Here is a 72,089-nt window from a genome sequence, read left to right on the forward strand (position 1 = left end):
CGTTAAATTTCAGAGGAATAAAATTCCCAGTCTCTGATGCGCAAACAGATAAGTTCGCAAAGCAGAATATCAGCGTCTTACCTGGTAGTATTAATGTGTACGGGGTGAAGATGATAGATCGCTAACGATCTATCCGTGGAAAGAATCTGATCTAGCTAATCAAAAAGCTATAAATATATTGTTGTATCAGGGGCATTATGTGTGGATCAGAAATTCAATGGATTACTGTGCCCAAAATACAAGCACAACGAAAAGAAACATTTCTGTTTCAAGTGTCTTCCCGGATGTGAGTCGCACCTGGTATGAGATCGTCACCTATAATATTGTTCTAACGTACAACGAATATTTATGCCAGGTAAAGATGAAAACATATTGCAATTCACGAATTACAGACATCAGATGAAAGTTCCTTTTATAATATACTACGATTTTGAGTCGATTCTACTTCCAGTTCTAGGAGTAGAAAATAATCCTGATAAATCTTCTACAAGAAAAGTACAAGAACATGTTCCATGTGGGGTTGCATTACAAAGTTGTATGTGGTGCTGATAAATGTTTATCAGAACCTGTTAAACTTTATTGTGGAGAAAATTATACGTTGTGGTTGTTGAAAAATCTCATTAGAGAGGTTGACACCAACATGATGTTGCTCAGCAGGATAACGAAAACGAAATAAAATAAGAAACAGAATTTGCTTCAGCAAAAATATGTAATATTCGCGAGCAGGCGTTCCGACTCAGCCATATCAGAGGTCAGGTTAGCACAATTCTCATCGAACTCCAAGTAGATATTATAGGAAGTCTTTTAGTGAAAACCAAATGTTGATACCACCATTCAGCGGGGAAGGCATAACACGTTTTTCAAAATGGTAGCTGTGTGGCAGCCATATTGGATGTTAGATCAGCACAATGTACACTTAAATCCAACTGGACATTACAAGCCTTTTAGTGAATATCCCATGTCAATACATCTTTCTGTTCGGTTGCAGTTGTGATATGAAGATTTTCAAGAATGCTGCCTTGGCAGATATATTGGACATTGGGTTGACACCATTTTATTCAGACTAACTGGAGCTCATAAGAAGTCATTTAGTAGCAACCCATGTTTATAAGTCAATCCATAAAAGTGGCAAGCTCTCTCACAAACTGTGTTGACAGAGGTGAGATGTCATTGATCTGTAAAAGCAAGCACCTTAGACAACCGAGCCAGTTTAGAAGTGTAGGCAATAAAAAGCTTGTACAGATGGACAAAAAGACAATGAACATCAGCCCGACCATTCTGCTATATAACCTGTCGAACTAAAAAAGAGAAAGACTTTAACGGGTTGATACTTTATTTCAAACAGCTCACAAACACATGGCAATTGCAGAAGCTATATAGAAGTCTTGCTTATTAAAATACATATGTAATTTATGTCTGTATAATACTGTATGTACATAACATTATCATATCAAGCATGTTAAAATGCTTTAATATAAAGTCCATTTACTAGACTTATCTTTTCTATACAATTAAAATGCAGTTTCCATGACAATAACAAACAAATAACAGTACATATCATGTGCATAAAAAGGACCGGAGTGGGTTCTGACAAAATAACCAGATATCACAAGCCATGAGGTAACACAATAATCTGAGCTTCCCATTAAAATATATGTGAATGAAATAAACAGTGGCACAAGACTAAAATCTTAACTGCAATTAATGAATTCCTTACTTCTGAGCATGTGAAATAAGAAAGTCAGAGAACCAATTCACATTTTTCTGACTGACAGACTGTCTTTCCAGTAAATATACTAAAATCCTTATTTCATGCCGGAAAATAAAGTCTAGAAAATAATCCTATTTGATCATAATATATCTATAGCTATGAACACAAGTATTACAATCCGATACATTTAGGTACCACTGTATTCCTTAATATATACAATTCCCCATGTTACATTTTCAGTTAAAACAAAAATGTTAACACCATCATTTCGATTCAAATATAAGTGACAGAAAAGTTGACAAAGAACAGTGCAAAAACTGTGTGAAACCAGCCGTGGCAACACTTTGGCACTCTCTGCAGTAAAACAATCCCTGGCAACAGTTTGGCACTCTCTGCATAAATTCATACTAGTTTTACAATTAGTTTCTCAGTCTTTCTTTCAAATACATGACAAAGACTTGTATTGCTCAAGTTGCTCCAGTGCAACATGGACAGATCATATCATCTGCTGTTGTAATATATATATATATATATATATATATATATATATATATATATATATATATATATATATATATATATATTCCAAATCAAGGCTTCCCACCATATTTCTATCACAGTCAAACATCCATGCTGCACAGAATTCACAATAAAAATCTTAGGGCAGAGCTATAGTAGAGTTACTATGTGGACATGCAAAGTAACCAAGGATGAATACATGAGCAGACCAAAATGCATAAAGAGCTGGAGAGAATAATCCCCACAATACTTGACTCTATAATTGTAAATGATTGGTCTGAAAAGACTTATCCAACAAATAATATATCATTTGTTGAAAATGCTGACCTAATCAAAGCAGCGGCGTATCAACCAAGCACACAACTCACACAAATGCAGGGGGGAGGGGCTGGCCCAATGGTGGCCCAAAATTACCATCAAGCAACTAGTTTTTTTGGGGGGGAGGGGCAGCAGTATGATAGCAAAGCTGGGTAAATCTAAATAACTACTGAGATTCTGTCATTTATAACTGACAACATACTTCGGTAATGCCAAAATAAATTGTTGAGTATATCTGAATCTCACTGAGTATATAAAAAGTAGTGTTGCAAATAAAATTACAATGAGTTTACTTGTAGGAGGCTTTATTGTCAGCAATGTCTTTAACTGATGCTAAAACGGGGCCATCTTAAAATATGTTAAAAACAGAATATCTGTTAGACACCTAAAAAACTGAAACCTAACTCTTTTTTTCAAAATAGCATCATATATTTTTTATTAGCTCATAAACAACAAGAACAAAAGAAAACCCAATCAAAATAAATAAATAAATAAAACAGTCTGTAAACCTCAACTAATTTGCAGATAATGAATGTTTTTTTTTTACCATTCCTTAATGTTTACATACATTATGTTTGTAGGAAACGTCCACAGATATAATGTCTGTGTATAATATGTCCACAGACATTGTCTTTGTATGCCAAGTAATGTCCATAGACAGTGTCTTTGTATGCCAAGTAATGTCCACAGACATTGTCTTTGTATGCCAAGTTATGTCCATAGACATTGTCTTTGTATGCCAAGTTATGTCCATAGACATTGTCTTTGTATGCCAAGTAATGTCCATAGACATTGTCTTTTTGTATGCCAAGTTATGTCCATTGACATTGTCTTTTTATGCCTAGTTATGTCCATACACATTGTCTTTGTATGCCAAGTCATGTCCATAGACACTGTCTTTGTATGCATGTGTGTGTGTGTGTGTGATTTAGATTTTTAACGTAGCTTTAAAAAGATTTCAGTCATATCGCTATGATGTCTGCAGTGTGACAGTTTATAGTGACGTTTAGCACTGGGGCATCATGCCGCAGACATGTAGCAAGATGTCCCACCCAGTCACATTATCCTGACACCATGCTGACCAGTCCTAACACTAACCTTCTAATGCTGAGCGCCAAACGAGGCAGCTGTTATACCATTTTTGTAAGACTTTGGTATGACTTGGCCGGGCTCGAACCTGCAACCTCTCGCGTCCGCACTAACCACTAGGCAACCGGAGTGGTGTCTTTGTATGCCAAGTTATGTCCATAGACATTGTCTTTGTACGACAAGTTATGTCCAGAGACACTGTCTTTGTACGCCAAGTCATGTCCACAGACATTGTCTTTGTACGTCAAGTTATGTCCAGTGACACTGACTTTCTGTATCACATGTCCAGAGACAAAGACTTTCTGTATCACATGTCCAGACCTAATGTTTTTTATGACAAGTATGTTCATAGCCAATAAGGAAGATGTGAAAAACAAATAAAAATATTTTTAAAAAATTTAAAACATGGCTTAATATCTGCCAAGTACTTAATATCCATTTACCATTTCACGTTGTTTTGGTTTCACTTTTTTTTCCATCTCTTTCTACTCTCTCTTTTTTGTGCTTTTTTCTTAATATATTTATTTTCTGCATCTTACAACATTTGCAGATATTTACAAAAGTCTCAAAGTCCACAAATTATATAATGTTTACAGACCTATTTATTATTTAGTTCATCGTTCATTAATTCATTTTCTTTCATCAATTAACAAAATCACTCTAATGCTATTTTTAAAAAGGTTAGCTTTTCATTACTGAATCATCCAAATTGATATTCTATTAGAAACCATTTTGAAATGACTCCTTTATTGTCTATCGGCATTTTTTAAAATGTGCAGACATTAAAGGCACTTTAAACTGTTTCATAATGTCCATGGACATTATGGTCATTGCAGAAAATAAAGCCACCAAAATGGCCATTATGACCAGTGTGGACATTAAGGCTATTCCTGTGCATTTTGGACTTGAGTATTGAAATAACTCCACCCAAGGCACATGGATACCATTTCATTTCACTCCAATGCACATGCACTGAAGGTCTCAAAACTGGATGACAATTTAAATATGTTGGAACATTATGATGTCTTGTAGCAACTATTATTCAGCAAAACTTATTATATTTGTTCGATACTAAATTCCCCCAAGCCATTAAAGGCAGTACTGAGATTTTCCAAATTGTACAAGATCATGTAGCGGTATGCTAAGGTTCTTTAAATATAAATTTCACTTGAATAATAATAAACTTGGATTCATCTTGGCAATATCTTTTAGGCTAGGAATAAATTCTGAAGAAAAAGAATAAAATTGGAGTATTCATACTTAAGTCCAGAAATAAGATCTAGCACTCCTACCTGCTCATGAAGAAAACAAAACATTAAAGTTTATTTTACATTCTTTTTCCATTGAAACTTTTCTAAGGAATGCAAAATAATTATGATTTTAAATTATATATATCTGAAAACAAAATTGTACACATAATGAAATATATATAATCCAGGTAAATCTCAGTTTCTTGAGTATACATGCAGACTTTTTAAGGGTCATTATTTCATTTAAATTTGACACAATTAGGGTAGGCAGATGTTTGTTTTATGAAATGCAAATGTCTACACCAAATAAGGCACTGAAACAGAATGAATGTAAAGCTGGTATGAGGAGAATTCTTTACAACTGGGATACATCCTTCCCTCATGATTTAATCTGTGGTTTAACAAAAACCACATTTATCTATTCATACAAGATTGTGGTACAAAATGATATGATAATGAAATATCAGTTAGGGTCTGAGCATAATTCCCATCTAGGAAGAATACATTAAAACTGCATGAATGTTTTTTCTTCAACCTTAAGATCAAAACGCTAACAAGTATTTAATTAAAAACACTTTTTTCTTCTAATTAAAATGTGATAAATAAATCCTCCTTTAAAAAAATCATGATTTTACAACTATTTGTGAAACTAAAGTAGTGTATGCAAACTTAATTTTCTTCTAAAGACCTCATCGTCAGTTTAAGAAAATACTAGGAATCATATAGATTTGTCAGATGAAAATCCTAAATTTGTAACAACAAAATCTCTATCTTTAATTTGTTAAATGAGTACCGAGACTTTAATGAATCACTCAGTGAATTATCGGCATTATACAAAATACCCATCCACCCACCCACCTCCCTCCAACAAAACTGAAGACTTGGCCTAAACATAACAAATGTTGCACAAAGAAATAATTTTATGTAAGAACGGAGAAATAACTTGACAAAATATTATGTAGCACCAACAGCATACTGAACAATTATAAAGCTTACAAATATTATGAAATCTTCATTTCACATTACAATAAAATGCTGCTCACATTTCTCATACATTTAAATATTTGTATTTACAACATATTTGGCCTGCGACAAGCTTAATATAATTATACGTACAATGTGAATATCGAATATAAATGCTAAATATGAGAGATTAGAGACAGAGAGATAGAGAGAGGGAAAGAAAGAAAGAAAAAGAGTTTATATTATTATTTTTTATATACGTCAACTTATGTCTATACGAATACCATATGGAATTTGAATTAAGAAATTATTCTGATTGAATACAATTACAGGCTGCAAATTAAATAAGCACCTGCCACAGCAATCACAACCTAAACAAAACAATAAAATGAACTTACAGCACAAATAGAAATATAAGAGTACGGTTCAATATGATGAACACACACACACACACACACACACACACACACTGTCATTAGACCAAACATACCAAGTGAAACAGGCAATGATGAGACAACAGCTAACAAGAAGCAGGGTGGTGAGTTTGATTCACTGACCTAACACTGTTCAAGAGACATGATTTAACAAAGATATAATGTACTAGTGTTGAATTAATTGTAGCTGGTAAATGAGACTTCTTTTTCACTCTGACCACTTTCCTGAACCATTTTTAAAGAGATACATAAATCCACATGGCTGATATTTTAATATTGCCCAATATGGTTAACATGTATCACTCCATACCTCCCATTTCGGCCAAATCTTAAAGTCTGCCTTCATCGATACAATGTATCAGATATCAATATCAGTATTTCTGTCTGTTAAGGATATCAATCTGCCATCTTGGATTCTTAAAGTCAACAAACAATAAGTCAATATATTAGCAATATAACTCAATCCACTGAATATTTGGCACCAAGAAAAGTACAAATTTGCCTGAAAATTTAGGAGAACTTGTGGATGCTCTTATGTAGACAAGAAAATGTGAATTACATGAATGAAGATTTACAAGATATTACAGTGATACACTGACCAAGAGATTATGTGGCAAGGATGAACGTATGGAAATTAAGAAATGGTGTACCTGTCACACAATGAATTTATGAAAATGTTGCAAAAATCTGCAGAATAATACAATATCAAGCACTGGCTAAGTTTTCTTGATCATCTTTCTTCATTTCTCTTAATCTCAAAGCTACTGCTGCTACCAGTGCTGCCCCCTTTCCACTTCCATCATGAGATAGTGTTAACTTGAACTGTAAGAAATAGAAAAGAGCATGTACATGGTAATGCTGATTCATAGATTTAACGTATCTATGTAAATATGAGTCCCATGAAGGGACTGAAGCTTTACTGGCTGAACATAATTTCCAGGAATCTATAAGACTATTTCTTCTTTTTAACTATTCAGTGTTTGAACAATCTCCAATATTTCTAAGTAACATTTTCACAACAGCCACCTTTGTGTCCATATTGATTTCAAGATTTACACAGTTTTCATCCAACTAGATATTATAAAAAGTCTTTTGGTGAAAACCCTAAGATATCTTAACCATTCATTCATGTATAACATTGTCAAGATCACTAAAGTCTGAATTTATTTTCTATATCATAATTAATATTCACAATGGCTGCTGGACACACCTAAAAGCTGAACTGGGTACACCTAAAAGCTGAACTTGATACACCTAAAGGTATCATAGAACTAAGCTATGTAATCAATGATTACAGCTGCATTACAACATTGATAAAAAGTTCACAAATTTTTCAATAATTTTAGGACAGTAACATTTTACTAACTTATCATGTATAAATCTTGCATCAAATTGTGTTTTTTGTCTGAATAATTACTTTATTTGACTTAGAGGGTGTAGTACTAGTAACATAGATGCAACCAATTAACAAGCTACAAAATTTTAACATAAACAGTACCCAATAAAATGAGTGGGTCAGTGGTTCTTTCCGGGTTTTTCCCAGGCTCTTCCTCCACCATTAATACCAGCCGCCATGTATAGCCTATTGTGTGCTGAGAAATGGCATTAAACCCCATAACAACAACAACAACACAATAAAATGAACTTTAAACATAAGATTTCAACAAAGTCTATCTACATCAAATACAGGTGACAGAGACCTCTTTTTGCATTATTTCTTTACTACCTTCAAGATACACTAAATTTTAATGATTCTAGGAAGGGTAATATCCACATAGCATGTACATAAAATTTTGTGGTCATAAGCTAATAAACACAGTCATTAAAAGATGAAGTACTGGTCACAGTGACCTAATGTTGTGATGAGGATTTAGAGTCATTAATATTGATCCCTTTACCAAGTTTAATGATTTAGATCACTAGTATACAGAAAGGAAAATATCTATGTGACTATTAGCTAAACATAAAACCATAACCTTGCAAAATATGAACTCTTGTGACAATCCTGTTCTTTTGCTGCAATGACGTGGTACTAAAAGAGATTATGCAATCAGCTAGTTTGAATTTAGCATGAAAAGAACTTCTGAAATAAATTTAAAACAACATTTTAAAAAGGTCAAGGTAGCATGAAATATGATTCACAGTGACTTATTTTTTTACAAGAATGTAGTTAAGATGCATCCAGATAATACCACACATACAGGATACCAAAACCCTGGAGTTGAATACAAAAACTAAATCAAGAATATACAAGTAATTTAGACACATGTATGCACAAAGTTGGCAACTTTAGCATCTTCACCATGGTTTAGGTGCTGTAAAGCTCACTAAAGATTTTTGCCAAGGATATAGGAAGAATGGTCTTCATGTAGTGAGGCTGTTCAAATGCATAGACTTTCATAAATGTGGATCCCAATGCCGATGCCAATCACAATGCCGATGCCAAGGGTAGTACAATAGCTCCCTCTGCTTTGTTGTGGCATGTTAATGATTAAGATAAATCAATATGTTTAACATATTTAACTGCAGTTGAGTAGAATATAGCTCCTGAGACATGGTCAAATATATCTTTACCTAACAAATATACTCACTTATAAGAGGAGTAAAACTGCAAACAACAAAGATCCTGATCTGCCATAACATAATGCACCTGCAGACCAGGGTCTATGTTTGTTTCTATGTTTGTTCTACTGATTACACCTAACAAACTACACAAACCCAGTTCTGCCAGCACAAAATGTGCAGTTTGTAGTTGGACTCGACTTACAAGTGAGTACTTATGGTATTTTGTAATAGTACTATCATTCAAATAAAGTATCTAATAATTACTAGGCTAACTCCTTCTCGGCTAATTAGAAGAAAATGACCTACCCTCAATCCTGGCCTGACAAGTTCATGAATCTTGAGCTGCATTAGATTATGGAACCTGGGATGGAAGCGGTAAAGAGATCCATCTACAGCTATTGTTATACTTGGCTTGTTCAGGCGGTTAATGAGTGTAGCCAGACCAGCGGAAGCTAGGAAAGCGGCACGTGCAGAAACCAATGTACACACGTACTTCACAACTTTGCAGTCCTCCGATGTGTAATTTTGTATTCCTAGCTCATCAAGAACCTGCTTTGTGTTTCTGAAAAACTCGTCGTGATCACTGAAATGGAAATTGAAATATATGTAACTGAAGCAGAAACTACAAAAACTGTTCAATACATCGTGTAATCTACTATCTCTAAAATGTGCTAAAATGTTGACCATGTTTCAGTCGTTCACCATAATTGACAATTGCAACAAACCAATTAAATGTATATATGTCAGCAGGAGTTTGCCTTTTGAAAGTACTTATTTACAGACAAATTAACTCATTTAAGTTACTGTCATTGCAACCAATATTAGTTTTTATTCTGGTGTATTTAATTTTCTTTCATATATAATTCGACTCTGAATAAAATTTGTCTCTTTGTCTATTTATACTTAAATTGAAGTTTTACCTCTCAACCTCTGAAACGTATTTGGTGTAGAAGCGCCCCCTAACAAAGAGTTCACATTCCCTGTCAATCCCTTGGAAAAGCAACCCTTCCATAGTAAGTCTCTCCAGAACCAGTCGGACTATCTCGCCCATGTACATCCCTGCAATCATCTTCTCCAATCTAGTAGAAAGAACAAGAGATGGTCCAATTGTGAGTTTTGAGTCTGGAATGCTAGCCATTGAGCTACCATGGCACCCAATAATACAACATAATGCACGTCCCAAACACACACACACACACATATGAAGAAAGTGAAGATCTGGACTAATCAGAACATAAACCATGCAGAGGAAGAATATTACATTTCTGAATGTTTATAAAAGAGCATAAGTATCTACTTAATAATGAAAAAACACAAATGGTAATTTTTTCAAATACTAAATTTTATCTTATTTGAAGAATCACAAAAACTGCTAAATTATAGGCTAACATGAATATATCCACATGAAAATGGCAGAAGAAATGTATCTCAAAGTGCAAAATTAACATTCCCTTTGATTAGCATCTTTACTGATCACTTAATTATAAGCATGACATGCTTACAGCCAATATATAACTTACAGCTGTTTTCCTGGGTTAATGGAGAAATTATCAAGTTCCCTGTCATATTCTGTCCGAATAAAGTCTAAGCAACCATTATCCCCAAAGGCACCCCATTCCGTATTTATTAACATCTGCAACAAAAATCAAAACAGTCTGAATGGTAAACTGCAAAAAAGTACATGTTACATTGAAAGCAAAGACTACACTGGTGCTTATCGAGTATTTATATTTCCTAACCAGTCTGCAAACTCAGATTATGATACATGCATGACTTTGAGGTCAATCCTACACCACCTCTGCTATTTCTGCTTGAAAAATGTATGCCTAAGATGCATGTAGTTTACAGAAAAATACATTTTGTTCACCAGGGCCATCATCACATGTTGTGAAGCTCTTCCCTTTTGGAGGTATGTAATGCTTGCATATAATCTGCAATCCCATAAGGCCTAAATAAAACTGATTGATTTTGGTGGTGCTCTACAGATATCATGAACTTTTGAGAGAGGAACAGGAGTAGGATGAAGATGTTTGCATTTGAAACATAAAAAATGGAGAGAATGTTGGCATACTTCTAAGTTAATTTCATGTACTGTAGCTAAAATTTCTTTGCATATTGTACTTGCGGAAACTGTACATGAACAGAGCACAAAGCTGACCATAAAATCCCATGTAGTTGAAAAATCAGCCAGTTTAGAATTAGTCTAATGTTCACTATCTTTAGCAGTTATTAAAACAGTGAAAATAAATTTCGCTCATCTAGACAGAATCAGCTTCTGAAAGAGCAATGAAAGAATTACCAAATATATAAAATGAAAAAATTATCAGCTCTTTTTTTCTCTCTCACAATTTACACTCTGAAATCCAAGAAGTGAAAAAGACCAAGTGGAGATAGTAGTTTTTTATACATGCACATCTGAAGTAAGGCCAAGATGTATACTCTATAATCCGTATTGCATCGATTAATCATACACCAAAATAAAAGGAATTAAAAGTTCTTTTAACAATACCTAAGATATACAAGATCTCTCTTTTAAATAGAGAGTATGAAAGTCAGATAAACCAGGGAAATTCTTTTTCTTTAAAAATCTAAACCGTTGCAAAATACAAAACTGTAGAGCAAAACGTTTGGAGACCACTGGAACTTATGAAGTCTGGGACTGACCAATGAGTAGCAAATGAAAACACATTTGTTTTTTAATCACTTTTCTGTCAATTCTTGTTTCTTATATCACCGATGTGATCTAAATAGCAGCGATCGGCAAAGTAATCAAAGCTAAGAATAAGTCCTATGATCAATGTAATCATCAAAATAGCTGATGTGGTCTGAATATATTGTGGTTTCTCTTTTATTAAGAAATTTCAGGCAAAGGAAATGTATGATTTTCTGTAAAGTATTGTGTCACTATACAAATAATGCATATTTTTGTCTTGCAGAAATATATGAGGTGATATGAATGAGAATACTGATGTGTCAGAAACTGTTGGACTGATCTCATTCTTCAACAAGTTTCCATTCAAAGGTTTCAAAGTCTTAACAAGTACTTACAACATGCAGTACCAGTCATACCCTAAAAGATGTGATTACTTTTTGGCATACAGAAAATGGAATTGTTTTCTTTCCTCTTTACTAAATTACAAAATTATCTGTCATCCAAAACTGTATCAGAGTTGAACTGACACAATGCATGACTAAAGAATTTATCCTACCAAAAATAAAGAAAATATGTATTTTGAATATATTTTAATATATACAACAAATCCCACTAGAAGCCAACCACTATAGCATTTGTTCTAGCAAGTTTGCATAATTGTTAAGCTATCTATTATAAAACTGCCTGGATGTATCTTACGCTGAGATGACCATTTCTCAGACAATGAGATATGATGTGATGTTCAATGCAATCAAGAGTTCATGTATAGAACATAAAGAAATTTTTGTAAAAATCAACATATTTTAGCATCATTAAATTTCATCCGTGTAAGTAATTTTTGGACAATGTGTCTGTCTGTCTGGCTGTATGCATGCATGCATTTATGTATGTGCTTCTAATTTAAACTGTATTTAATGAAACTCTTTGAAAAACCTAAATTACGAATAAAATATGCTGCGTGTAAAGGTTGGGTGGGGAGTGGTAATGACAATTTACCTGATTGGGGTGATCATACTCCCCCTCCCATACTCCAACATTCTTAAGGTTCTCCATGTAGCACGCATTGCAACCTGTACCTGTAGAATACAAACGCAGTGACGTTATTTTCAAATCAGAGGAGGATCTACTTTCCTTGTTCTTCTCATTATCTGTATTTATTCTTTTTTTGATCAATAATACAGAGACAGAATGAATGAATCATGAATGAATAAATGAAAATATAAATAAAAGATAGAGTAATAGTAAACAATCAAACACAGTACTAAACGCCATCAGAAAATCAAAGTCTCCATAATAATGATATAATGTTATTTATTAAAAGCCAATCATGTAAAGCAAAAAAGGGGAATTATAACAGTAATATTGACAAAAATGTTTTCCGAAGCAATGTTTCATTGTCCTAAAGATTGATGATATTAGCCTATTTACTTAGTGCGATTACAATCATGTCAGAAATACTGTGTTCAAGATCACCTCATCAGTATGTATAGTTCTCACTCATAATAAAATCATGCTGGATATCTCGTGATAAAATCCATTGTTAAACAAATCTGATGAGAAATTGAGTCCTTAGAGTGCCGATAAGCTCAACCAGCCAGATACAAGATGACCGTAATGATATTGGACAGACGACAGATCATCATAAGCTCTTATGGTTGATGGCCAGCAGACCCACCACCCCCTCCTGCAATTCTCCGAAAAAATATCGGCTCTCAAATAGCTTGAAACAATTTTTATACTGTAATTTACAGCAAACAAAAATATATTTGATATTATTACATTAGTTGAAACAAAGAAATTATTGTTTGTTTATATATATTTTTAAAAAATCCTGCTTCAAAGAAAACCGTAGTCACCACTCCCCCTAAAAGTAAACGGTCAGTCGCTTGTTAATACCAGTGCAGCAGGAAATTAAAACATACATTCTCATTATGCATAAGGAAACTCAATTCGCGTTATTTTATTTATTTATTTTTTATTTTATTTTATTTTTTAAGACAAGAATAGCATCAGCAACGATATGTTCCATCCATCCTAAAGACTGGCCGAGAAATCATTTGTTACTATGTAAACAGTGACGAAATCTTCATGAATGCAATGAGCAGTAAGTATTTTGATACGTGAGCTCAGCCATGCAAGAAGTTGCGCCCCTTACAGAAAGCTCTTTGTGAAATTGATTAAATAATCAATGCTATGCACCTGAACATCGCATCAATTTACAGCGTAATTTCCTCTCCCAACTCCGTTTCAATTTCATTCATAGGATTGATAAGTGACAACATGTTTACCGAATTCTTATCTTCCCCACACAGAACCTCAATGGTTCAGTATGTATAACGCAGGTAACGTCAGACGATCCATAAATATGCTAGTCTATTCTGGCTAGGTCAGTTTAGCTGGGGTCTATCAAAGGGAATTGGAACCGTTACAAGAGGTTCTGCGGGGGGAGAAACTACAATACTACTGCGCCTTTACTGTGGTAATCGATGCAATTCGATTAAAAATTCAGTAGCTGAGTCTTTGACATGTTTACAAACAAACAGAAAACAAAATGTTGGGAGAAAAAAAAACCTGAAAACTCAGAAACGAATAAACTAAATGCAAAAGAGTGAACTAATGAATTACGGGCTCATCATTTACTGATTTTGGGGCGCCAGAATCGTTTGGAGAGGGGGGGTGGAATATGGCCAAAATGCTTAAAAAAATACTCAATCTAATTTTGAAAAAAGAACTAATACTAAACAGAACACTAACTGTAATAAATACTGTCCTGAGTTTACAGAAGAAAAAAAAATTATATCCTGTATTGTAAAGTAAACTCCCACACTACACACACTCCCCCGAAAATGAAATGGTCTAAACCTAACGAATAAATTAATAAATTATTGAATGGGACAAGGAATTAATGGAAAATTTCTATAGCTGGGTTCAAAGGAAAATCGTGTACCGTATTTCTAAACGTACTGCGTGATGTACCATGGTATATCGCAATTACGTTAGAGACCAACAGGTTAATGTTCCGGGGCAGGGCCTGACAATTTTGTGTGTGAAAATGTCAGTCTGTCAATAGCAGAAAAAAAAAAATTCGTTCTCTGATTTATGATGGATACTGTAAACACCATATTGTATTATCTGGAAAAAAATTCATCATGAGATAAAAGAAAATTTAAAAAATCTCAACAAAAAAGAAAACCGACCCTAGACCCCCATAAATGATCGGTACCTTTACAGCGCATAGTAGGTGTATTTTGTCATATGTATGTTAATTGTTGTACATAAACTCTGTGTAGAAAGTGGGTTGATTAAGCGTACCCTATAGTTGACACCGTGTGAACGTGCTGACTCAAGAGCGTATGTTGGTTGACACTGAATATTACAATTTACAAACCACTGTTTATTAATAGGACGAGAAACTCTGAATGGGATGCCAACACCCGAGCAAGATACTTACCAACACACCTACTCCAAAAAAGGACAAAATATTTAGTGGACTTGAGAAATATGTAAAAATTAAAACATAAAACAAATGCTTTCCTGAAATTCTTAAGGTGATTCACAGTCTTACAGAAACAATATATGTGCTTAACACATTAAGATGTGCTATTAAATAACTAAAAATTGTGTTTTAGTATGTTCTTTTAATTCGTATTTTGTTCAAAGTTGGATTTGGCCCGAATATCTTTCACAGTATCCCAATTGGCTACCAATGTCAACCATGTGATTAAAGGATCATACAATAAAAAAATTATATTTGTAATATTTAAAGTTAATTTACCTACAACTGTTTTGTACAAAACATTGGCAATATATTTTGAAATTATTTTATCATGAAGAATGAAAACATGCTGAGTATATCATTTAATTTGTATAAAAAGATTACTTGGGAATTTCTGTACATTCCTTACTGATGAAAAAACAGTGAAAAAGAACCATGGTATATCCCAAGTGGAAAATTTACCAAGGTAAATCAATATAAAAGTAATACCACGCACCTTTTGCAATTTCCCTTCAAATGGCAACAAGTGAATGTGACAAGCATGTACCTTTATTACTGCAATATGCTTCTCACAACCTCTTCTACATCAGAGGTGGGCAATAAGTTGGGGTGGGTGGGCACTCCACAAATAACGGTAAGTCTTCTCATGCCAAAACATCTCTACTATATTAGTGAATTACTTCAATCTTCTGTACAAAGTCCTATTATGTTCTTTCCACAACAAAGTAAATACACTTAATAGCAATTAGCTGAATGCAAATTGTTCAAAGCTTGTTATTTTTAATGGAGGGTGATTCTAGTAATTTTCTCAATTGCCGTGAGTAATGGCAGGCTGGATAGAAGTGTTTAACGGGCTAGATAGTTTGTCTACCCCTGCTCAGGCAGCTACTGAGAGTGAACTACCCCAGCTGACGGAAGGAGGTCATAAGCATATGTAAATCTAATCGAGGATAAGGGAGTTCCATAAAACGGCTCAATGCTGCCATATAAAAACGATCATGACATTTACCAGAAATTAAATATTTATAGAAGTGTCTGAAGAACGTTAATATTAAGCTTGTGTAAAGAAAGACAGAGACCGACAGATAGACGACTTGTTAGATTTAAAGAGCAGAATGGTTTAACTGAGAGATTCTTACCTAGTATAATGCCTATTTCACAGTCTCGGTCATTATGGGCAGCTGACATCAAAGTGCCAACAGCGTCATTTACTATAGCCACCACCTCTACATCCATATTCTGCAATATAAAATATACTGTAACTCACCACCATGAAAATTTAAAACTACAATCAATGTTCATTTAATCTTAATATTTAAAATGTGACTTCGTGTAGTGGATAGAAACATTTCTTAAAAGGTTGATGTTAAAAACAAAATATATAAATAATAATACATCTAAATGGTTCAATGGAATCATCAGATCAAATGTATGACCAAGGAAAAGAAAATTACGAAGAAAAAATAAACAAAAAATGTGCAAGATAAAAGAAATTAGTAGCTGAAATATAAAGATCACACCAACTCCATTTAGCCTGCATAACTAAGTAAAATAACAACACATTACCGGCATTAGTATTCTTTTATTTATGTCCTTGAAAAGCAACTCAGCAACACTTTTACATGGTTCATAAAGGCAAACCATTTGTCACCATATAATAAAGGTAATCGTATTTTAATATGAAGCAATCATACAGTTTAACCTTTAATTTCTACAGTTACATCTACAAAATCTTTATGGCATATATATATATATATATATATATATATATATATATATATATATATATATAGAATTTATAATTTATGACTAAATAGAAACAGTTTTATTGCACATTTATTAAATATATATTAAAATATTTAAAAAATTGAAGAAAAAAAATCTTTATATACTATTGATGAATGTTTAATATTACATCAGAACTCAATTTATATAATAAATAATTATGGTGTGCATAATACTTACTATCAATAATTTTTTAAAATAATTACATGTAATCATAATGTATTTAGAATTAATTTAAAATGCACTTTCATGTTTACAGAATTAATAAACTTATTTTTATGATATTATTTATATTTTCACTAATTAAGTTATTCTGCAAATTAGAATAATATAAAAATATTCTTAACTAATTGTAAACAAGGGACGTAATTAAACAAAATTATAATATAAAAAAAAGATTAATGAATGTCGTATAGTGTTTTTGAATTTAGACCTTTTGGATATACCGTATTAAGACAGTGAATCCAATAGGTTTCCTTTAGCTGATGTTCCTTCTCAGAATCAGCTTTAACAATAGGTTGGAAGGAGAAATCTTGCAAAGTAAGGGAACTCTTGTTAAAATGTGTGGCAACATGAGATGAAAACGATTGATCGATATAATTTTTTATATCTGATCTATATTGATTCATACATTCAGATATTTGCTGACCGGTTTGTCCAATATATTGGATGCCACATTTTTTGTATGTGATCAAATAAATAACATTTGATGTTGCACAATTAGTATCACAATGCATATTAAAAGTTTCTTTCATATTATTACTATTGAAAGAAGTATTTTCATTAATAAAATTACAGTGCGAACATCTAGGTCTATTACATTCAGTTGATGATCCTATTTTATTTGATGTTTTTTTCTAATTTAGAATTAGTTAGGAAATCTTTAAGATTTTTAGTCCTTTTATAAGCAAGTGTAGGTTTGCTTTCATGTAGCAATTTAGCACTTGCTTTACATGATAAGTCTAATAAATCCCAATATTTATTGATAATCTTACCTATATTAGGTAAACTTGGATTATATTCAATAACAAAAGGAATGATATGTTCATTTCTATTTTTGATTTTACATTGTAAAGATTCAAGTTGTGTAAGAGAAGATACTTTTTGGAAAGCAGTATTAACGATGTCAATAGGGTAATTTCTATTTAAAAAATGCTGACCTAGCTCTGTCAAAGATGATTTAAAAATAGAGTCATCCGAAATAATTCTTCTATATCTTTTTGCTTGACTATATGGTATCCCATTTTTACATGATTTAGGATGGCATGAAGAATATTCAACATATGGATGAACATTCGTATTTTTAACATGAACCATGGCAGTGATGTCATTATTTTCATTTTTCACGACCTTTACGTCCAAAAATGATACTTTAGTTTTTGAAACAGTGAATGTAAATTTTATTGTTGGATGTAATTTGTTTAAACTGTCTATAAAATGATAAAGGTCTTCTAATGAATAACTCCAAATCATAAAGATATTGTCTAAAAATCTTAACCAAACATCTGGTTTTAAGAGGCATTTATTTAGAAAATCATTATCTAATTTTCCCATAAAAAGAGATGCATAAGCAGGTGTCATAGGACTACCCATTGCTGTTCCCATGTTTTGGAGATAGTTTGTATCACCAAGTTGGAAAAAGTTAATTTCAAACACAAGTTTTATCAAATCACAAACATGTTCCTTTGATAGCTTATATGTATATTCGTTTTCTTCAAGATAATATTCTATGTGTTGGTGTTGTTTATTATATATATATATACATATATATATATATATATATATATATATATATATATATATATATATATATATATATATATATAGATGCAAGTTTGCATGAGATAAACTAGGTAAAAGTATGAGTTAGATTCTCATTCATAACTCGATAAGCCTTGCTGCTTGTTGCACATGTGACCACAGCAAAGATAAAACATAACTCGAGCATGAGACACTGGAAAAGGGTAGAGTAAATGTTTCAAATGTTTGTTAAATAAATTATCAAAACATTTTAGGCTCAAGCAAGAATACAACTAGAAATGATTTATTTGATCATTCAAAGATAAAACATGGAGTTGGAAATGCAGTTACTCCTGAAAATGTGTTGTTACAACTGTGCAATGCTAAAGTTCTCCTGAAAATGTGTTGTTACAACTGTGCAGTGCTAAAGTTCTCCTGAAAATGTGTTGTTAGGACTGCAGTATTATATTTCTCCTGAAACTGCAGTGTTATGGTAGTGCAAAGCTAAATTTCTACTCAAAATGTGTTGTTAAATGCTAGATATCTCCTGAATTGTTAAATTTCAAATAGCAAGTGTTCTATCCAAAAAGAAACCAATTTTTCAAATGTTTTCCGCAGGATTATATAGAAAACATGAATGAAGAAGAGCCTACAGCAAAAACAAAATTGAATGACATGCAAAAACAATTAGCAATAAAAGAAATGAAACAAGAACAAAACTATATAATTAACATACTTGCTTTCTAATGACTTGTAACACTGAGATAATCTGTTAATAGACCTACCGATTTCCGCTTTAAAGCTTCATGAAGGAGTTTGCAAATGTCCTCCCCAACAACCCCTTCACACCGGAAACCCTTCGTCCATTTGGACAACCGGGCCTGATTGAGGTCCTCTTGCTTGCATGGGAAGGAGAACGTGAACCCTAATGGGAGCTTTACTCCTTTCAGGTTGTGTTGCTGGGTGAATTTAATGATGCAATCAGCTATATGATCAAAGAGCTGAAAAAAGGAGATTAAAATATCCATACATTAAAAATTAGGGATATTTTACGTATTTCAACTGAATTCTACAGCACTGCAAAATTAGGACTTCTTTTCTAAAAATGTACTTTATGTTGATTATACGACAAGTTCTGACAATTCTAAAATATACTCTCTACAGTTCTGGTGCTCTGCATGGTGGTGGACAGCCCGCACATTTTTACATTCAACTGGATCTGTTCCGTATTTTAGTATGTTATGGTACTAGCACTGCAAATTTTAAAAAAAATCAAATATACAAGTTTGGACAATTTAAACAAGATATTCTCTACTACTAAATGTTCACGTTGTTTTAGTATCACATCGAAACGGGAGAACCTGAAGGAAAAAGCCGACATTGTTAAAGAAATTTTTGTCATACCAGTAAAGCTACTTCCACTGTTTTTTAAGGAAATTGTTTTTCTAATAGAACAAACAACTACAAACTTTCCTAAGCGTTTTGCTTTAACTTAAGGTAAGCTAATTATAAAACTGAATTAAATCAAAGTCAATGGATGTTTTAATAATCGAAGTTCATAGTTACTATAAACTCTCAAGCCGAGTACAACTTACAGTAACAGGTCACTGTGTATTCACAGCTTTATTGTATCATGTCCCAGTGTTGTCACAACCTTGTTGTATTATATCACAGTGTAGTCACAACCTTTTTTCTTTCTTTCCTTCTTTATTTTTTACAGGAAAACTTTGTGATGATAAAACATTCGTAAAGCGACAGCATTTCACTCGTGTCTCCTCATAATTTAGTAGTCAACATTATGGAACTTGTTATTCACATTCGTTAGATAAAGAAATCAAGACAACTACATCCAGGGATCTCAAAAGCAGACACAATCTACGTCAGGACAATTATGTATTCTTGTTGACAAATGCGGACTCATGAACTATCAATTTAAAACTGCGCAAATAGCATCCGTCATGGGAGGCAATCAAATCACGAAACAAAATGAGTTTCACTCATAAATAAATGCCAGTATGGTATTTCGAGCGAAGACTCTAAAATCTGACTTTAACAACATTGACTGACTCCAATTTACATACCAAATATCCTAAAATAACGTGTGCACTTTGTTTGGCTACAACTTATTTGTGCTGAAACTAATAAACTGTTTCGAACTGAAAACAAAACATACTTTGTCGCATATTAATAGCAAACAGCATGAGGGAAACTCACTTTTTTCCTGCCACTGTTGGACATTACCCATCATGCAACGAGTTCACCACTCATTCTGACGCTAGTAAATAGCGTAAATCGCAGTCATAACCATTATATGCTTGGATATAACATGGGATGGGATGTTTTTGAGTAGACTTAAGAACTTCGAAGTATATACAAAATGGCTAATACTGTCGTTTTTACTTATTCTTTTCTGTCCGTCTGTCCAACTGTCTATCCGTTCTTTTGTTCAGACCAACCTTACCTGTGTTCCCGTCCCTAACATGACCCTCTGAGGAATCAGGTAGGTTCTGCTCTGAATATCGACGTCTCGCCCATCTATCTTTACCAACAATACACGAAAATTCGTTCCTCCCAGGTCAAGGGCAAGGAACTGACCTTTTTCTGCAAGGAGAGACTTTATATTAATAAGTTTGTGTCATGATTTGCATAACACAAACAAAGGAACCAAATTGAAACTTCCGAGTAAAACTGCCTCCTATAATTTTCATATAATCTTTGGATCAATATGCGAGTGAATTTACTAAAGGTTAAACATCGCAATCTTCAGGCCAGACTTTTCTGCATTAAACACAATATAGGGTATAATTCTGAAACTGAAAATATGAACATTGATTTTAAAAAATACAAAGTTTGCTGAGGTACTTATTCAAAATAAATCCCAAAACCGCGACGGCAACACTACTTCGCAATCTTTGATTGAAGGCAATTCACTCTTATAAAGATCGCGTGTCGACAATGGAAGAGTGGACTAACATGTCCCATGGTCAACGCAAGGCCACTTAGCCTACGAATGCCTGAGCAGATTTCTGGACTAAAAAGCAGGACTCAAAATTAGAGACCAGATTTTGAAGAATTATTTTTTTTTAAATTGAAAATAGTTGAGCTCAGAAAAGTAAGACAGAGCATTTCGTTGTTTATATCGTTTTTAAAACGTTCTTGAAGTTAAACTTTACGAGTTTGTAGTCGGAGTTCAGTATTTTCCAAAGACATATCGTGACCACTGGGTAGGGATTTATAACAGTCTACGATATTTACAAAATATTACAATTTTATCTTGATCGTAGTGTGATATGTGCTACTCTGAAAGATGTACGCTCAGTTACGTTCCAAATCTATCTAAAATCACATCATTTAGGCTGCTTTTGTAAAGTAACACAAGCCAGACCCTTTAATTCTCAAAACTGCTCAGGTTATCAAGAAAATGTATAACGATGAGTATTAAATAAAACCAACCTTCTTGCCTGGAAGATTATTTCAAAAGCAATCATAAACACGAATCAGCTGAAACTAAACTCGGTGTCTTCCCATAATCTGAGAATCGATAGAATTTAAGCCACGATATTGAAGATCGGTATCTTTTTTTTTTATAGTGTATTCATTGTTATAGGAACTTTTAGTCCTGGAACAAACCATCAGCGTGCAAGTAAATTTATTTGCTAACATCTAGAATAGCAAACTAATGTATTTACTAGCCGCCTTTTCTTTTATGGAAATTTTAAATTAAGAGATAAGTATTGTTGCTGTCAGTTGTTATTAAAGCTGTAAATGCTTAATGATCCTCCGCATCCCAGCTTGTCGAGTATCTTTTTTAGAGTTTGTGTTTGTGTGTGTATCTGATAACCACGCGTTTGTGTTTGCATTTGTATCATCTGATAACCACGCATTTGCGTTTGCCCGTGTATCATCTGGTATCTACGCGTTTGTGTTTGCCCGTGTATCATCTGATAACCACGCGTTTGTGTTTGCCCGTGTATCATCTGGCATCTACGCGTTTGTGTATGTACGTGTATCATCTGATAATCACGCGTTTGTGTTTGCCCGTGTATCATCTGGTATATATGCGTTTGTGTATGTACTTGTATCATCTGATAACCACGCGTTTGTGTATGTACGCGTATCATCTGATAACCACGCGTTTGTGTATGTACGCGTATCATCTGATAACCTAGCGATATCTTTAGTATGCATTAAATCAGCAGAAAAATAAATACGGTACTGAAAGGGAGTTGAGTTTGTTTAACTTAAATTACTATTAACGTGTATGCAGGATCCCCGACGTCTGCCGCTGCAAAAGTAAGTTCGTCCTAGCCAATCAATGATCTGTTAGACACAGATTATTCCTGCTCACCGTCCTCTCTATGGCCGATTTACACTTGTTGATCATATGTATCTCTGCTAAATGTAATAACAAATTACTATAAAAGCTTACCTGTTCCGTCGGGTAAGGATCGAACAAATGTTGGGAACATCTTAATATCCGCCGAGTGGTTAGTGTTTTTATGGAGTCCATTATTCATCTCCTCGTTCAATAAACTCATTATTTTCTTGTACGTGTGGGAGGAGAGCTTGAAACCCTTGACGAAAGCTTCAATCTGAAATATATATATATATATATATATATATATATATATATATATATAATGTGTGTGTGTGTGTGTTAAGATGTAGTGGTGGAGATGGTGGCAGTTATCGTTATCTAAAGGACGATCGACCTCTGTGTTATTGCCCAGATCGAATGAATAATAAAAATATGAAATCAGTGGCTGGAATATATGGAGATCCGAGAAGAGATATATAAAAAACAGAACACAAGCCCCCATATATAAAAAACAACAATTTAATCAATTAGATAAACAAAATACATTGTAAAAGACTCTTTAGGGATACACTTTTATTAGAACTAATTACCAAAAGTTATTTTCAAAATGCAGTTACAAATTCCGTTTATATAGATATGACAGATGTCATCAAAATTTCGAGTGAGTGTTATCTCACTCAATTGTTCAGCATGACTTCTTAACCTGATGACTTGGTTATGGGTCACTCCAGATTCAACAAAAGTAGTAGGTTCAGGTCGACCTATTCCTTCTGGCTTCTCATGTGATGCCGCGTACAATGATCTCTTTCCTGTAGCACTCTTCTTACAAGTATTAACTGCAATATGAATCCCTTCTAAGTCATCGTGTTGTTATGGCGCTGTGTGCGGCAATTTCCCTTGCTTTCTTTTCATCTTTTAAAGAATCGTCTCTTTGCTCTTTTACAGAATCATATCGCAAGACTTCAAGTACAGTGTCTTGGACAATCGTTACCAGGGAGTACGTCCTGCCCATGCAGCCAAGACCTTCGCCTCATGCGAAACTAAGACTAAATTTACGGCGAAAGAAATTTATAAAACCCGAAATTTCACCTGAGAAAACACCAAAAGCAGTTACTTGTCTAACCAGATTTTAAGTTTATTTAACGTACATAATTAACATACGTGTATGGAGGTTTGGAAAATTCCACATATTTAGAGATTCCCTTAACAAGCCGACCTCTGCAAAGTTTCAACTTATGACAAATTTTTCAGCAAATACAGATGCTGCTTCTGAAACATTTTAACCTTTGGCATTTTGACAATCAATCCATAGTTCCTCCGTTAATCTGATATAGTTAGGAGCCGGGCTTCATTGAGAATCAATCCTGCCGCAATCAGACTGATTAAAATATCATATACGTAACGCTCTGCCATGGATTTAACACGGTCCATAATCACGTCTACCTACTTAAATGGCAATATATCACGCTGACACCTGCAACGTTCACTCAGTTATATGTTGCCATGACATCTACTAATATCGTGTGTGTGTGTGTGTGTGTGTGTGTGTTCAATCACTACCTTCTACATACGAACTTCCATATTTTCTCTCTCTCTTATTCTCCCTCCCTGCTCGCAGCTCATCCATCTAATCTAACATTCCATTCTATTTTCGTACTAATTTACTAATTTCGCATGTATCATTTGTATTCTTTTTCTAGCCTTTTTTGTCAATCTGTCAGTTTCTACAAGGCATGCATGCAATTTCATTTCTTACATGTTTTAGTTTTACCTTACTACTGTTATTCAACTATGATCCATCATTTAAATTTTGGATAGAAACATAGCAATAAGTTCTGATGCAATGTTCGCTAAGAATTAGTTATACAACGTTTTTCCTATAGTAACTTTCATCTTATGAAGGCAAAACAGTTTCATACCCAAATCACCAACTGCCACTGACACAGTTTTTTAAAAAAACTTACCGAGATCACAATTTAAAAAAGGTGACTTGATGTTTAGTTAAACGGGTTTCGAAATTCGGACCTACACTACCAAGCGCCAAGCAAGATGGCCCTAATTTAGATTGTGTCAAGCTTATAATTGGTTTTAAAGCGTTAGATTTCTCAGATATCTCTTGGTGGAAATAATGTTCCATAAAGCTAGCGTAGTTAAATTTGCCTCATGAAAATATATTTTCCTTGTATGGCAGTCTTTTGTAATCATTTTAGCTACCTTGGATTTTATTACATTCAATTACGACCTCGCTTTTAAACGTAATATATATTTAAATTCAGTAAGTTCATCGTGTGTTATTGGCCGAGTTAGATGTAATAGTTGCGACATAGGATGGGTTGGACAGATGGCATAATTGCGTTATAGGACGAGGTAGATCAATGTAATAACTGCATATGATGATGAGGTAGATATATGTAATAATTGCATCACATGATGAGGTAGATATATGTAATAATATATACCAATGACGTAACTGTTGCTTCTTCATTTTATGGATGGGTTTAAGCTGGAAAACATGTTTAAAGAAAGTTTAGAACCCAAATCGGTTTCTTTCCTCTTCATTGGAAATGAATATAGAAACCTTACGGAAAATGATACCTGGAAATTTTTACCTCGTCCATGCTGATATTTTATTTAAAGTACTCATAAAACAATCAAAGCGAAAGAAAGACTACGGAAATAGTTTAAGTGTCTGAAGTAGGGTGGAGAGGAAAAATGGGTTGACAGCAGAGTGATCCAGTGTACAAATCTTTTCAAAACCTTGAAGCTGGACAATAGTGTAAGCATAGACCTATCTTCCTTCAACCATTGTCCAAGCAACGCTCACCCCAATAACAGTACGGTGTGTTCATCTAAATCAACGACCTACTTGAAAATCACACACAAAGGTTAAAGACATATCACAATTCAAGCACAAATGAAAGAAACTATTAGACCATACGATTCCCCCATTCTTTCAAAACCATTTTGGTATTTCATCTATTCACCGATCGCTTGATGCATGCTTAATTGTAGGCCAAGGTCATAACACAGATCTATCGCAAGAGTACATTTACAGAAGGTTGCTCAAGTTTTCGTTAAACAAGACCTACTTATGCTAATTTTCAATGCAACAACCCTGGCAACCTTCTATAACAAAGATATGACCGTAAGCATTAGAATGTGCGTGTCCCTGTAATAGAATAGCCGTCTTTCTCTCTTTCAACCCCACGGAGAAGACAATTTGATACATTTGATACAGTTTTATACACTGTCGTTCAAGATGAAGCTCATGTCTAATTTATGTCAAGGTTGTAATACAAACCCTAAACAACTAACCTAGTACTATTTCATACGAGCCATTTCAACAAAATACATTGTGAATAACAATGATTCTTTAAGGCTAAACAAAAATAGTTTCCGGATTTGGTAATATGGATTATCGAAAGAAAACAAATCCCTGATAGTCTGCACTCGTATCGCTCTCTTATTACTCTTTTCGATTGCTCTCTGTTTTCCTCTCTAACTTTGGCCAAATTTGCCTTCTATGAACATTTCTAAGAATATTTAGTCTACATTTTTTCTTAATGAAAGTTTCTGATGAAAATGAAACACTGGAAAATGTTCTTGAAGAAGGTAAATTTACCAAACGCTGGCGGACTAGACAAGAGACAAGTTTTAAGGATGGTTTACGATTTATGGATTTATCTTAACAACAAAGACTTAAGTCGATTGAAAGAAGAGATACAATCGAAAAATGTTTCACAAGTATTTCGACATGGTCAATCAATAGCTTGCATATAGCCGTTTTGTAGAATATGCAAACATGAGAGAGAGAGAGAGAGAGAGAATAATTCTACTTAAATTTAATTCGTTCAAGAGGCATGAACACCCACAAAACAATTCTCCTGATACAGAAGAAAATAGTTCCTAACGTACACTCACATGACGTCGGGTATAAAAAGAAAAGATCACTCCTTTTACAGCTCTGATCAAATCATTTATTGCGTTTCGATTGTTTATGGTACGCGATATTTAGAAGTCAGAACTTGATTAAGAAGAATTCTAATTAAAAAGCTTATAACTATTACTGGCCTAGTGGTTACAGCGTCCGCCTCGCATGCGGTAGGTCGTGGGTTCGATTCCCGGCCGATTCATACCAAAGACTTACAAAAATGGTACTAACAGCTGCCTCTCTTGGAGCTTAGCATTAAGAGGTTAGTGTTAGGACTGGTCGGCCTGGTGTCAGGATAATGTGACTGGGTGGGATATCATGCTAAATGTCTGCGGCATGATGCCTCAGTGCTAGACATCACTATAAACTGCCACTGCAGACATCGTAGCGATATGACTGAATTTTTTTTAAAGCTACGTTAAAAACCCAGATCACACACACACACACACACACACACACAAACAATTACTGAGTAACAGCAATACAAATTTACATTTTTAACTTAAAAATTCTTTAAATTGCAGCTGTTAGCATTATATTTATAGTCCACCATATCCACTTGGTAGGTTTACTTTAAGTAATAATGCCGCAATATAATTCACATGTACTTCGTAGTACCTATCATTCGCAAGATTTCATAAAAAATTTATTGACAGAGGGAGGGAGAAGGGGGATAAATGAGAAGGAACAATCTCTTTTAGTCATTTTATAGATGCTTTTGGTGCACGATAATAAAACTTTCCAACCTTTATCTTTTTTTTTATTTATTTTTAAACAATATTTGCCTATTAGGTCTGTATTACATATGAGAACATGTTTACTTTTATTTTGAGGGTTTTATAATCCTTAATGGTGAACCTGAAAGTTATGTACTCCAATCGAGATTTTAATTTGTTAGACATTTCAGGTCATGTTGGATTTATAATGCTTTTTCCGGAATGCGTTGGAACTACTGTCCTCACAGCCATATTACGATGACGGACGGATGATTGACATTCCTTCTTATAGGCATGGCATGATTAGTAAAAATATTTTGAATGGTATCGAGAACATGACGATCATTTTTTATACTGCACCCCTACCGCTTAGTGTGCATGTGAATTTTCCCCATCTGATATGATGCCATTTTCTTACTACTGTGATTGTTATGACGATGCGTATCATTTGTGACGTTACGTAATAACGTAATTTTAATTTTTAAATAAAAGACGCAATCCGTTTCTTTCAAAACATTTGAAGAAGCATAAATGCGAAACTAGCTGCAAAGAATTTTCGGCGTTTGTGTTGTGTTTTTTTTTAAAAACCCAATTACTATGTGACTGAATTTCAAGTGCAACTAACTGCATTTAAGGATTAATGATTTTGCCTGACATTGCAATGGGGGGAGATGTATGCGACGATATGTTGTAGGACTGACATAAAATATCGTTTCATCCACTTCATGACTAACTTTATTTAATAAGAGTCATCTGATAACTTAAATGAAGTGTACAGGCTAGGAAAACTGACGGGATGTACATCTGTGAAAACATACAAAAAAATGTTGTATGTATCCGTATGAAACAATGCAGTCTGCTAGGGATACAACAGTTACCAAAATGCCTCAATATAATTAAAATCGTACCTCCACTGTCCGTGAAGAACCGAAAGCGACCGCTGTAGAGTCATGTTCTGGTGACGTATGGTCTTATCATAGTTGCTAATTTTATCAGCCAATCAGATGAAGTCTTGTATCTTCGCGTCTGGGAGACTGAGCAGTACTACTGAAGAGCATCAAAGTCTGCCGAATGATTTGATTACTTTCAAATTTCCGAAAGATGCAGTTCCATTGGCTAATTCAAAGGACACCAAAATAAGACCTCTAAGCGGTCGCTGTCAGATCTACACGTGAGACAGTTTAGATCTGATTTTTAAATGGTTTAAAATAACCGAATGGATGCCGTTTAACCGAAACGACTGGAAATTCCATTATAAACTATGTCTACCGGCAAGGTTTACATAGCAGTTTGACGTCTGTTATAAGGTGCGTGTGACTGCAGATGACTCAACCTAGAAATGTTTCGATTTCTATTGTTTTACCTCTTAGTAATGACATAATTCAGTCTGTAATTTCTTCGTCGAATATATGAAACAACTTCAGTAAAACATCTCTAGGACCGTCACCATATACATGCACAATGTCAACAAATTCACGATGCAAGCCAAAGTACTGCCTGGGCATGCGCATATGATGCTTTTGTATCACTAGTGATTTAAAAAAACAACGTAATGGCTTTTGAATTTGAAATGGCGTTTCTTTAAAATAAATCAACGGTTCTTTTAACAAACGTTTTCCTATATCAAAACACTAATGCATATTTTTTTCTCTCATTAAAACCAATAAATTATCCTGAAGTGTAATGTAAATGTGTGATACAACCAATCCTCGTCAACGGCTGATTGTTTCATAGCGTTGCTGCATTCAATGTGAAAATCACACATACTTTAAGAAAATATAAATAATTTGTAGAGAAATCCTTTTAAATCATACAATTTCCATACATTTAATGCTCAAACTGGCCCGCCCCTGCCCTATTTTATATATTTGGCTTCGTCCTGAAAGGTTGTTCTTCGAGGTTAGTACTATTTCCACCGATTAAGAGAGACTATGTGTAGCCATATGGTTTCAATAAACGTTGGGAGCTCCATTGCCATTAAAAATATCCAGCTGCTGATAGCAAAAGAATTCCTTCCAATACCAAACTTTTACTGGATCAACGATGAGGTTTCTACTTTGCAGACTGACGAGTAGGTTGTCATCCATACCAATTCTTGAACTGTCCATATACCATTGTAGCAGTCTTTAATGTCCAGGCAAACTCTTGGTTGCATAGGGTCAAGGGGACCCCGGGGGACTGATTGTTCTAAAGCGCTCGCCTTTACCGATCACTACCATCTCAACTCTGTTCACCCGGGTTCGTGCTCGGGCTCGGCCTAAATGGCTTTGTGAGAAAGCTGGCAGTAACTTCCAGTGGTCCTTATTGGGTTTTCGCGGGATCTTCCTCCACCAGTATATCCCGTGGTCCTTATAGGGTTTTCGCGGGATCTTCCTCCACCAGTATATCCCGTGGTCCTTAATGGGTTTTCGCGGGATCTTCCTCCACCAGTATATCCCGTGGTCCTTATTGGGTTTTCGCGGGATCTTCCTTCACCAGTATATCCCGTGGTCCTTATTGGGTTTGCGGGATCTTCCTCCACCAGTATATCCCGTGGTCCTTAATGGGTTTTCGCGTGATCTTCATCCACCAGTTATACTGAATAAATTATCTAGCGCTAAAAAATGGGGTTTAACCCAAAAACAAAAACAACAGAGATTCGTGAAGTATATAAATTTATAAATAAGCCACTTGTTTATGCAAAAGACCGTCTTTTTATCTCAATTATTATGCTGGAAAGCACATCTCGACTGAGCTCCAACCATAGCTGGAAAGTCAGTGACTTTCTAGGTGTTCAAGGTCTTACCCAAGCTTGTTGACTTTGTTGATGAGAATGCAGTTATTGCTTCGTCAAGATTCTTCGTGGAATTGCTTTAATATTCGTAAGACAGACTAGGGAGAAGGCTGTCAGCGCCTTGTATGGAGACAGGCTGACAGGCCGTTGATAATAATGCTTATGTATATAATTAGCAGATCTTTTTAAGACACAAGTGTCAAGAAATCTTTGATATATTTGTTTAGAGCCCCTCGGTGGGACTAACTCTCTCCTGACCGAGAAGAATTCACAAGACAAGCATTTCCAAAGTATTGTATATATATATATATATATATATATATATATATATATATATATATATATATACTCTCCAAAATACAATATATTAAATAATATATTCACTACAAATTCCAAATACCACATTTTAAAATTATCTAATATATTCATTAGAAACTCCAAAATGCCAAATTTGATCAACAAAAGTGTGATTTTATGTGTCCTTGTTAGTATGTTAACACTGTTCTGTAATTAAACAAGGGATGTATCCTGAGCGTAATTCGCACGTTTCGGAGCCCGTAACTTAGTTTGGTGCAATGCAGAAAAGTCAATGATGGTTTGATGAACAAAAAAATATCTCAAGAGTAAAACAAGCGATGGATTATTGTCGTCATAACAACAAGCAAACGTAATTAGTACAAACTGTGACATTCACTAGCAATACTGCACCTTCTGTACTGACAATGTATGCTAATGATCAAAATAATGCCACGCACGCACGATAACTATCACAGGTAGCGTGTAATAGCGAGTCCTAAACCCTGCGAGAAACTTTTAACAAATATGCAGTCTACAATGCATAAATTAAGTACGATGTATGTTCCAGAATTTCAGAAATGTCAACTACACCGTATTAGAGCCAATATACCCGCATTTAACGTAGTTTCGCCACATCCTTTCAAGATTTCATCACACTACTAAACTTACCTTTAATTACCAATACGTGATTTCTAAAGAGTAAAGAGCAGTTGCTCTTTTTAAAAAAAAACATTAAAAAACCTACTTGTACCCATTTTTGAAATAATAAGATTATTATTACTAAAGTAATAGTAATGGAAATAGTATTAACAATAGTCGCCGTTCTTTTTGTGAATATAAAGGTAAATTATACCTTTTAAGTTGATACAGGAATGAAGGTTAACGTTTGGCACAAGGTACACAAATCGGCAGACAGACAGATAGATTGACAATTTTTGTCCTGTTATTGAACGCGAACAATCATTTTTACCAACACGCGGACATTAAAACAAATCACATACTTAGAGACAACGGACATGTTCAATTGCAGTATCTCTGTAATAAAACTTACGAAGCAAAACGAATTTTTTTTTCTTCTTTTTTTTTTTCTTATTTTTTGTGTGTGTGTGTGTCCCATAACATAGGTGTCAACATTTGTGACCTTTTACAGATGCGTTGTAAATGTCAGAACTATGCACTTAGAATCGCCGGTAAATGACATTTAACAGCAACGAAAACACACGGTAAAATTCTGTTACAAGCGGTACTAATCATTTTGCGACATTTTACTGGCGTTTGTGATATTCACAGGCGTTTCACGCATTTTGTCGATTACAAAAATGTGTTCCCACCGAAAGCTAGTCATTGTGACTTCAAAATCTGTTTTCAAGCCGATTTCTAGTCATACAATGTAAGACGTATACCCTGATATTTATGTTGTTCAGATCGACGTCTTACATCCTAACTAAACGGCATTGTGTAGCGTGTTTCCGGTCGACTGACAGGAAAGTGGGGACAAATTTTTAGGAATATCTCGCACACTTGGCAAGCCATATCGACAATTTTCACAAATTAAAGTCTATTTTCTCGGATCTATTTTTCCTAACGGATTCATATTCTGACTTAAGCAAATGGACTTGTTTTCAAGCTCAGTTGACCTACATTTCAGTCGGCTGAATGCGAACCGGGAATGCCTAAACCGGTTAAAGGCTGGCAAGTATCATTAACGAAACGAAGTTATCAAACCGCTTTCTTTGATTATAGTATATATTTATTTGTTTCGTTAAAGAAACATATTTCAACTTAAACCGACTTCGGCATTCCTCAGCTCACATCGCATTTCAATCGACTAAATAAACGCACCCAATTGCTTGTCAGAATTCGAATATATTACGAAATATATCAGAGTATTTATAGTGCGACTAAAGCAAATATACTTTAATTTGTGAAACAAGGGGCGATGTGGGCTGCCAAGTGTGCGAAATATTCTTGAAAATGATGGCCTCCCGTTTCCCTGTTAATCGGCACGTTACACAACGCCGTTTATTTAGGCAGTAAGTCGTCGATCCAAATAAAATAAATATCAGGGTTGATGTCTTACACTGTAGGACCAGCCTATTTCAATCCTTAATCAGAATTCGATCACGAATATACCATCATAAAATGCATAGAACGCTATGGAATTAGTGTTCAATGAAATCGTTTCCGGTTCAAGACGTTTTTAAATGCTTCTTGTTTGCAATTACATTCACGCATAACAATTGGTAGCATTGATACCTCTTGACTGTGCTGGCTGTTAAACGCATGGTAAATAACAAGTGCAAGAAGAAGAAAAACCGACAGATTGTGAAGGAATTCGTTACTAAAATGCTGTTTCTGCAAGAATGTTTAGTCTTCATTGTTCTTGTTCTTGTAAACTTAACGCCATTGTTCAACACATGGTCGAAGAACAGATGAAAAACAGTAAGAACAACCGTCCTACTGGAAGAAACGGGTAGCTTTCTCAGCGACCCACATTGGCCGTGCGTGAGACTCGAACCCACGTGGGCAGAGGTCAGAAGGTGTGATGTGTGATTAGGATTTTTAACGTAGCTTTAAAAATTGTTCAGTCATATCGCTACAATGTCTGCAGTGTGGCAGTCTTTAGTGATGTCTTAGCACTGGGGCATCATGTCGCAGACACGTAGCATGTCCCACCCAGTCAAATTATCCTGACACCAAGAGAGGCAGCTGTTAGTACCATTTTTGTTAGTCTCCGGCATGACTCGGCCGGGGTTCGAACCCACGACCTCCCGCTTCCGAGGCGGACGCTCTAACCACTAGGCCACCGGAGCGGTTGTGGTGAGAAGGTAGTGGTCGGTAAAAGCGAGCGTTTTAGACCACTCGATCAAACGTTCTTCAAATAATAAAAACTATTTAACCCCACATCATTACAGCGATAATGAGATTCTTATTTTCCACCTATTACAGCATTATCTGTAAGAAATAATAACCCAGCTTACGTATGAGAATAGAATTCTAGATATTTTAATAGATGTATTGCTCGAACTAGGGTTTCAGTAATTTATTTAAAATCAATACGATCACATCTCTAGAAACATAAGATTTCGCACCCCACTGTACTATGAAAAATCTACGAGAACACATTTTGTAAATACCCTTTTCCATTTACTTATATAATTTCCTTCTTTCCTTGCAACTTCTTTTTCTCTCTGTCTTTGCCCCCCCCCCCACACACACACACACACTTTCTTCTTGTTTGACTGCAGGTTTCTAATTTTATAATTTGAATCTAATAAAATTCGCCAATAAAAAAAACTCATTTAAAACCATATACATCGATCCTGATAAACTGAACCCTGAAATTCTCTCTCTCTCTCTCTCTCTCTCTCTCTCTCTCTGGAACGCTTGATAATCTAAATTAAAATAAAACCCGCAATTAACAAAATATTTTCAGTGATACGGTTTCGTTCGTTTTCGCAATTGAATTTTTGAACTCCTTCAAAAAATGTATTTCCTTAAAATACATAACATTCACCTCCTCACTCGTATTTTTTATTCAATACGCATGTTTTGTCTATCATTTTAATTCCGTATTGTATTCTGTATTTACAGTTAGTCGATACGAAACCTTCTTAGAAGGGCATCTTCGTACAAGTCCAGAAGTAATATTACACGTTCCTCTGGATGAAAGCCAAAATCTACGTCAGAGTGCTTAAGTATTTTAATTAAGTATTTAAGATGCACGGGTCCTTCGAATGCTGTTTGAACTTTAAAGTAAAAATGGAACAATTCGTGCTGTATCGACATGTGTGTGTGTGTGTGTGTGTGTGGTGTCCCACGAACCTTTATATTTTCGGTCCATGTGGCACATATGTTAGACCACTCAGCATTAATTCATTAAAAAAAATTCAGTTATGATTAGTGGAACCCTTTGATTTAATAGTTTAATTTGATTTAAATGCGAAATTTTTGTACGGATAGATTTGTACAATGTTTCTTTTTTAAAATATCCCTTTTTTATTCAGGAGCAAGATTTCAACTCGTTTTTGTCAAAATCTGTTGACAGTCTTTTGGAAACAACATCAATATATTTAGAAAACCGTATCCAGGAAGACCATTTCAAACTTTTTGTTATTTAGTAACTTCAGCAATGTTACGATAAATTAGCTTGAAACATATTTCTGACACGAGTACTAAAGATATGTATTGTTTGCACACACTTTAAAGCTGTAACAAAACTCGCCATTGCTATTTTAGTTCTTCTTTCTTCTGACGGTTCCTTTATGAGCCCCCACATACGTGGTTGTTTGTGCCAGATCCTGTGACCTTCTCAATGATAATTTATTTTTCTGGGGGTGTGTTGGCCACACATCCGACATCGACCAATCCAAGTTTTCCACTCACCTAACATCAATACATCAACATTGTGATTACTTCTACATAATTTCTAAACAAAATTAACTCATTACAAGATCTTGAATAACTGTAAATTATTTAAATACATTAATGATACGTTGATTTCCTGAATCCCTTCAGCTAAAAAGACGCTGTGCGTATATAAGGGTAAGCAGACACACATACACACAACACACCAATTAACACGTGTTAATTGGTGAGTGTACACTTTAGTTTACCCCGGAATCAAGTGTCTGTGATTCATACTACGATATTTGTGTTTGTGATTCTCGATATGTCTAGATTCAGAACCACTGTAATCCTAGTGGTGTACTCTATTTAAAACGTTGCACGCAATTTTTATATAACGATTTATGCTTCGAAAACTTACTGGGTAAAAAGTGTAGTACACAAACGCATTATCACTCGCGGCGCACATCAAAGGATAAAAATGCAGGTACAACTTAAATACATACCTTTTCATATTTCTGAAGTTGATCTGGGGTGGCAGGCATGTCCGTAGTTTAAATGTAAAATCCGAAGCAAATTGTTAAATCCGCAACTAGAATCCTCAGTAACGAGCGAACAGCGAACAGCGACTAAGCTTGGCAATACAGTACATAGCGTTAACTTGTCTGACGTACTTATGAATATTCATAAGCGCACTTGGCAAGGTTTCAAATATTGACTGAACAAAATAGGCAGACATTGCATCAGCGCTGTTTGTTTACTCGAATTAGGGCAAGTAGGTAGATAGGTTGGGCAAACAAGCGTGCTGAAACCGACCGATTTTTATTTCTTCTCCTTGATACGCGTATAGGTTTGTGGTCTTGGTTGTTTAATGAATACAGTCTTGACCTATATTTTCTGTGTACTTTTGCTTCTAGTTATGTTCTCCATAAACCGACCTTGTTTCTTTCTTCGTCCCTGACGAATGTATCTTGATGTCGCATTTCGAGATATAAAAAAAAAAATGTCAATAAATAAATGCAGTGAAGTTCGCTAATAAAAATGGATTTTTTGTTCGTTATTCAAGTCACACACGAACAAATTACGGACATTAACATTGTGTCGGTAACCCTGTAACCCACAGTGGTAAGTGAGGAAAATCACACACACACACACACACACACACACACACACATGGCTTGACCTAGTCAGGCCCTAGTTTGCATTCTTATATTACATGAAAGTATGCTGCTTCACAATAATTTGAATGGCGGGATAAACTCCTGAAAATTATTAGAATCGAAGACAATGTACGCTTGAAAGGTTTGCTTTTCATTTCGCTTTCTTTGATATACTTCCAGAACATAAATTATGTTACGAAATAAAGACAAAACTGACGTTTTGTTAATGCGCGAAAGTACCTGAACAAGAGTGAGAAACCACATGCATTTTAATTAGTAGGGCTTTATTCAAAGAATGAGCTAGTTACATGAATTTGAATTAATAACAAAACAAACAATTAGTATGTATGTATGTATGTATGTATGTATGTATTGTCGTGAATACAACTATAATATTCAATTGCAATGAATTATTTTATTGCTGATATTAAACGATTCATTTTATTATTTTATTTCGCTTTTGCTGTTGTCATTGTCGTCATCATTGTTCCTATAATCGATATCGATAACATTTATAGGAACAACGATGACAACAAAAACAGCAAAAGCGATAATATTAATTGTTCAATATCAGCTGTGAAATAATTAATTACAAATGAATAATATGATTGCATTCGCAATAATAATAACATTATTCTCTCAAGAGCCGACGGGGGGGGGGGGGGAGGGGAGCAATCGGAGATATATCCCGTAAGGGGGCCCGGGCCAAAAGACACTTTTTAATTTTATAAAATAAATTTTTTGTTTGAACAAGAACCAAGAGAGACCCAGGTGTTTCTTACCCAGGGCTCGTGATCGCTCTCTACGGTCGTGCCTGCCTCTCTCTCTCTCTCTCCGTTTTACTTAGAATCTTTAGGAAAAGCTGTACTATCACACACACACACACACACACACACACACATATAACTCGAGGCAAAACGCAGACTATAGTATCTTCAAGTAGTTGTTACAGTGCCTGTATATGAATCAGATGCTTGCTTTCTTATGCAGAATAGAAAATAATGATTTGACGTAGAAAAATTCATGGTCAATACAATAATAATTCATATACAATACATTGTTGTCTAAATGAATCAATGCATGAATGAATAGCGACTATGTAGATATAGATCCTAAAGGAGAGATGGGTTGGGGTGGGAGGAGAGAATCCATACAATGAGAGAAGATCAGAGACGTCATTTTAAATTTTTTCGGGGGGTGGGGCAAAAGTTGATGGGGGGGGGGTGCAAAACTTGACGGGCTTGTTAATTTTCGTATATAGGCTACAGCAATTTTACAGCACTTGCAAATTTAGGGGTGAGGACAAATCCACTGACGTCACTGGAGAAGATAATCTATGTTTGAATACATTTTACATATATTTACCTAGGTATTTTATACGCTATTTAAAATACTACTTTGGAATTTTCATAGATTACTTCTTCTAACTGATACACTCGTGACTATATAACTCCCCTATATTACTTTCTCTACCTGACTCTGATACACTCGTGATTACTAACATTTTTAGACCGGCATTGCGTAAGGAACGTTATTTTTTGTATGTCAACAGTCGCTTTATATCGGCTATTGTATATTTAAATCGAGATAAAGTAGCGTTTAAACAACAGGTCTTTGAACACCTATTAATTTATTCTTGAAGGTTTATTTTATAAATTATGTCGGACGACGTGCGGTGACCGTTTCGTGCCTCACACCAACCGATTACTTATGTAGGCTGTAGCTAAATTCAGTACACCCGCTATTAAATTATTTCATCTTAGAAAGCCTCTGCAATTTTTTCTTCAATTGTTCGGCGTGGGGTGGGGGTGGGGTAGAAGGGGAGTGGGAAGTATAATAATATGCTCCAAGTTACTGACTCGTTTTCGTGGAGAGTTGGGTGCACCATAAACTCCTCCCCGTCACAGACTCATTTTGGGGAGGCTTGGGAGTACCATGCTTATCCCCGTCGCTAATCCCTCATCAAGATATATGGCAGGGTCTGAGATCACGGGTCCTGACGCACAGTAACAATACACATATGACTCAAGAAAACAGGCAAGGTAAGAAATGTTATTTGGGAAAATTATGAAAATTGATTACAATATTTACCAAAATAAGCCATAGCTCTAATAAACATTTTACCTAACCGCAAAGATAAAAAAGCAGATACAATATGTAATTTTAAGATACGGTGTCTGACGTGATGTGTACAGGTCTCGTTCTAGAAATTAAAACCTATGTTTCTCAAATGGAAGTAATTTGAACAGTTGATTTGTAACAACTAATTGTACTACCATTAAAATAACTAACCTTTATGTAAAAATTATTAACTTACATTGAAACATTTTATACAAGAGAGAACTCTTCCGTGCCAATTAATTTCTGCGCATTAGTAACTTACTCGTTAGACATGGCTGTACCACAGAAATTTCAAAATCTCTTTGAGCCTGTCTAAGGTCGTGCATTCGTGTTTTGGATAGAAAGTAGTTACAGCTGCAAATTAATGTATGATCTCAGAGAATTCCTCCTGATTTCGGTCTTTGTAAAAATCGTATCAAATTTAAATGGAAGTGTTTTTGTCCAATGCAGACCACGATATTTTATCTCTTGTCCAATATCTTGTTTCCATCGCTGATGTTTTAGAGACTGAGAGATTATTGGATAATGGGATAAATTAAGGTACATTCCTTCCACCAGTTTGAAATTTCCAAAGCATTTCATTCATGTCAATACTGATCGCACTGGTGAATTATATCTGGGACTCGAGGCATAGGGACTATACAGTAATACTGCTCGCACTGGTGAATTATGTCTGAGACTCGAGGCAGAGGGATTATGCAGTAATACTGCTTGCACTGGTGAATTATGTCTGGGACTCTAGGCATAGAGTCTATGTAGTAATACTGATCGCACTGGTGATTCACGTCTGGGACTCGATGCATAGGGACTATGCAGTAATACTGATCGCACTGGTGATTCATGTCTGGGACTTCAGACTATGCAGTAATATTGTTCACACTTGTGACACGAATGAAACCGACGCTTTGTTGTGTTAAAGCTACATAAACACATTCAAGTCAGTCCAGTTCTTGGAATTACACCTGCCGCTCGTGATTTTGTTGTTGTTGTTGGTCTCGTTGTTGCAAGTCGTCAGAGACAGTACTCTAGTATCCTGCTTTTATTAGATGTTGTTCAGAGTACTCTAAAAAAAATTAAGCGCTGCACACAATGGTTTTTAAACCATGGGTCGCGACCCAAAATTTAATCAAAGCAAAGTCATTTAGTAGCATGACTTTTAGCCAGATGTGCTTCGATTTTGGGTCTGAGTATATGCATTTACTGTACCATTCTGAGGTCAGGTTGCCGTTTCGAGTAAGACCCTTCAGTGAGTTGTGGCATTACGCAATGAGGGGAAAATATTTGTCAGAGAAAACTCTTCCCTGTATCCAAGGTTCTCATATTTGATGTAGGTATTAAAAGTAGCCCATCAGTCAGACATATCTGCCGAAATCAGAGACCAAAATATTTCAATGCAAGACCGTGATCATATGTTGATTTAGGTAAGAAAGCAGCTGACAGCCTTCAAAGGAAAGCTGATGTTGTATAAAAGGATAATGGAGGAAAAGAAGACAGCATCTTTCCCAACATTATATTTACTTCTGGAAGAAAACGATACTCGATTCACCAGTGTACAGAACTGAAAAACTGAAAACAGATTTCAGCTGCTTCAGTACGGAGGATGTGGCGAAATACAGCTGGGTGTGCAGTCGATCTGATGTCGTCATGGATGAATGATATGCCTGTTGACATTTGAAGCATTGCTAAGCTTGAACATGAACAGTTTATTGGCATCCAAAACAACGAGACATTTCGCTACAATCTGACATAGCAAGCGGAATCGCTTAGTGCGTTCTGGATCAAGGTAAAAAAAAAGGAAAAAGCAATTCTGGGAAATGAAGCTATGAAAATAAATACTGCCCTTTGCTACGACGTGCTTGTGCGTGGCAGGTTTGTCAGCACTTACGTTTAAAAGAAACCAACTACAGCTCGAGCATGGCTTAAGATACAACGTTTCTAACTCAAACTTTCATGAATTTTCAAATGAAGAATTTTCAAATTTTGTGCAAAGTCAAGGTTTATATATAACTATTTACTTAATTTTATGATCATCTTGTAGCAGTTTTGTACTTTTGTTCAAACAGCTATTTTAATTAAATATTACATTTTAATGTTTATACTTATTCGTTTTATTTTTCCTCACAGTTGAATCACAGGTCTTGAGGCTAACACCACAAACCTACTGTTTGCCGCAGATCATAACGGTTAAGAACCCATGCTATAAAAGTTTAAGGAGCATGTTTATTCGGAATTTAGGCAAGCCTACAGTCAATTTCATTCTTAATCTGTTTGTACAATTTTGCGTTATCTGCAAATATTTATGCATATTGCTTCATATTCTCTGAACATTTTTAGTAGACATTTTCAGCTCAGTCGAAGTCTGAAAGCCGCGTTCTGTGTGTTTTATTAATGTTAATCTCATAAAGCTTTTTAATCTAATTAATTTTCATTTCTCTAATAAGCGTGCTAAATTTCATTTGCATCACACTACTTTGTAAGTATATATCTATTTTTGTTTTAGCTTGAGCCTAAATTTTTTTTCGGGGGCGGGGGCGGGTTTACGGACTAAAATGATATTGACATGAACTGAAAGAAATGCAATTCGTGTCTTCACAAGGAGAGATTGACCGATGGCTAGATTCGCAATACGTCAGAGGAACTGACCGGGGACTGCATACCAAATCGACAAAGTTATTAACAAATAAAAGAAATTTAAACACAAAAAAAGAATAGATTTATGCTAGACTGTTATCAAAGATATCTGACGCATTCTACACCTGCATACCTCACATTTATGAGATTTCAAAATGTTTTTGATCAAATACACCCCGAAGTCAGAATACAAATTTTCTATTGTTGCATTAATCATGCATAAAATATTACTAAGGTGATACAGTGCGATTTCAAATAGAATATTGAGAAATAATTCACTTGTGATTACAATTCTTATTCTGTTTTTATAACAGAAGTTATTACAAATTGTACTTTTCAAGCATATAATTAAATCTGCTAGTCATATATGTGTGAAATTATTCTCTCCACATGACGTGATTGAAATTATCTCGTGCACATGACATACATGAAGTTATCCTGTCCACGTGACATGTATGAAGTTATCCTGTCCACGTGACATATATGAATATATATATATATTCTGTATAACGAGGATGAAGTTATACTGTCCACAAAGCACGTGCAAAAGTTGCCCTGTACACGAAGCACGTGTAAAAAGTAACCCTGTCCACAAGCACATATAAAAGTTACCCTGTCCGCAAAATACGTGTAAGAGTTGCCCTGTCCAAACAGCACGCGTAAGAGTTGCTCTGTCTACATACAGGGGAAAGAGATACATTAAGAAAACCTATGTGAGCTGGTTGCAAATCAATAGTTTATCATACATACATCATAAAGAAAGCCGCGCATGATACTGTGATTTCCGGTGCTATTGTTTTTCTTTAAGGTGGGGATGGGCTCAAAAGGTACTAAATTAAAGTCGGTGTTATTTGCATGCCAGTAACCTTTTCGTGGCGACACGAAACGCTATCTCTGGTAAGCAAATAGTGCGAATAATCTAACTAATACGACGTGGAACCCATCAATCTGATTAAAATCAAATCTAAATAGTTCTAGGTGGAAATCTGATATACCCTGATAAAAGTTAATGTTTTTGGGACCTTTGAAATTCATAGTCCATTTACTTTAGTAACCTATCAGATATGCGTTGCCAAGTTGTGTTAGGGATATTTATCGTTAGTAACGATATCTTTCCAATGAAGTGTGTCACTTTCAGAAATGTGATAGTTATGATTTGATTGGTGAACTTCATGGTCACCATGACCTCTTATTAGTATCAATCAGATCTCCACGTAGTACTGTGTAAACTGGATTTTAATCTGATTGTCGAACGTATCAATCCGTTCAGCGATGAACTCGGTCAAGCATAGGTTTTTCTCGGTCAACCGTCATATTTTAATCAGGCATCTATTATTACACCGTAACTTGCTCCAACTGCAAATCTCTCTCATTGGAATGCTATGAAATGGAACTCCACAACAAAATGCTCCCACGACGAAATAGAGACTTCAGTTTGGAAAGGCACAGAAGCTCCGCAAAATATTCCAAAACGTACCAAATGTTGATATATGTAAATAATTACCAATTACTTAATAAAATACAATCGCATAACTTTATGACGAAAGATATTCATTAAAATCGATATGACAGTTTTATTGTTTCTATACCATACGAAGTTCAGAAGTAATTGAATCTGACAGTCAAAACGAAACAGAAAATGCCATATATATTATTTTGCATGGATGTTTGAGCGTTATGACTTAGTCCCTGAAGCTTATTGGCAAACATTCAGAAACTTTTAAAAGAAGCTGGACAAACTCATGTCGAATTTACTAGAGAAAAAGAGCAGTTATTTGATAGATGGTACTTAGCCAAGAAAGTTGAACGAGATTCTGAAAGTCTCAAACAACTTGTATTGCTTGAAGATTTCAAAAACTGTGTCCATAGTGACATTAAGTCTTATCTTAATGAGTATCAGATTGAAACTGTGGAAAATGCTGCTCGAGCTGCTGATGAGTATTCTTTAACTCATAAAGTTCCTTTTGTAAATAAGACTTCTGCTCAACAGTCTTCTGCCAGAAAAGTATTTCAGCCTAATGCAAGCCCTTCTAAAACTCAAACTGGCACAACTTCTTAAAATCAAGCTTCTGATAAGCTTGATTCAAGATCCTTGTCTCTTCCTACGTGTACCTATTGCAAGAAAAAGACACATTATTTCTGGTTGCTACAAATTGGAAAATAGGCATCAGAATCAAGACTGACCTATTCCAAATGTTCTTATTTCTAAGAGGTCAAGGTCACGGTAATGTATTGAAAGCAATGCATTTGTTGGGTCTAACAAACCCCAGTCTGATGTTATTATGGATAATTATGAACCATTCATATCGAAGGGTTATACATCACTATTGGGTGATTAAGCCAATCCTATCACTATTAAAATTTTAAGGGTCACAGGAGCTTCTCTGAGTCTTTTATTGTTAGGTACTTTGCCTTCTTCTAATGTGAATGTTCTTATTCAGGGAGTGGAGTGCGGCTTTGTTAACGTTCCTCTCCATTGTGTAAATTTGTCATCAGACTTAGTCTCAGGACCCGTGACAGTCGGAACAGTCTCTGTTTTACCATTTGTTGGCATTCATTTATTACTAGGCGACGACCTAGCTGGAGACAAGGTTGTGGTTAATCCACTTGTAACTGAAAAGCCTTGCTTGGATAAGAACGTCGATCCAATTGAAAAATAATTCCCTGATTTATTCCCAGCTTGTGCAGTTACCAGAGCTATGACAAGGAAAGGTCTAGAAATGGTGTAGATAAGGAAAGCATTCCTTTAGCTGACACATGTCTTGGCCAGACTTTGATGAGGTCACTTTCACTCCTTGTTTGGATCAATCAGAAGGTATTGATCTTAATGATCCTCTTTTAACGACTCGTTCCCTTTGTTCTAATCAGGGTGATAAACGACAATCACTTGTCGTCGAACAGTATAAAAAGATCTTGTGATCTCCTGTTTGTGTCAAAAGACCATTAGTGAAACTGAAGCTTTCAGCCTGGTGCTAGAGACCTGGCGCTCTCTTGCCCATACCACAAAATCCTCTTCAGGCCAAGTATATGATAGGAAAATAAATGATTTAAATTACATCATAAATACTCCTGAGAGGCGTAAACAAAAACAACTCTGTCACATAAACATGCTGAAAGAGTATATTGAAACAGATAATGAGGTTAAACATGCAAGTAAAGGTAAAGGAATATCATCGGATTCTACTTATATTGGAGTGACAGATCTTTGGAAATCAGAAATTATGAAAGATTTGGACCGGAAACTTTCAAATTTGCAAGAGCAAGAAAGAAATGAACTTAAATAGTTATTATTTGAATATGAGAACTTTTTCCAGATATTCCTACAAGAACAAGCAAAATTATCCATGAAGTTGAAATTTTAAATTTTAAAACTGTGAAAATGATTTTATAGAGCCCTGTAAAAGTGACTGAAGTTCACCATGCATACTTGTTCCAAAACCAGATAAAACTTTCCGAATGTGTACTGATAATAGGAAGGTGAATAGTGTGACAAACACTGATTCATTCCCATTAGCAAGAATCGATGACTGTATTGATAAGATCGGGAATGCCAAGTATGTCACCAAGTTTGACCATCTGAAAGGATTTTGGCTAATTCCACTAACTGAAAGAGCAAAGGAAATTTCGGCATTTGTGACTCCAGATGGACTTTACAAATATAAAGTAACTCCATTTGGGATGAAAGGGTCACCAAGAATATTTCAACGTCTCATTAATATGATTACTTCTGGTCTAGATAAATGTGATGCTTACACCGATGATGTCATCATCTACAACGAGACCTGCAAAGAATATCTAGCAACAATTCTGAAATTCTTTGACAGACACACATAGGCATGTTTGACAATTAATTTAATTAAACGTGAGGTCTGCCGTGCTAGTTTTACTTTTCTAGGACATATCGTGGGACATGGACAAGTTAAACCAACAGATGCTAAGGTCAAGGCTATCTCTGAATTTCCCGTGCCTGTTAATAAAAAGCAACTGATGCGATTTTTAGGTATGGTCGGATACTATCGAAAATTTTGTTCCACCTTTTCTATAATTGCCGAACCCCTGACAGATTTATTGAGTAAGAAAACGAAGTTCCTTTGGAATGAAAAAGGTCAGGAGGCTTTTGACAAGTTGAAAGCCATACAAGCGCGCCTATTCTAAGAGCTCCAAATTTCAGCCAATCATTTAAACTGTCTATTGATGCAAGTGAGGTTGGGGTTGGAGCAGTTTTGATTCAAGAAGATGAAAATGGTATTGATTATCCAGTGTGCTTAAGCACCAAAGAAATTATTCAACAATCGAGTGTTTGGCTTTGATATTGGCATTACAACATTTTCAAGTTTACCTTAGTTCAGCTCCTTCTTCGATTATTGTGTTTAGTGACCATAACCCCCTCACTTTCATCGGCAAGATGAAAATTAAACATCAAAGACTACTAAGGTGGAGTTTGTTGTTACAGGGATATAATTTTGATATCAGGCACATCAAAGGAAAAGATAATTTAATAGCAGACGCACTTTCCCGTGTATAACAATATATCATTTTATTTACACAGTGTGTAATTTATATGAGTTCTTTTTAAACTCATGTGTAATTAGTCTGTGGTGAAAAGAAAGCTTTATCAAATAAATCTTTCTTTTTCTTTATGGGGGAAGTGTTCTGTATATTTGATTTAGTTATATCTGATTAAATTATTTGTAAGTTTGAAAATCTTTATACTTTTTAAAATTTCTATATTTGTCAAAATAATGTCGTGCTGTTTGCTAGGAACTCAAAAGTTTTCCAGAAAATAGTTTAATGTTGACTGTTTGTTTTAGTAAACACAGGGTGTTGACCTTTCTCCCTACCTTGATTTAAAGTTAGTAGTAGTCACGTAAATAAGTTCTATTTTTATTTTAAAATAATTGGCTGTTGTCGAGGTCATGATGAGACTAAGTGTTTTAGATGTAAATATTTTTTGATTTATTTCTTAGAGTACAATGATTAGTTTCGCCAGGGTCATGTTAGGCGTACGTGATATAAACACGATCACGTGACCCCCCTTTCGATTTCGCAACTTGTGGATTTTCGAAACTGCGTGTTGTCACGTTATAAGTAAGGAACAATAGCCAGATTGCAACATGTATATGCTAGACCCGAGGCTAATTATTCGCTTCGTAAATGTTGCGAGTGTAAGCCGACATCAAAAAGACGGAGAGGAAGCCAGTTGCATATAACATGGTCATAGGAACTTGTTAATGGCGCCTTATTCTGCTGAATGCGATTCACATGTAAGTGACATGAATTGCCGGTGTTGGCTCAAAGGAAATCGAAGTGGGGGTCGTAAATCCAACCTTGACAGACTGCCGGGGAGGGGGCAACGTCTGCTAATTATGTAAACCATGGAAGAATTGACAACCACTCGGAATTGAGCAAGGCGTGGCCACCATTGGAATCGCAAGTTTAAACTAGTGTTTTAAAACTAAACGTCAGTAGTCGCCAAACCATCTTCAGGGAATTACATAAGGAAGTTCTAAGCTACTCCGACGTCATTCGAAATTGGCGGTCAACATTGTTATTCTGGCGAATTACAAAGGAGCTTCGGAAAGGTCAGTGACTTATTTGCTCGATTGTCGCAATCTATTACGGCAAGGTAATTGTACTTTAATTATGTGCAGTATGTATACTTCAGAATCGTTAGTACGTAGAATTACCATTTGTAGGGTTTGATTCATTTGTAGTGTTTTGCATGCATATTTTGAGATATGAGCAATGTTTATGATTTGGTTAATTCGTAGTAACCTCGTGCATTTATTCAGGTGATATTCTAGATTTGCACATGTTGAATTGAATTATAACTTTGTATAATGGTTACAGTGTGCAACATTAGTTGCTATGAGTATTTGACTATTTGTGTATACTTTGTAGGAGTATAATGTGTAAGGATATATCAGCGCATGGATATGTGGATATCTGTGTACACTTTGCAGAAGTGTAAGGTACAGAAATGCGTCTGATTATGTGATATTGTTCTGTATAATAAGATTGAGAGTCTATATATACCGATGTGATGAAATCTATTGATATATGCATGATAAGCAGTTGATACCGTGTATACCATACCAGAAAGTATGGGTATTTCGATGTACACGAATGCGTGACCAAAGAAGGTAATGGCTTATCTGATGATAGATTGTTGCTTAGTGTGAGGCTAGATAGCTAGAGGAAAATACTAATGTCTTTGTGTGTGTTCGGACAGGAAGCTTTTAGGGACCGGAGCAACTGTAGGAGACGGAGAATGGAAATACCCTGGTAATGTTGGTCCCGAGTCTCTGGGAGACAAGTAAAGGACAGAACGGAAGTGGAAGAGGTGGAAGGATGAAGGACGTGGTTTTTGGACTGAAGGTGTACTGGGTACCAGTCAAGAAATACTACAGATCATGAGATGAGTAGAAACACAGGACAGGAGGAAAATCACACTAAGTCGGATGATGAAATAGGCCGTCACTTGGTCGAGTGAAAGACGAGTGATAGGGTTTTGAATATTGAATTTCATTTGAGGAAGGGTTATCTGTAATTGAATGGCATTAAATTTGTTGTTTATTTGAATTTCACCTTTTGTGTATTCAGTAATTTAACTGTCGGCATCGCTGACTGGGGGCTCGGAGCTTTGTATCTCTATCACTACTTCAATTTCTAACAAAAATGAGCCAGGGTGGGTCTTCTGTAGTAATTAAAGAAAATACTGGGAGCACCCCACCCCAACCTAAGGTAGTAAACGACGGGACCCCTTTACAAGTTTGGAGAAATAACCTCAGTCGGGCTGTTACACTGGAAAGCGACTGTTGTGCCGTTTACAGTTATTTCAAATTATTTGGATTGAAAAGGATTAATTTTTTCCTGGTGATATACGTGTGCTCATACCAAATTCTTGAACAAAGACAGCTCTTATAAAAATTAATTCGGATTTCCAAAACCGGAGTAATATTTCTTGTTTCTAAAATGAACTGTAGACTTCAACGCACTACAGGTTACAACATAAGTAATCGTTTTAGATCTTGGATTCTTAGTCGGGACTCGAACGTGAAATCATTAGAACATTTTATTATTAGGACTTCTAAAATTTTATTCGTGGATTATTCTTGGATTATTTTTGGATTTTATTCTTAAAACCGTAAGTTCATATTTTTTTTCATTTTTACAGTATTTTTACAGGGAAATAAATGATTGTATTTTTCAAAGCTGGTTGTTTTCACTCTTTCTTGTGTTACTGTTTACTCGAGCCTGAACACGTAACAATAATACAAATTTATAGTTTATAGCCTGACGGACTACGAAACTTTTTAATGCATTTTAGCTACCAGATTAAAATGCCACATATGTATAAAGTTCAGTGGCTTTCTTAAGAAATCAGTGCAAAGGGGTAGACTTTGTAATACATTAACTCTGCGGCAAAACATGTCATTATGAATATTGTCAATCACATTTGCTCACGTTAAGCGTTGGCCTCGGTGCTCGACAATGTCATAAATGTGGTATCGGAGAAAAGTCGCTTGAGTACGTTTGCCAACCAGACGGATCTGTTCGCGAATAGTATTGTGCGCGCAGGTAAAATCTCACCAACGTCAATATGGAACATATTATTGTAGAAAAACCCTAACACGTCAATTATGTTTGAAACAATACAGAAGTCAATTAAAAAATTATCAGGATTGAAGAAATTGTAGCTCCTGATCCTGTTAAAGTAAAATCTGTTGCAAATATTTATTGACTGAATAAGCAATTAGACAACAATTTTCGTTATATAGCAACATGCCGACTGTGAATGCTCTCAAACAACTCGTACGAGAGCGTTGAATACGATTACTGAGAGGTGTAGGAAAAGCCATTATTCTTACTGTATTAGGACTCGGCTGGTAGAGTAGCATCCGACTGTGAAGCAGCTCTGCACAATGGCAGCACAGCTAGTTATTAGGGTTTTGTACGAGCACTCGGTCTGAGATTGCGAGAACAGTTGGCGATAAGATGATATTGCAGCTGGAATTGCCATCGTGACTGCTTCAGAAGCACGACACAAGCTCCAGAAATTACAGACAGATAGCACTCTAGTGATTTACATGATTATTGGGCGATTGTCCCAATCGAATACTAGCCAGGTAGAGATGCTATAAAACTTTTTTTTCCCAGAAGCATCCCTAAATTATATCAACAATGCAGCTCGCAGACACTGCTCTGAGAATGAAGTGTTTAAAATCTCACGCCCATGGTTTTGGAGTGACCCCTTCCAATATTGAACCTCCAAGACACCGCAAAGACACTGAGACTATTAATAATTAAATCGGCAATGCTTTTGCAAATATCAATGGTTTTGCTGAGAATGCAATAGTGGAAGTTCTAGGAGTATCCTGTAAAATGCTTTGAAGCTAACATTCATACTTGTCCGTGGAAGTATTTGTACTAGTCGAGTTATATTAACACGCCAGTGTGTACTCCGAGGCGAGCAGTTATAAAAATGGACAAATTTTGAATGGGCGATCTTATTCAATTATCGGATGAGCGTCAGAAATATCAACAGCATCTAGATGAAATGCAGTTTGGTATTATTATATATGGTTACATTATTTGCCTCAAATTGTATTCCACAATTAGTACCAAGCCAGGAAATTTCCATGCAAACGTTACATGCATGTGTTCACCACACGACGGTTGCATGACGACCATGACTTTTACTGTAGTGGATTTAGCGAAAAGCCACAGTTTACGATTATGACGGAACCTGGCGCGAACATTTCGAAATTCACTCCGATACCATGAAAGATGGAAGTCCTGTATATCTTCTATGCGGACTTCGACTGCTTAAACGTTCCTGAGGATACTTCTCTTTTCAGCAACCAAACAAATACAACATAAGTAGCTGAACAATTTTTTTGAGGGTTTTGCTACAGAGTTGATATATACGATAGAGTTACAGAGCCGCCAGATTTGGTTGAGATGATTATTAAATCACTCTAAGTTACAAAGAAAAAGATCCGACAATAGCTCTAATCGCCTGCAAACATGATCGCGAATCTTGAAAACTTTCGCCAGCTTTCAGCGGTCACTTATTACTGCATCTCTGATAGTCATTTTGGGACTCATGCCAAAGTTCGTGACCACGAATACATCACTGTCACATGCAAAGGTGCCGCACAAAGCGCATGCTAATTATAGTTGCGAATTTACTCCTGCAAAACAAAAATTATGACTGCGCTTCAAAATCTGCGTTGGTATGTTGGTCACCTGATCGTGCAAAGAGTCGCAGCAGCATTCAATGTACTAATAATCACAGTCGCCCACAATCTGGAAAATACACGATATTTAGGCTGGGTCAACTGCAGTTTATTAACTTTTGAATTTCCTTTCTATAATTTAGGAAGCCCCTCCCCCCCCCCCTTCAACGATCTTAACCTTGATGTGTACGATGATGTGACGTTTGAATTCCAAGACAACCAAGCTGGCCCTCACAAAAGAAAATATATAACCTATGTGACACAACGATACGCGCACCTGCTATAAGTGATCTGGAACATCGGTAGCATTTAAAAATATTCCAAATTTGGGTTGTCTCGTAACCATTCATTCGACTTTGTGTGCTGCCGACCACTGGTGGAATGAAATAGGAATTTGTTCGCTTGTTCCTCACTATTGCTGCACATCTCCTTCGAACACCTGGAATCGATTGGTAATATTAGAGGCGCCGCATCAATTTGTCAATGATTGCTCACCAAACGACATCTTAGAACCGAGGCATTTCACGAGCTGATTCATGACTTCACTGGAGACATAGATACTGTATATGATGAACACGCGTTCAACAATGATGCTTTCTAAAGCGCTTCCTCTTTTTCGCGAACCAAGCTGCAATGCAGAAGGTCTTTCAAGAACAACTCAGAGCGTTACCTCCATGGTCATGATCTCTTTAAGTAAATTAGAATTTCAAGTGACTTTTCTACACATTTACAGTTTGTCTAGTATACGATAACAGCCGTTCAGGTACATTATCGTGAATAAAGTACTGTATTCGGAGATTAATGGTATAACCTGGGACGTTGTTGAATTATGTACGTAATACATGGAATCTTTCAATTATCAGATTCTATGCAATATTTCGTTAAAGACTGGAAAACTCTTCAGACATCAGACCACACTTAGCTCTGTCACCTCGATATAATCTAGACCATTCGTGGTTGAAATCACACAATCGTTGTTAACAACAATTCTTTGTTGGCCCAACAATATTAATGAGATTTCCCAAAACCAATAAATTCTGTGTAGTGGGTATATTGTCTGAATTTATCTAACGCGTGACGCCATAAGTGAAATTGTTAGAGCGTAGCTTACGCAAATATAAATTCGGAAGGCATATACTTCCAGTGTAATATATTCTTTGGGCTTCCCAAGCCCGTACATATTCCATGCCAAACTGGCCGATTGGCACATCTTCGCTTCATCCTTGTGGAAGTTTTATATCCGTGCGTATTTTCAACTCTAGATAACACGTTTCCATGTAATATTAAGCAGATGTCCCTGGCAATATTGTCCGGGATTATTCACGGGTGCCCCAAAGGTGGTTACAACGATGTCTTCGCATGCTGAACCGATCCCTAACAAGTTACAGTGCGAGCCGCTGATTTATCGAAAGACGATGCTGTGGATAGATTGAACAATCTAGGAGAGCAAGAACCTCGATCAATTCGAGATCAACTACGATTATTAGTGACTTTAACACCACCAAAAATGGTTCCACCTTGATGGACAGCGATAATGCCAGCTCACGTTGGTAAAATCATCAATGAAGCCGCTCAACAATATATAGATGAGTCAGTGACTGCAAATCTCGCAATAGGAAATAGATTACGGCAGTGGACTCCAGCTGTGAAGCCATCGAAAAGGTAATATACCGAATGGATAACGCATACGTGAACAAAATGGCTCAAAGATGCACCCGATACCTCTTGGATATGGGAGGGATTTTGTTGGCAGGTCTCAGCGTCAGAGATTTTCAGTATTATTCGTACTCGGCTATGTACTCCAATCAATCAAAAATAGAATTACAGGTGCAGGACACGCATAGGTTTTTCTTCCGTGTGAGGCTTTTTTGAAAATCAATGGAAAACTTGTATAGGCGGGAAATGCTAAGTACTCTTGCGATTCCACGATTGGATTTGCTAGCAACAAGATCATGAATTGTTCGACAGCGCACTAAATTTCATCGTCAGAAATAAAATTGTGGACAAAGTTGATATTTCTAAAACCATTATCGTACTCGCCAGATTCAGCATCGATTATACGAAATCCGCTGGCCCGTCTCTGGTGTTTCATAAAGATACATCCAATAATGCAGATCATAAAATGTATACACGTAGGCTACCGAACGCAGGTCGTGACGTAGATGTAGAGGCAGTATTCATTAACACCAATGATCTTTTTAATATTGCATATACGGTGTGCATTAAAATTTCATGCAAACCCATTGATATTCTCCTGTGCGATTCTTCTCAGTCATATGTTCGGTTTATGCAGCTACGTTCGCAAGAACTAAACATAGTATTGTTAACCCGTAAATGTTTCGCCAATAATGCGATTTGGTGTAAAGAACGTAATGCTGACAAAGTTGAGTTGTCAACATTAACATTTTGGATTTATGTGCTAATCCTTTCTCCGACAACAGAATACCATTTGTGTTTGTTGCTCAGTCAGGAACAAAGGCAAAGCTTTCGTTTCTCGCACTCACCAAGGACTCAGCGCCAGGCCATCTTCAAAAACTGCTTATATGGCTTTAAAAAAAAATGCCCAAATGGTCTCAGCGCGCTAAAACAAATGTTACTGGCGTTTCAAAATCGAAATCTGATTGTTCTATTTTTTTATTAAATCACTCTTCTTCTGCAGCTTTGAGAGAATATTAGTGTAGAAATTATATTGTTATTCAATTTTATACTTTTTACAATATTATTATCCAATAGGGTTTAATCTCACGAACAAATGGTTCTAATTGATGAATATAGTCCATCTGATACGATTTAGTTGAGATTGTTAAATGCTATAATCTTCAAATTTTTTTAACTTTTTTTAAATTATTTTTTTATAGTTTTTTATATATAAAAAGCAGCACTTTCTTCGTATGCCTATCGAAACCGTGCACTGCATTTTTATCCTCTGTAATTTGGGATGTAACTATTTTAGATATTGCACTCACCCTATATTTTACCCTGTGCATTGTTTTAAATAGTATTATATCCTGAGGTTACTTTTGTTTAAACCTGTCTTGAACATCGAAAATATTCGTATGATCCCGCCAGTATCTTTCTTTATATCTCCAATTTGTCTGACTCTTTCATTACAGCTATGTTAAACAGCTGCTGAGTTATTGTCAACTCATTTCTCTATGTCAAGATGTGTTTTAATTTTACATCCTGTAGATTCAAACGTATTTGTGTCTAAACACATTTATGTACAAATCAGCTGATGACCTCGTCTGTTCATGCAAAAGAATCACCTGTATTTGTAATACCGTTATGGTTAATGTTAAGTCGGTGTTAATTGTTTTGATCCACAGTTTAAATGACCTAATGTCACCACAGCTTATCAGAGATCTTTTAATCATTCATAAAGCGATGAAGGGTGTGTTATGCTCACGCCATTGCTGCTTCGCCGTAAGGTTTGTCTCATATGGACAAGTCCATTTTGTTTAGTAAAATAACATAATTTACACAGTTTTCCATCGTCATATTATATGCTAATAATTAATCTCTTAAGTGTACCCATCTGTAATGACTTGTAATGATCATTACCAGTGTATGAAAGTAAGTCACTTGGAAGAGCATTTATAACGTGATCAGAGTCTGACAATGTAAAAAGGTTGGCAGCAAAATAGTTGTACGTGTATGTCGCTTGTATCTGTGTGTGCGCAGGTTTGTTATTGTATTTGTTGAGATTAGAGGAGTAAGCAAAACGTCTAGCAGAACTTTAGAAACTCTTTTCAATGTATTTGATGTCTTTTTTTTCTCCAAAAGATCACCACCAAAGGTATGCTGAAGGCAAACGAACAGATACGAAGTTCTGGTCAGGTCTCGTAAAGGGAGAACACCAGAGGAAAATTCGTGAAGTTTGTCAAAATAATGGAATCATAGTTAATAATAATTTATTTTAGAATAGAAAACTACAGCAATTCCTAATTCATTCACACAAATGTAGTTTTTGCTCATTTCACAGCCACTATTGTTTATTGACGTTTTTTCAAACGTCGTGTGTCGCCTAAACGTTCCGATTAGCATGAGCAGATTTGACGGTACGATTGTCATTACGATAGTTCCTCTCTTCATAGTTTTTAACTCAGTTTGTGTTCTTTATCGTTTCATACAAATTCTTGTCGCACTGTCACAGACTGGTTTCCAGACTTTGAAATACCAGTTGGATTTCAAGCGAATTTAAATGAGGCTTTGTTTTTCTTTGGCTCGTTATATCCAACGATGCTACCCATTTTTATAATATATGTCACATGGTACCAATTTACACCGTCATTAAAACTACAAATGCCCAGTTTTATATTTGTTTATCATATATAGTCCTGGAATTGTTTTCACCACATGGGTGAAATAAAATCCAGTACACCGTTCACACTACGCAATATATATACATTATATATATGTGTGTGTGTGTGTGTGTGTGTGTGTGTGTGTGTGTGTGTTGAAGATACAATATTTATTTTTGGAATATTCATTTGATGTTTAATAGTAAATGCAATAGAGGTTATATGTAATTGTATTAAAAAATCATTTTCACATATTTAAAAAAAAATTTCATCGTGCTGCAGGATTTGACATAATCTGAAACTGGACTTCAAATTAAATAAAAATAAACAAAACTCTGTTACATAAATTTACCGGTCTCATGACACTCAGTGGAATACAATGCTTGGTTAATTCAACTTTAAAATACAGTTATTCACATACAGGTCATCACACATTTCGGATAACTACATTTCAAATTCTGTCAATATTTACATTATGAACATATACAGATGACAGTGATGCATGCCATTTTCGCAGAACTAAGCAACGGATTGCGGATGGCAAAATCTGATTGTCGAATTTCCATTTGGCTTTAGTATACCCAAATGTACCAGAATGTTTAAACTAAGTATATAATGTTTATTTCCAGGTAGATGCAAATGCTGCTGTCTGAATGTAAATACCTTTACTTGAGGATGATACATTTAAATCAATTAGCGATAATATATTTATTAAACAATTAATTTGATCTGTAACAAATTCAATTTCATCATGACTGGAGATGCCTTATGGGAAACACCACAACTCACCCTCAACAAATATTGTATCGATATGGGGCGAGAACATAGAACAGTACATCAACGTTTTGGAAAGTCTACATTTGCTATTATGGTAAATGCTTACAAGAGTAAATTTATCAGTGCAGAATGTACTTTTGAATGCACAAGGACGGTGTCGGGTGAAAAAAACGAATGTTGTGACAAAGACAAGATGCCGGCTGATCGTTTTTCTATCTAAAAGATAATAATGGATTGACATGTGAAGGTATTACGATGTTAAATGGCAATATATGCTATTATCTAATCTCCATTTTAGGTGCACGCGCTGGAAATAAAACATATATTATACTGTTCAAGGCTCTGTTAAACGTTGATGGATCCATTCATTTTAGGAGGCCAAGGTTACGACACAGGTGTAAAACTCATCCAAAGCAAAATGTACAAACTGCTTGAGAAGTTTACATGCCATCACAATTCAATTCCCAGGTACATAATTTTAATTACCTTTAATTTTTATTAAACTGTCTAAGTCGCAGTCTTTTACATAGTAATTGATTTTCGGCTACTTCTAGTTGTCGTCTGAATAACTATCTATTTAAAAATACATTCTCTTTAAATTTATTTCTGTAATATCATTTTTTACCCTGTTAGGACATTGAATGCAATGTCTTAACAGGGCAGAAAAGGAAATTACAGAAAGAAATACATTTAAAGAGATTATATTTTAAATTAGATATGTATTAAGACTACAACTAGAAGTAACATTCAATGGCCTTGCCTTGTTATATTTGTCATATGTACGTTTTTTTATTTACTAGTGATGTTTTGGGATATATTTTCCTATTATGTTCTGGTTTCTTGATCAAGATTATTTCTCATATCATGTATGCTTTAACTTCATTTTATATTGCACCGTCGTTTCCCGTACATTTCGGAATTTAGATACTCTATATGTCTGAAAAACTCAAATGCTGTATTTATATCCTTGATACTGATATTTATATGTTATGCTTCGTACGTTTGATAAACCATTTAAAATGATACAATGCTTTAATTGGTCCCAGTTCTTAAATAATTCCCAATATTCTTTCTATTCTCGCGAGGGCATAATTTTCCCGTTCATTATTTGGATCTTAGTGATCTTTTCAACTCTGTAGATGTGTTATATATATATATATAACCCTTGTTCGTAAAACACGTATTTTGCGTCCTGTGCCTCTAAGTCTACCATTTGTAAGCGACTCGATTACCTACAATTACTTGTTCATTTCGAAGATTAAAGTATGAGGTATCCCAAACATTGCTAAAACATTATTTTATTTTTTCAAATTCTGATTGTTTCACTGATTTAAAATTTCAAACGCTTCAGTTGTCAATTATTGATAAGGCAGACTCGATGACCGAGTGACACACAACCGAAAGGGTCACCTTCCGTAGTGCGAATTTGAGTTCTAGGATCGGACCAGCTTGTTCAGCTACTGTGGTCTGGATTGAAATAGGACCTAGGACCAACTTGTTCAGCTACCATGGTGGGGATTGGAATTCAATATCGGACTAGCTTATTTAGCTACCGTGTGTGGATTGGAATTCAGTATCGAACTAGCTTGTTCAGCTACCGTGTGTGTGGATTGGAATAGGACCAGCTTGTTCAGCTACCGTGGTGGGGATTGGAATACGACCACCTTGTTCAGCTACCGTGGTGGGGATTGGAATAGGACCAGCTTGTTCAGCTACCGTGGTGGGGATTGGAATAGGACCTGCTTGTTCAGCTACGGTGGTGGGGATTGGAATAGGACCAGCTTGTTCAGCTACCGTGGTGGAGATTGGAATAGGAACAGCTTGTTCAGCTACCGTGGTGGGGATTGGAATAGGACCAGCTGGTTCAGCTACGGTGGTGGGGATTGGAATAGGGTCATTCTTGTTCAGCTACTGTGGTGGGGATTGGAATAGGACCAGCTTGTTTACCTACCGTGTTGTGTTCTTAGGCATGGTATTTTACTCCAATTGCCTCAGGATTAATTTAACTACTTTTTACCTGTTTCGTAAAGTACCAAAAAGAAACCAAATTTTGATAAATAGTGTTTTCTTTATTGTTGCTTTTAACTGGATAGATATATCTTGATGTGTTTTAAATCTGATTTTATCCCGCAATTAGCTTTAGGAAAAGATCGACCCATTTTATTTTATTGTTTTGTTTCGTTTCAGTGAAATATATCGAAATTAATTTATTTAACGGTATGTTAAACCATTTAATTACAGGTGTTTCTTTGTCGGCATAAGTTGAAAGGTTTTAAATGTTTATATCTTCGAGAAATACATTGACTTTCCTGGTGTATTAATTTTTCCCCTCTCCGTTTCTTGTTTTCAGATTCGTAGTCCAAGAGTGTTTTTTGATATAATAAAACATTGTTCTCCATAAATTTTGTGTTTGTTGAATCGATGTAGGCTGGTCATGTACACTTGACGAGAGCTTTAAGTCGTACTATCTATCAACTTAGCCCACTACAAATTTGCATATTTATCCACATCAAACACATAATATAGTCCTCTATCCTTTTCATGCTACATTTTTCCATGTTATCGTCTTTACATGTAATCTCCAAATTCGCATTTTACTAAAACATAAGATCACATATTTTTTTCGCTGAAGTCATGTAATTCACACCTTTATTTTCATGAAGATTATCCTTCAATACAAATAGAGTTGATGACGTCAAACGTTAAAACAGATAGAAACGTTTTCATCAGGCTCTCATTATCATTGTTGCTTTCATAGTAAGAACATGAAATGATTCTATCTGTAAAGTTATCAATTCCATGCAAAATAGTGTTACAGCACTAATTATATTTTTAAATAATTGCATATTATTATGTTTTGTTTGCATAAAATGTTTAATTTTAATTTTAGTGTTTTTTCTTGTTATATGTCGGTTGGTGTAAACATTTACTAATGCCAAGAAATAAAAATGATTTGCTTATGATTTTGACATTCCGTTCTGACACCCGTTAACGTATGATACTAATAATACAGGAGGAATTCATTAAATTCTGTCAGAGAAGTTTATATTTTTTAAATATTAAACCATATTGTAATAAACTTATCCAATAAAAAAATGGAGAAAATACACGTGCCAGTATGAAATAAGAGTAACGATAAACAGTTGACCGCCAAACTAGCATGATTTTGTTCATATATATCCTTTGAAAGATTATCCTAGTAAGAATCTATACCACGTGATTATGTGTTTTCGTGTGACAACTGTTTAAAAACTACGAACTGATGCTTAATAAAAGATATGCTCCAAACTCAAGTATGTTGATTACTTAGTACCTAGTCCGACTTGATCTTAAGATGAGACATATCGCTAACATCTTGACCGCCATTCAGTACCGCGGCAATACCAGTAACGGGCCTTGCCCAGATAAACATCATGGCAGTTGACCCTCATTGGTCGTAACAGGATTAGAACCAGCCACCTATTGATTGCGAGTCCATCACTTTAATCAGAGGACCATCAGGTTCTATAAACTGTTATAGGACAAGAGACAATAAACGATATATAAGTTACCACCATTACGGCTGGTAAGGCAACGTAAAATACAAAAGTAGCTGTTGATATTCACATACTGAAGAACTCTCTTCGTGCACAAAACAACACTATGACCTGGATAAGTTTTTCACATCGCTTGCATGGAGATCAAGACAACATCCCTGGCAAAATAATGAAATGTAGTTTGTCCATTTCCCGTGCATTTCTTCCCCCTGCTCTAAGAAATAGGCTGTTTCAAATAACAATATCAAACATTTAAGCGACCTATTCTAGACTGAAGGGTAGGTGAAATTTCAAAATCGTGAGGCGCAACGATGAAATTAACAATGATTAGGTTACGTACAAGATTACTCAGGGTCACCACATTTTTGCCTTATAATCCGTGTCAGATACATTATTTCACCGCAGCTATAAAATATATTTCATTCAGTTTTAGATTATTCAGTGGAATGTTAACGTTTTCTCCAGATATAAAAATCCGAAAGGTTAACCATAAAGTCCGAAGTCTGCTGGCATTTATTACAAGCATACGAATAAGTTTATTATCGTTTTCATCTGTTTCGTTTATCTTTAGGGTTGCAATGATATAAAAGGAGCACAATATACACATCAGCAACAACACATGCACAGCCAGATTTTTTATATAGAATTTATGGAACTGAGTATATCTATTCTCTGATAAGAGTGATGGTCTTGTTTTGTCAGTCTTTACAGGTGCCTTTGCTGAAACATATATATATATATATATATATATATATATATATATATATATATATATATATATATATATATATATATATATATATTAATTTTTGTGAGAATAATAATCCATAAATCTTTACTCAGGAAAGCTTTGACTGAAACTTACGGAGAGCAGCCATTGTTTGATCTGTTCACACTGTATCCCAGTCTATGACCATACGTTTCATGACGTTCATGATCAACAAGGCCGGATATTAATTCACATTTTGTTTTCTAGGGAAACCTTACATAATGTCAGTTGTTATTGACTTTTGTAAATAATTCATCTAGCGTCTTTGTCTGAATTTGTTTCGCTTCCAAGTTTCATTTTGGTTTACATGGCTATTATACGTAGTCTTCGTGGTAATTTATATGCATAAGTAGGCTGAATCACTAGTCAACTTTAAATCGTGAATCCGGTACGATAGCCGCAACAAAGAAAACAAAATGATTCCCCGATTAATTCCAATCCTTGTTCTGTCTTGCTTTTATATATTATCTACTACTGGTCCACTTCTCAATAACCGCATAACAGGAAAGAAAGAACACCTAAATGATCGTTTATGTTACGAGTTTATGGTCAGAAAATATCAAAAAGCAACAAGTTTTGAAAAATTCAGCAAAGAATTTATTTACTAAACATACAAATCGAAACTTTCAAAAGAACTCAAAGTATTGTGAATTTAATACCAGACAGTACTAAAAGTACAATCACAATCCAAATGTACAAAGTTTCAAATGAATTCCGTAGTGTTCAGAATAAATTTAAATATTGATCGCGTTGTTGTGTAAATGGCCTTGAATGTGCTAAAGTGCCGACAGTCTTAATGTATCACAATGATATATTCCAATATGTCCTTAAATGAATTCGCAATATTTCCAAAGTAATGATTTAGTCCAAGAAGTAATGGTGAGCACTTTGTAAATCCAGTGAATAATTTTAATTTTAAAAAAAATCCTTCCAAATTGAAAACTGAACACACCAGTAAATTCTGTTTCCTCTTCAGATGTTAAGGCTGGAATGTTTAATTTTGAAGTAAACACCATTATTATAAAAAGCTACAGCACAGTAACAGAACCAGGATTGGGGTCAACTTCCTTTATTTGAGACGAGATGCATACTCATATCAATAGCTCTGCGCGATTTAATACCATTACCTGGAAAAGGAAAGTGGTGTTCAAGTTTGAGTGAACTTGTCTTATAATATTTACTACTTTTGTACAAGATGTGATGTCACGTTGAAATGGAACGCACTACGGGTCATTCACAACTATTACGTGAAGAAGGATATACAAATGATATGCGACATTTGTGAAGGTACAAAATTTGAACTTTTGAAAGATTATCGCCTGTTTTGATGATTGAGAGTAGAACCTTAGGTGGTATATGCATGATACCGCATAGATACATCAAAGCGAATGGAAATATAAAATGTGATTCTGGCCTAGCAAGGTCAAGGTTACTGTCATATATAATTTATCTTTATACCAACAATATATATATATATATATATATATATATATATATATATATATATATATATATATATATATATATATATATATATATATATATATATATATACACTTAGGCAATGAGTCAATATATGCCAATTAAATACTTCAGATTGGCTAGTTTGAATAGCGAATCTCGATAACGATATGCATAGAGCTCAAGACAAGTTTGATATTAAAGAGCTGGCAATGAATTCTAAAAAGACTTTTTCAAATTGATGATTAATTCTGTGCTCGAAGAGATACAACATCTCAGGGAAAAGACAGTAGTTGTATAAATAAAGATGTAAATAAATTTTACAAGAGCCCAAACGTTATTACGTTTGTCAGAAATGCATAAGCAAATGATGACAGTCCGTATGAAAAACAAAAACATATTCACGGTGGTTTTACTGTGTTAGAGGTTGGTGTGTGATTTCTACTTCACCATATTAAAAGGAAAATGATGAGGCTACTCATAAGAACGTTTATGTGTATTCAAGTGGAGACATGACACGTTTACAGTAACTTTAAGTATGATATGTTCTATGACACAAGTGACGTTTACAGTAACATTAAGGGTGATATGTTCTATGACACAAGTGACATTTACAGCAGCATTAAGGATGATCTGTTCTATGATAAAAGTGACGTTTACAGTAACATTAAGGATGATATGTCCTATGACACAAGTGACTTGCACAGGAACATTAAGGATGATATGCTCCATGACACAAGTGACGTTTACAGCAACGTTAAGGATGATATGTTCTATGACACAAGTGACGTTTACAGTAACATTAAGGATGATATGTTCTATGACACAAGTGACTTGCACAGTAACCTTAAGGATGATATGTTCCATGACACAAGTGACGTTTACAGCAACATTAAGGATGATATGTTCTATGACACAAGTGATATTTACAGCAACGTTAAGGATGATATGTTCTATGACACAAGTGACGTTTACAGTACCATTAAGGATGATATGTTCTATGACACAAGTGACTTGCACAGGAACATTAAGGATGATATGTTCCATGACACAAGTGACGTTTACAGTAACATTAGGAATAATATGATTTATGACACAAGTGACTTGCACAGGAACATTAAGGATATGTTCCATGACACAAGTGACGTTTACAGTAACATTAAGGGTGATATGTTCTATGACACAAGTGACTTGCACAGGAACATTAAGGATGATATGTTCCATGACACAAGTGACGTTTACAGTAACATTAAGGACGATATGTTCCATGACACAAGTAACGTTTACAGCAACATTAAGGATGATATGTTCCATGACACAATTGACGTTTACAGTAACATTAAGGGTGATATGTTCTATGACACAAATGACTTGCACAGGAACATTAAGGATGATATGTTCCATGACACAAGTGACGTTTACAGTAACATTAAGGATGATATGTTCTATGACACAAGTGACTTGCACAGTAACATTAAGAATGATATGTTCTATGACACAAGTGACTTGCACAGGAACATTAAGAATGATATGTTCTATGACACAAGTGACTTGCACAGGAACATTAAGAATGATATGTTCTATGACACAAGTGACTATCCTAAGGACATAGTGTATAAAGTCCCTGACTCTAAGCAAAACAATATTCGTCAAATTGAGGATGAATACACTTGAATACCTTTTAGAGAGTTTTCTCGGCTATGATCATAATTCTATTCACATAGGACTGACAAAGATAAAATGCATGAAATAAACATTAATTTAAATTATAGATATACAAACATTTCTTGCCCACTATCATGGAAAGTTACTCAGGTCATACAATCATCACGTGTACAGTACCATACTGAATGTTATTTTGTTGTTTGTGCATGGTGAGAACAGGAGATTGGTAGCAAACATAAAATACAAACAGCATGATCGCATGAAAACACTAAATAGAAAACGAAACTCAAACTTATTCAGAAGTTACTTTTTCTTGATGTCATTTCTTTCTTCTGCTTCTTCTTCCTCTTCTTCTTCTTCAAAATATATTCAATCTCCGATTTCCTTTCAACTGGAATTAGGTGACTCTTTAAACAACTTGCTCGTTGCCTTGCTTTAAAATAAACCAAAAAACCATGTATTCTCTCTTCAATCTTGATAACAGAGTTGCACATTTGTACAATCACCCATGCAAATCTTTCAAAATGACTTATCCTGCATGCTCAAATGCGTTGCTTACTTTTTGTATGTCAAACAAAGTATTGTTTCCTTGATACGATTACCTTTTTATCTGACTGCACAGAAGAATACGTTATTCAGCCTCTGTTAAAGCAAACAATGTTTGACCACAATGACCCACTCCACCAATCATCAGGACATGTATCGCTTTCAAATAGTTTATAGATGACTGTAAATAGGCGACTGTAAGACAGCTATCGTGTAGTCTATTATCAAATCAAGTTAGGTGCAATAAGTTTAATAAAGTAATTGTGAACGCTTAATTGGCTTCGACATACCCTCTTTACTAAATGATGACGCATCTATTTTAGACTTGTAAAATCTTTAGTACAGTATGACGCCTGACTCTCTCTCTCTCTCTCTCTCTCTCTCTCTCGTATGTAGGCATTTCTTGATGACACCTCACTGACTATATAATTGTATACGTGAAGGTCTAAAGTTGATACATTCTAAGATCTGTACATCCTGATGCAGAGAGAGAGAGAGAGAGAGAGAGAGAGAGAGGTGGTTGTTGAAGACAGCATTTCCATAACTATATTGGTCATTCACTGAATCTGAAATTCTGAGGTGATGTACATCTGTATAATGAATAGTGGTATGATTGTATTTAAGAGTCAAGTTGTATCCTAACCCTCTTTTATACAGTATTCATTGTAAAGTTTCGTCAGCAGATTCTGGTCTCAACATGTACAACTTTTCAATTATAATACATTGCTCAGTTCTGTTTGTCGTAACTGATAGTAGTAACCATTAATCTTTATATGTCGTGAAAATGTTGTAGTCATTTCGCTTTGAAGAAAAGATTATCGCTTCTGTTTGGTCTGGTAATGCCCTTCAGTAGCATTCTTCCGATATCACTGAATTATTAGCTTCTCCCGTAGCCTTTATATCAAACGACACTTTAACGTACAATTATCATTCATGGGCTGATATATCATTATATAAATTTGCAAACTTTGCTTGGATCTTCACTGGCTAAGTGCTTAAAAAACTTACAAAAGTGCATAACCAACATAAAAGCTAATATAGATCGCAAATGGAATAAAATATGTATTAATCTTTGACCTGTTCATTTAAAGGTTGGTACAATTCATTCATTTTAAATTGAAACAAGATGAACCGGGGTGGGGTCAGATCAAAATGAAGACACTAAGAATGACAGACGAAAATACGATGTTTAAAGATAGATTAAATCATATCCCAAACTCGTGTGCATAAATTCCAAGACTGGATTTTTAACACAACGATGCGCACTGAGTAAAATAACTGAACGATAACTGAAACGATATAACGAAAAAATGATACGGTTCCCAACTGGAACGGCTTTTAAGATGTAATATTAAGCGAACAGTCAACAATAGTACATGAAATGAAATTAAGCGAAACATTAAGCACAAAAAGAAACAATAACAGCTCAGACAACGATATGTGAATTTCAAAACAATGGTTTCACTCAAACAGTGATAACTGGTTTCACTCAGACAGTGATAAGTGGTTTCACTCAAACATTGATAACTTGTTTTAGATAAACTGTGACAATATTTCACTCAAATAGTGACAACTGTTTTTTTTTTTAAATTTAAAAAATGACAATTTTTATCTCAAATAGTGATAACTGATTTAATATAAATTGGGTCATATATCTTGCCGCGTTCAAGTCATGACCACAAGGTAATTTCAGCCCCACCGCTCTGCCGGATGGTCAACGAGTAACCAACAATGATCCACCCGTCACAGTGTACCTAAGGATCCGTAGATCTAATAATACAGGACACATAATATACAGCGAAACTATATGCTAGTGCCATTTTTATAAGTCTTTGGTATGATTCGGCCGGGGGTTCGAACCCGTGACTTCCCACATCCGAGACGAATGTTCTAATTATTTAGGCCTCAGGAGCGGTCACAAACTGATATATTTTTGACTTTGATAAATTAAAAAGTGTCACTTGAGGAGAATCCCAATAATTGTTACTGCAGTTTCTTGTCCCTTTGTGTGTGTGTGTGTGTGTGTGTGTATATATATATATATATATATATATATATATATATATATATATATATATATATATATATATATATATATATATGCATATCTCTCTCTCCTAAGTGGACTTGTATCCAAACAAAGACAGAAAGATCCTTGGGTAGACTAATACAAGCACCCGAAGTAACAGAGATCCAAACAATTGACACAAATAATTCATTTGACCAGGAAGGAAAAAAAAAGAGTCTATAACTGAAGATTACCACGAACAAAGTCACAAAGGAGAATTTCCACCATCAGAGAAAATATTATTTACTTCAGAATAGCAAAGAGACAAGACGATATGTAAATTTTGTACACGTTGTCAAATCAAAATTAGAATTAATGAAACTTGTTGTTGAAATGTTTGAACAACAGATTGGAGAGGTTTTTTTTTTTTTTTTTTTTTTTTTTAGCATAAGACAGATGTGTACATCTTCCTCTAGAACGCAGGTCGGATGACGATTTTTAAATGTACCCTGATAAAACCAGGTAGCGGGTTGGCATAAAACTATGCTGTTGAAACATAATGCTTTTCCTGAACACTGTGGAGACAAAAAGTGCAACTGTTATTCGGAATCGACCGTACAATGGTCTCCATCGTCTTGTAATAACCAGAGAAACGAAAATAATTTAGTGCGTCTACTGCCTCGACAAAGTTAAGTTGTGTGGTTTCCATTTAGTTATTTTCCAACGTTATGACATTTTTTATCCATTTAATCTGTTTGTTCTTTAATTCATCATTTCTTCAGATTTTTTCGTTTTATCGGAGTTGTGTGGACACCATTTCGAACAAGATATACGGTTTTTAAATCATTACTAAACATCTGCAACATTTTAATAATGAAAATAATCACTCTGATTGTGCAAATTTGTTGCAAAATTACCATCTTTTAGGTAATCTGTTGAAACAATTCACACGTAATACTTGATAAAAATAATTTCTGAATGACTGTGGAAAGGTGACTGGTTACTGGATTTGGATTGTAATTCTTACCCTGAGAAACAACGCAGCATTTGCAGGAATCTTTGGACACGTCCACTTAGCAAGTGACGATCTCATTGGTTACTTCACGTGCTCTTTCGAAGGAATCTGACACTTTGTATAAGCACAGTTCGCGCATAAACCGTGAACCAAACTTCTGACATTTGTAACTGACCATTTTGACAAGTAATGCATTAGTTCGCACTTGCCAGTTTCATGCATAATTTCAGATTACAGATATTGCTCGACGTTTCTACAATCGGATTTGACAATAGCGTTGACCGAGAGTATACGAATGAAACAAAGAGAGAGTTTGATTATTAGCATCATTATCTGTAAAATCCGAGGTCCGAATGACAGCCCTCTACATAATTATAATTTGGGGTGGACCGATATAGAACACATACATAAGTAAAAGCTTTACTGTCATATATAAATTAAGATATTGAACGAAAATACAGTCCATCTCCTGACGTGCTAGATCTATGCCATTCAATACGTTGGCGAAACAATTGATTTCAGTAGACTAATAAATAAAGACAAGGGTCACATTCGTAACAAAATCAACGCAAATCTCGCCAACCATACCACTAGAAAAAAACTGGGTATTCAGTCAAGTCCCTTGAAATGGTACCGATTGGATCCTATTCAGTCAAGTCCCTTTAGATAGTACCGATTTGATCCTATTCAGTCAAGTCCCTTGAAATGGTACCGATTGGATCCTATTCAGTCAAGTCCCTTGAAATGGTACCGATTGGATCCAACCTGAGGTAGTCAGATACAGAATACACACGTAACGAACGATAATTAATGCTGCGATTGAAAACGAATGGGGACTTGGGGCCAAATGAAAAAATATCACCTTCCCAATTCAATCTTGTCCAAATTAAAGTCAGGCATCAATTTATTTCATGTAAACAATTCTTTATTCCGTAAATAATAATAATAATAATAATAATAATAATAATAATAATAATAATAATAATGTTAATAATAATGTTCATAATAATAATAATAATAATAATAATAATAATAATAATTATAACTTTACCGAGATAGAATTTCATTTTCTAGATTAATGTATGTTCCATTAAACTCATGTAGGATAAGTATATCTCACATGCCTTTCTCATGTGGGCAAACTGTATCACATATATGCATGAATGAGAAAAATAAATTTTCGTTGTCAATTAGCCATTATTATTACACCTGTTCATGTGATATGAAAATATACTTCTTGGGGCAAAAGCGAAACTATCACAAACATCATAGTTTTTAATTTTATTTCGTCTCACACCCCACCACCAATCCCAATGGTTGCACTCGGGATTTGAACCCTTCGTATGATCTCCTAATCCGAAATAATGTCACGTGACCCTCATTCTATCAGATACGCATCCTTTGATTTCACTCTCCTTTATTATTCATACAAAATAAGATCCTTCACCCTCAGTGTAGAGTTTAGGTTACAAGGAAAACAGTGACTGACAGACGGACGGATGGATATTCATGAGCTAAGATACAATATTTGCCGTATGGCTATAAAATTATGTATAAAAGGTACGATATGTAGCATAAATAATGTGTCACAGATAAATATTGTGTCACAGATAAATATTGTGTCACAGAGAAATGTTGTGTCACAGATAAATATTGTGTTACAGATAAATATTGTCACAGATAAATGTTGTGTCATAGATAAATGTTGTGTCACAGACACAGTGGTAGTTTTCGCAGACTAGTTTATATTTACCATCAATATTGTGCCGCAGAATCAGTGATAGTTTTCACGATGTTGTTTATATTTACCATAAATATTGTATCACAGACGCAGTGAGAGTTTTCACAGACGAGCTTAAGTATTGTGTTACAGACTCCGTGAACGAGAGTTTGCACAGAGTAATTTCTATTTATCATAAATATTGTGTCATAGGCACAGTGATAGTTTTCACGGAGTAGTTTCTATTTAGCATAAAAATGTGTTACAGACTCAGTGGTACAGAATTTTTATAGAGTATTTCTTTTTTTTTTTTGTATGAATATTGTGCTACGGACTTAGTGATAGAGAATTTTCACAGAATAATGTATATTTACCATAAATAGTGTATTATAGACTCACTGATAATTTTCACATATTAGTTTATATTTACAAAGGTGAAAGTTCATGCAACGGACTTATTTGTATCCTCCTTTTGTTGCTTTTAAAAGTCATAAATTTATTTGCCCATTAATAATGGAATAAGTTTCATTTTGTTTTAGAATTTGATTGAGAAATAGATATGTTGCCATGCGGGTTGAGATATTTCGAATGACGTTCTCTGCATAGCTATTTATTTACCTGTTTAATCTACGTATTAAACCCGAGTTGCGTTTGTTAAATTGAACAATAAAAACATTTTTACTCCCTAATTACTGGGCATAGTTTTGCTCGTTTTTTTCCAAACAGAATACAGAATATGCATAATATTGTCTTGACAATATTCGGTGAAATAAACGTTTCTCCATAAATTATTATCGATTGTCTTCTTTTGGGCCAGCTTAACGTATCTGTTGTTTATGGTAAAATGGACTGTGTTGAATCATTTGCTGCATTTTGTCAAAGAGCAAAAGTAATTGGAAATTAATGGTCGAATTAAAACGTTGGTTACAAATGCTAGGATAGCACGGCATCCGTTGTTTGTTTTTCTTAATTGCCAAGGGTCGACCGAATCCAGTTTCAAGAGACTCCGCATCCTATAAAGCATGTCTACAAGGGAAAAAAAAATAATGTCCGGCTTGACCTTCCAGTCATGCTTGACCTTCCAATAAGAGTTTCTAAATATACCTTGACTGATGTCCGAAGAACTGCGAGTGACTATGTATTTAAAACAGTTATTTACTCGGTCGCTTATATTTCGAACTTCCAATTGGATTTGCAGCTTTATTTAGAAAAGACAACATATTATAGCGTCAAATATGAATTTCGTTCTAGTGTTTCGCCTCAGCCCATTATGGAATCAATATTATTATGTTTCTACGCCATTTGTAAGATGCGAACAACTAATTAAGACGTCTGACAGCAGAAACAAAACAAAAATTGTATTATGTATACAGTAAGTTATTTACCAGTCAAACTTGCAGATGTTATGACGCAAATTATCAAACGTTCGCGACAAACTGCATGGTTCTTAAGACAACTAAATGATTATATTTCAAGTTAATTTGACAGCTCCGGTGGCCTAGTGGTTAGAACGGGGGGTCGTGGGTTCGATCCCCGGCCGAGTCATACCAAAGAGTTACAAAAAACTGGTACTAACAGCTGCCTAGCTTGGCGCTCAGCATTAAGAGGTTAGTGTTAGGATTGGTCAGCCTGTTTCAGGATAATGTGACTGGGTGGGATATCATGCTACATGTCTGTGACATGATGCCCCAGTGCTAGGCATCACTATAAACTGCCACACTGCAGACATCGTAGCGATATGACTGAAAAATTGTTAAAGCTACGTTAAAAATCCAAATCACATACACACACACACAAGTTAAATTTCTTTTTCAAGTAAAAGCGGACTAACATTCAGATATATACTTAATGCAAACTCGTATATAATCACACATATGCATGTACATAAATAGAAACTCGTATATAATCACACATATGCAGATACATAAGTACAAACTGGTATATAATCACACATAGTCATGTACATAAACACAAACTCGTATATAATCACATATAAACATGTACATAAATACAAACTCCGTTCGCAGAAGAACAAACGTGTTATCACTATGTATGTATGTATGTATGTATGTATGTATGTATGTATGTATGTATGTATAAAAACTGAAATTTTCAGGAGTACTTTCTGCTTGCCAGTTCAATTCTTTTAATTCTAATTGCATCCCCATCTCTTTGTATTTGTAATTGTATTTGCACCTTTCTTCTTTTTTACTGTGCATGCGCCGTTCTTCCCTTCCTCTTCTTTCTAAATCTGAATTTATCTTAATTTGCATTTCTTTTCTCTTCATGACTTTGCATTGTAACAATATGAACCGGGCTTGGGCCAGATTACACAAAGAATAATAAAGAAAACAGGCTATTTAGTTACATGGGACTAAAGTTAGAAAATCCTTTCTGTGATACATGATTTCCACACAAAAAATGGGAATAGCGATTTTCATTTAAAATAGTGATTAGTAAATTTCAAACAAACAATTACAACGGCAATTTTTCATTCGCATAGTTATAAATGATTTGAACTCATAGTGACAGTGATTTGTCAGAAATGTTGGGACATATATCTTGAGGCGACAAGTTTATAACCAAAAGGTGTTTTCAGCCCCACCGTTCTGTCCGATAATCAAGGAGCCACCACGAATGGTCCGCCCTCTCGGTCTGTCTAAGGACCCGTGGAACCCCTTTTGTTCCATGCAGACCCGTCGGCCCCGAATTTTCGGTTCCTCATCACGAAATAACCACTATCTATCCCGTCACTCCCTCGGCTGAAAATATAACTGCTTAATTTGTGTAATATCTATTACACGTTCATGTATAAAGTATGCCTGCGGGTGAATGGAGTTGATTATTTTAAAATTCATGCCATCAGGACTTGTGTACAAGGTTATCACACTAATTAAGTTCATATGTGAACCTTTATCTGACGAGAATCTTACAGAACTTGATTTGGAGTTGTGTGATTTGGATTTCTTTAACATAGCTTTAACAATTTTTCAGTGATATCGCTACGATGTTTGCAGTGTGGCAGTTTATAGCAATGTCTAGCAATGAGGCATGATGCAGCAGACATGTAGCATCATGTCCCACCAAGCAACATTATCCTGACACCAGGCCAACCAGTCCTAACACGAACCTTCCGCATCCCAGGTGGAAGCTCTAATCACTAGGCCAAGTGACACAGAGCTTGAAGACATTCTCTTGTCCCTTAACAAATGTAATGTGAATACAATGCTTCTGTTCAGTTGTATACTGGAGAACTTGAAAACAGACTATAATAAATCTAATAACATTGTTTTATACGACACAAGTCAGAACTATTTAAAATTGAGATTAATATTAGAATAAAATAATTCTATCCTATAATACGGATAGGAAAAGAATGCAGTTTTGTTATTTACATATCTCTACAGATGGAGATATTGCGCCGTAAAGTGGACCGCCCACTGATAATACTTTCCTTATGTGAAGTTAGATTCTGCCGTGAGTCTATAAGTACACAGATTATGTTGCAATTCAAGGCATGTGATCTCAAGGTATATCGGTTTTCTCATTGTAAGCACTTCGTTAATGCAGCATGGAGTGAATCAAACTCACTACTTTGAAATAATGTACGATATACTTAATCCATCTGAGATAAATCTTTACGCAAAAACTAAACTAGAGTACATTTTATTACAAATATAAGACATAAACAATATACACAACTCCGTGACAACCTTTGAATTTCTCTTTCATCTTTTTGAAATTGCCTCTTCTTATTTCTGTATTTTCTCTTTCTTTCTTGTTTCTGAATTTGTCTCTGTCTCTTTATTCTTTCTGCATTTTCATTTTCATGTCTATTTCGTTTTCTTCTTTTTGAAGCAGAAGTTTTCTATTCAGTCTGGGGTTTTTATTTCGATTCTTTTGATTTCATTTCAGAGCTAGATAAAGACTTACTATTCACTCCCAAAGCACTTGCATCAAAAATTTCCTTTTTCACCAAATACTTGACCAAAGTATTTTTAATGTCTTGTTTTAACAAAGGCATTTTATGTTAGAAGGGAATAGCTGTTCGCAAGCTGCTCCAGCAACTCATCTTCCCTTTAACACTCCAACCCCTCTTTGGTCAGATTAGAAACGAAACAATCCAAGCTACATTACATTCGGAAAGCCTGTTGGTTTCACTATGTAAAATCAAAAGATCAGGGGCAAAGCAATTCCAGAACTACAATGAATTTAAGTTTCAAAACAATTTT

At 35.1% G+C, this 72,089-nt stretch overlaps 1 protein-coding gene across 1 annotated transcript; it reads right to left on the minus strand.

Annotated features, from left to right (window-relative positions):
• Window positions 1-1,315: 1,315 nt before the first annotated feature.
• On the minus strand, window positions 1,316-35,569 carry LOC149774590 (hexokinase-2-like). The gene is made up of 10 exons (XM_089945099.1): window positions 35,412-35,569; window positions 22,953-23,115; window positions 20,985-21,124; window positions 19,309-19,524; window positions 16,138-16,237; window positions 12,499-12,578; window positions 10,370-10,482; window positions 9,770-9,928; window positions 9,156-9,432; window positions 1,316-7,106 (listed from the first exon to the last, which is right to left on the minus strand). The coding sequence occupies exons 1-10, from the start codon at window positions 35,448-35,450 to the stop codon at window positions 6,990-6,992; spliced, it is 1,404 nt and encodes a 467-aa protein (XP_089801225.1). The 5' UTR covers window positions 35,451-35,569; the 3' UTR covers window positions 1,316-6,989.
• Window positions 35,570-72,089: the final 36,520 nt, after the last annotated feature.

Source organism: Sinohyriopsis cumingii, unplaced genomic scaffold (genome assembly GCF_028554795.1).
Source record: "Sinohyriopsis cumingii isolate HCF-2022 unplaced genomic scaffold, ASM2855479v2 utg000198l, whole genome shotgun sequence".
Taxonomy (NCBI): Eukaryota; Metazoa; Mollusca; class Bivalvia; order Unionida; family Unionidae; genus Sinohyriopsis; species Sinohyriopsis cumingii.

What these genes read in the sequence shown, in the direction of transcription:
- LOC149774590 (XM_089945099.1), bottom strand. Translation starts at nt 35,450, where the DNA reads ATGCCTGCCACCCCAGATCAACTTCAGAAATATGAAAAG. An exon ending in AACTTCAGAAATATGAAAAG is followed by an intron (nt 23,116 to 35,411) that starts GTATGTATTTAA and finishes TATATATTTCAG; the next exon opens with ATTGAAGCTTTCGTCAAGGG. An exon ending in TTGTCAGGCCAGGATTGAGG is followed by an intron (nt 7,107 to 9,155) that starts GTAGGTCATTTT and finishes TATTTCTTACAG; the next exon opens with TTCAAGTTAACACTATCTCA.